Genomic DNA, 72,089 nt, shown 5'->3' with positions numbered 1-72,089 from the left:
GGGCCACCTAGCATTGCTTTCTTACTCCTAATTAACCTACAAAGAAAATAAACATAGATTAGCATGTTGGCTTAAGTCAAGTCAAACCTAGTCAAAGTTCAACAAGTCAACTAAAGTTGATTCAACTAATTCAACTTTAGGAATAAAAAATAACAAACACAAATGAAAGGGATGAAGGATTAATGAACTTCCTTTCTAAACATGCTTAGTCTTCTTAAGCATGTGCATCCATCCTTGGTTGAGGTTAATCCTTTATCACTAGGTTTTTTGAATATATTTTAAATTTTTTTATTTATTTTTTAATTTTTTTTAAAAAATAAAAAATTTGTCACGTGTCACTATTATGCCAGGTTTCATTTCCTTATTCTCAATTTGCTCCCAGTATTTTAATTTTTGTGTCAATTTAGTCCCAATTTTTGTAAAAATTGTACTATTTTGTCCTCTCCAAATTGAAACCAAATTTAATTTCTATATAAATGTACACAAATATTTCTGTCAAAATTGATATTTTAGGTAAATATTTTAACAAGATTAAGTTTATTTTAATTTATATTTTACATTAAACTTTATTTAAAATTGTTTTAATAGAAAATTGTAACGTCCCATTTAATAAATAACCTTACTTAAATGACACATCACACAATATAATAATACGAGTAAAGATACGGAGTAAGGACTCACTCTTTAAAGATGTCCAAGAGTTATAAAAGGAAAATCCTGAGGCACACCATGATGCCAATACAAGACAAGGTACGGGGTTTAATGTAATCAGAAACACAGTACTAATCGATAAAATACATGGGCCATAGCCCTAGCAAAAGACATAAAGAGTAGAGCCCAAGTCCAGTCGACTAAGCAGCGGAACCTCCATGACCCTGATGACCACAGGTAGTTCTCGCATCTGCTCACATCAACAAGTTGATGATCATTGCAAAAAGAGAAGAACCACACATATAGAACACATAACAAACAAACAGAAGGGTAAGTTAGAGCCAAAAGTAGTTTTATCATGCAATCAGATATACTTTCACAATCAAATATACATACATCATCCAAGCATGTTATGATCATCCAAACAATACACTAAGACTCGACTCGACTCATCCGAATATGTATACGTATTCAACGGATGCTTGCACTTGTGATGGATTTCTCTGCTCACCCCCGAGCTAGGTGTTACAAATGTTACAATGTCTCAATCCCTGACACACAAGGTTAGCCCTTAATGAGTTCCGGGCCTCCTACTACTCTCGCCACAAAAGTCAGTCCACTTTACGTGAAACTAACTAACTCCTTAGAGCGTTATGATGCAACCTTACCTTGAATCCTTAACAAATTATATAGATGGGGCACCACCATGAACTCCCACTAACAAGGGTCATGGAATTACGTCCCGACCACTGAAGCACGACCATGAGGTCTCACCTAGAGGCTCATGGGATCACGCACTGACCACAGACCAATCATACTCAATCAATCAAGTAATATTTATCATGCACATAATTCTCATGCCAACTTGTACAACCAAATCCTCAACCATATCCACTGTTGAATCCATACCAAATCATCCTTCCCAAACCATGAATAAGAATTGTGTCTCATATCAATACCATGTCACTTCAATAAGCAACCACTTCATGTTCATTTCATGCCAAGAATCATTTAAGTCCACCATCCACAACTCATACATCCTCTTACTCAAGCATATTCACTCATTTCATATTTTAGCATAGCAATCCAACCAAACATATATTAAACACCCCAAAAACAAAGATGGAAACAGTATCCAAGCATCATCTCGCCCAACTCTCGCTCAGGCCAAGAGGTCTTGCTCAGGCGAGAGGGACTCTCGCCCATGCGAGCTCCTTTCACCTAAGCGAGAGCTCGACAGGTTGGAACAGTAGCCCTCTACACTAGCTCGCTTAGGCGAGATCTTCTTGCCTAAGCGAGGCATCCTCTCGCCAAAAGGCCTAGGCGAGTCTCTGCCATTCTTGCTTAGGCGAGACAAGCTCACTTAGGCGAGAGTATCATATCTCGCACCTGTTCTCCCTGCACAACCACATTTTCATATCCAAATCACCACACGATCACAACAACAAACAGTCCATACAAACATCCAACAGATTCAAAAATAGATCATAAATGATTCAAAACTCGAAACTCTAGCTTCCTGTACCTGGAATGAGCTAGCAAACTACTACGACGCCCAAGCCCACCACCACAACAACTCCAAGAGCAGATTTAAGAGCTGGAGATAGTGATACAGAAGGAATATTGGGTTTACTACAGCGAGCCCTAACATAAAACACGAAAACAACTCAGAAAGGGGTTTATGGTTAGAGAACTAACTTACATGTAGGAAAACGGAGTCGAACCAACTTGAACAGCATGGGAGCAAATCCTAGCAGAGGGATGGTAGCAGCTCTAAGGAAGTGGGGGGCTGTTTTCTAAAAGTGAAAAGGAAATGAGAGTGTTAGGGCAGACTTAGGGTCTGGTTTACCTTTTTGGGCTAACCCTAGGCCCAACTGATATGGGTAGCCCTTTTAAAAATAAGGGCAGCAATGTACGTGGAGAGCAATTGTCACTACCATGTGGCACGATGTCAGCTTGACACGTGGCAAAATTTTAATTTTTGTAATTTTTTTTGAAAAAAATAAAAAAATTCAATAGAAAAAATAAATAAATAATTCAAAAAATCCAGAAATTGACACGTGGCACCCTATTTAACACTGTTACAATACCACTAACGGAAAGGACTTGATTGCATCAAACTTCCCAAAATAGGGACCAAATTGAGATAAAAATAAATAAAGGGACCAAATTGATATTTTGCTACAAAAATGGGGACCAAAGACATAACTTAACCTAAAATTTATAATATATCACTCGATCAAAATGACACAAAGAACAAATAATAAACATAATAATAAAATTTTGACATAGATTTTGTATCTTTTAAACTACAATATATGTTGGATAGTGAAAAAAATATATTCATGGCAATTACATTAAATTTTTATAATATAGTAAATAAAATTTATTTATATAATTAACGTGAAAAAATTACAGTATGATTGATAATGAGTTAGAAAATAAAAAATAATTTGAGAGACTATTGAAAGAAATCGCACAAAGGAAATCAAATGTATAATCAAGGGTATAATAAGATGAAAAATACCTTAGAGATCTAAGAAAACTTTTCAAATATCAACATACATACTCAATGGTTGAAAAATAACGAAAATTATTTTAACGAAACAAAAGTGTTCTTCAACTTAAACAAAAATCAATAATAATAATAATAATAAGTACATAATGTTTTTATATTACATTAATTTGAGAGTATTAAACATTCTCATGTGAAAGGAAAATATATAATAAATAAAAATATTAAAAAATTATAGAAATATTCAAATGTGAGGCATAACATTTTTTTAATTGACTTAAAGGTTATTATAAGATGAAAAATATATTGGAGATGCGAATGAGTTTTATGACAAACCAACTAATTAGAAGAAATAAAAAATAATAAATATATATATATGATTACTTAATTAATTGTGAATATTTTAATGATTTAAATGGGGACGAAGATATGGCGGAGACGAGTATTATAACGGGAATATATACATCCCCGTACCCATTTAATTTTTTATGGAATTTTGGATTTTGGATTGTTTTGGGACGGGTATTATGGCGGAGAAAAAATATTGAATTTTGGATTGTTTTTTATCAATTGGTTTTAAAATACAATTTTCTTTTCTTTATAAATTGTCATTCAACACTATTAAGTATGTTATTTAAACTTTGTTGGAAGTTATGAATGTGATGTATTATATTTTATTTGAATTTATTATTAAAATATGTTGATAAATAATTTTTTTTTTTTAATTTTGTAAATATCTATAGGTATCCATGAATATCCGTGGATATTAAAAAAATATGCGGATACCCGCATAACAGATACCCGCACGGATATAGGGACGTATACGGGGCGAATATTTATCCAGTGGAAAGGTACGGGAGAGCTACTACCCGTACCTAGGGATGCCAACGGGGCGGGTAGGGTATGAGTATTAACTCCTCCGGGTAGGGTATGAGTATTAACTCCTCCGTACCCTACCCACTAGATAAATATCTGCCCCGTACTTGTACCTATATCCGTGCGGGTATCTGTTATGCGGGTACCTGCATATTCTTTTAATATCCACGGATATCCACGGGTATCCGCCGATATTTATAAAAGAAAATTTTAATATTTAACAACATATTTTAACCATAAATTCAAATAAAAATACACTACAAGATATTCATAAATTTCAAACAAATTGCAAATAACCTATCCAAAATCAATGTGTTAATGTTTAATCATTTTTTTTAATTTAAATTAGAGTATAGTGGGTACGGGTATCCACGGGTATGGATACTATGATACCCGTACTCGTTCCATTAACATGCGGGTATAAAAAATACCCATACTCAAGATAAAAATAAAATAATACTAGAAAAGATTAACAATAAAAAAAAAAAGATAAGCAAATATAGCTTTGTAAACAAAATTTTAGAGCGCACGCACATAAAGTAACAGTCAACACAAAAATGAAATCATACTAGAAAAGATGAACACAAAAAATATGAATAAATACAACCTTTTAAAAATATTTTTTACACATATTTAAATTTTTATTATACAATGATTACAATTTTTCATATGCTTTATTTTCACTTTTTAGCTAAAATTAAAAGACAAAAACCTTTTTGCAAAAATAAAATGAATAAATGAGTTTCTGTTCTTTTTGCACTTCTTAGACCAAGGCGACGCTAACTGCTTCATTTGAGATCGACATGTATGTTAGTGTGATATGACTCTAGATAGGAAGGGGGTGAATAGATCTTGTATACAAATTCAAATAATTTCGGTGCTCACAAGATAATCAAAGTAAAAGCGTAAGGAGAGAAAAACACAAAGGATTTCTACTAGTTCTCTGCATCACTAAGGTTACGTCAAATCTCTTAAGCAACTTAGTTAAGATATTTCACTAATTAACTCTCTTGACTAGAAATGAGTATATGGTAAGATCCTTATCGAAAATATGACAATCTTTTCTGAATTTGAATATCTTCTATAAAGAAACAATCAAAATAAGAATAAAGAACACAGAACTAGAGAGAGATGGAATGCGCCACAATCTAGCAGATTCATAAGAAAATGAAGATTTGCCACAAAGAGAACCCTCTTTGATAAGAATTCAAACAAAAGGATAGACGCCACAATCAAAGATTGATAAGTCTAAAGAAGGTTTCGCCACAAAGATCCATGTCTTTGATAAGAGCCAATTAATATTTATGCTACAAAGAATCAAGTCCTTGATAAGTCAAGAAAGATTCGCCACAAAGATCCTCGTCTTTGATAAAAACCTTAAGTCCTAAGCCAAGAATACATAATGCTATATGCTTTCCTTTTCCTTTTCTCTCATTTCGTTCTCTTCTTTCTCTTTCTTTGTTTGCTCTCTTTTCTTTCTCGTCTTTCTCTCTCATTTCTTTCTCTTCTCTTTCTCTCTTTTATTTCTCTTGTTTCTTTCTATTCTCTCTCTCTCTCTCTCTTTTGTTTCTCTTATTTTCTTTCTCTTCTTTGTCTCTTTCGTCTTTTTCTCTTATTTCTTTTTCTTCCTTTTCTTTAAGTGCATTTTTCTCTTGTATAAGTCGTCTTTTTGTAATAAGGAGATACAAAACTCTCCCTCATAACTACCTTCAATAGTTCCTATGAAGGAATTGGCAATCTCCTTGTTCTAATTATATCTATGTTGACTCACTAATTCTTAGTGAGGCCTTCAAACTCTACTGTGACCATCAAGACTTTATCTTCATTCTCATTATCATAAGAAATAAAATATGATCAAGCTTCATCTCCTAGGCTAGATAAGCCTCAATATCATTGGTTCCTTTGAATGTTGGAATCTTGACCTTTTTCAACACTGTATAAAATAAAATAAAAATAATAATAAGTTGGATCATTTACATAATTAAATTTAATTATTTAAATTATTCTTTAAGAGAGTACAATATAACTAACAAGTTACAACTTCACTTTGTGAAGGATTTACAATAAGTGTGATAAGTCCCTTATCTATAGAGTTTTTCTTAGCTATTTATGCTATTTTGGAGAGGTCTAAGTTGTTAACTAAGAGTAATTATCTTAGAATTAGTTTAGTTAGGTTTTTAGTCCAGTTTTACTAAAATAGCTTAATTAGGTCTTTTTAAGTACGTTTTTAGTGCAAGTCCTAGAAGTACTCTTAGGATGGTCTAGTGATACATGGTTTCACATACATGGTAGATAGATAGATAGGTTTATAGCATCTTAGTTGAGATAAATAGACTTAGGAGTAATTATAAGAATAAAGTATGTGGTCTAGTTTAAGAGTCATTAGGAAAAATCTTAGTGTGACTAACATTAATTTTGAGCTTTGTGAGTATAACGCAAATAAAAGGTTCAAAGATAACATTAAGGTGATCATTGAAAGCCATTGGAGAATCTAAAATAGCCAAGATTCATTGAAATGGTGTAGAGTTAACTTTTTGCAGAGAGTTGACTCAAAGTTTACTATTCGAATTCAACATCCAATTAACATGGCATCTGTGTGAAAAACTTAAGGGCACTCTAATTTCCTGCTTATCATATTCTAATCTTGATTCTAGTAGGTACAAAATTGAGTAATTCGGGTAATAGAAGTATATTAGGAGTAGATTGCATATAGACTTAGAGTATTGAGTGATTTACATTTTCACAAACAACTTACATGCATTTTAGTTCTCGTAGTATTTTCATTAAACATTTTGCATACATGCATTTCTATACCATTTTCAGTCAGTTTTACCACTTGCTATAGTGTATTTTAGATAAATTTCCTCCATTTCATGAAACTTACTCAAGAATCATTTGAAGTTAAGTTACCTTTCCTAGGATTGATCCTTGGTTAATCACTACACCACCTTAGTTAGTGAGGAAATCAAGTTTTAATTAAATTATGTGCGACAAAAGGTTTATCAATGTGTTCGCTCAACCCAATTTATGTTGCTGATTAAGTATGTGTAATGTTTTTGATGATGTCCATAAAGAAAAATAATAGCATGAGAATGATTGTAATTAAAAGAAGACATAAATATATGTATGTGATAAACAAAAAATGTTGATCTGTTGTCTTGATAGTCGACTAGGCTAATAATCTAATTAACTAGGTTAGTTCTGGAACTTGGATTTGGGCCCTGTCATAATGTAGTCAACTAGCAAACTAATCTAATTGACTAGACTTGTCCTGATAGTAGCTGTTAGATAAAAATAGATCCCTACACCTTCTGAAAGCAATGTTTTTCAACCAAAAAGAAAGAAGAAAGAGTGTGGAATATCTTCTTGGAGCAAATTCTGCAACAAGGGCTTAAATGTTCATCAAGAATGATCATCAAGAATCAAATGAAGAGGGTGTAATATTGACATCAAAGTTGTGTACTAAATCAGGTGTTATTATTCCATTATTGTCACTGTCTTTGTATTAGTTTCTTGAATATGAATTTCTATGTGTTATCACTGTGATTGTGGTAATTGTGTGTAATTGCTTGGAGCATTATAGTTTGCACATTTCTTGAGGGGGTGTTGTCAAGAAAGTGTGGTTTTAGAGTTTAGGAATTGCATAGGTGTTTCTTGTATTCCTTCTCTTATTGATATAGTTAAATTTATAGTGAGGAAAACTAGAGACTGGATGTAGATTCATTTGAATCGAACTAGTATAAATCTTGTTGTCTCTTGTGCTCTCTTTCATTCTCTTTTAATTTTTGTTAGGTTTAAAGGTTGAACAATATGCATTCTTAAACTCCTTTTGTCAATTGGTTAAAGATTTCATAAAAACTATTTTTCAAGTGTAAGAACAAATAAAAAATTTGAAAAACAAATTCACCCTCCTATCTTGGTTGTGAAATATTGGTGTATCAAAACTAACAATTTCTCATTATACACTATGGATATGACAATTTCATAGCTTCAACCCAATTTCTAACACTTTTGAAGGATCCATCAAATACACAATAGTTCTAATACACACCACCATAATTTTCTTTACGGTAGTTGAATGACACCAATTCAATATAGTACTCATGTTACAATTTGGACAACCTCCACAAAATTAGCATGTGGGGACATCTAGACAAAAACTAGCTAACAAAGCATGCAAACTGAATCAATATATGAAACACCTATATTAAACTATATTATTTGATTATCCAATGTACAAAACTTTATTCCACACTCATGAGTACATAGAAGAGTACATAGAATGGTACACGGTCAATTTCATATATTTCTTACCAATGCCTTAACTATTGCAAGACTAACAAACACAAAAAATTTCTTACCACATTATGAACTAGAAACTCTTTTAACCCTTCAGACAAGGAACCTTGTTGACATTCCTTCATAACTAAAAAAATTATGACATGTTCACCGCAACTTACTATGAATATGGATGATAGAAGACACTTATTTGCATGAGTTCAAATAATTCATTCTCTAATTTGTTTGTAGCGGATCTTATAACACCACATTCTGTTAGGTCTATAGAGGAAGGGGTATCATTGGGGAGAAACAAACACCAAAAAGAGACCTGAGCCCAACCACATAAGGCACTGACACCACTCTCAACCCAAAACCTTAAGGCAATGGGTTTATGGGTCTTTATTCTTATATAGTACTCTACTTTCTCATTTTTGGTCAATGTGGGACTTAGACTCACACTTGGATTCCTAACAATCTCCGCCTCAAGGGTGAGTCCCTTCAACCACATTAGTACACTCCTCCTCCAGCGGAAGCATTCCCAACTACGAGTACTCCTTTTTCTGCCCTTTTCTGTACTGCCGTTTTTCTTAACGGGACACGCTTACCTAGAACCCTTACTTGGGACCCTTGCCAGGAAGACTTTCGATACTAGGACCATACTGCACTCGTCTAAGCCGGTTTTAACCATCGACTCTGATACCACTTGTTAGGTCTATAGAGGAGGGGGTATCACTGGGGAGAAACAAACACCAATGAGACCTTAGCCCAACCGCATAAGGCACTGACACCACTCTCAACCCAAAACCTTAAGGCAATGGGTTTATGGGTCTTTATTCTTATATAGTGCTCTACTTTCTTATTTCTGGTCAATGTAGGACTTAGACTCACACTTGGATTCCTAACACATTCAACCAACACTTACTTATAATTTATGTATCCAACACACTTCACTAGTTAAATCCACAATTTTTCGTTCCAAATCAATTTTCACAAAATGAAACTATGATATTTAATTCAATTTCCAACCATAACTATAACTATCACGATTACCACAATTAAATCCACCGTATAATAGACGTTGATATCAGTAATGAATTAATAACCATTACGAAAAGTAAGATTCTATAAAAAAATCTTAAAGTTATAATTCACGAAATTTTCGATATTATTAATCAATTTAAATTAAAAACGTTCAAATATTTTATCCACACGAGTTAAATTAACATTAACTTTTAAGTTTTAAATTAATCCTTAATTTTAACTATCAACACAATTTTATATCATATTTTAAATCATCATCTTTTTTAATTCATGGTAAGAAAATTGTTAAATAATTTAATTCATCTGAAATATTTTACATTCATTATATTTTTGTAGTGTTATTATGAATATTTATTAATTTTAATTTAATTATTAAATACACAAAAATATATGTATCAGAATATACTTTATACTTTTACTCATTTTATACTTCCCATTCCATTTTTGTTTAAAGAAGTATTGCATTTCAAATTTATATGAATAATAATAATAATAATAATAATAATAATAATAATAATAATAATAATAATAATAATAATAATAATTTTAAGGCCCATTAAATTCGTATTCCTTTTCTACCCTAAATTAAAAAGGTTGCCCCAAACTAATGGGCCAAAGGGCTGGCCCAAAGTGGAAAACCAGATCTAATGTGCCCTAACCCTAATCACTATGCTCATTTTCGTAAAACACAACTCCTTGCCTCCTAGAGCAGCCGCACTTTCTGCTAGGGTTTTGCATCCTCTTTCTCGTCGAGCTAGAAGGACCCCATTGAATCAAGTAAGTTAGCCTCTCAACTGTTTCCTCCTATCTTATCCTTACTGTCTTGGTCTCAACTGAAGTTCCTTGCTAATAATCCAGTTTCCCCTCTGTTCCACGTGCCTACAGTTCACGGAGCTAATCTCGGAGCTGTTGTTCTCGCTAGTTGTGGGTTTACGAGTCTTGTGCTAGCTTGTTTCCAGGTAAGGGAAGCTAGAACCCTCTTGTTTGGTGCAGTGGCTGTTCTTTTGCTTGTATTTCGTGATGTTTGAGCTTATATGTTGCTATGGATGTATGGTATGATTGGCATTATTGTTTGGGATGTGGAGATGTGATTGTACAGGGAAACAGTGATGAGAAACGCGTGTTCTCGCTCAAGCGGGCATGTCTCGCCTAGGCGAGATTTGCAGAACAGGCCAGATTCACACTCGAGCTCTCGCTTAGGCGGAGAGCTCTCGTTTGAGCGAGACATCTCGCTCAAGCGAGAGAGGCTCGCCTAAGTGAGAACGCGTGAGGACTTTGGCTCGTCACTGCAGTTTTCAGCCCAGGCGAGGGATCTTATTTTTTAGCAAGGAGACGACTCGCTCAGGCGAGGAGGGGCTCGCCTAAGCAAGAATTCGCGTTCCAGCAACCCCCCATTATTGGTCATCTTGCCCAAGCAAGGACCTGCCACCTGAGCGAAAGAGCCCTTTCGCCTGAGCGAGGGTTCCTAGCCTAAGCGAGGCTGATGCTTGAATTGGTGCGATGTTTGTTGTATTTTATATATTGACTGGTTTAGGGCTTAGGTGAAAGGAGCTCGCGTGGGCGAGAATCCCTCTCGCCTGAGCGAGACCTCTTGGCCTGAGCGAGAGTTGGGCGAGATGATGCTTGGATACTGTTTCCATCTTTGTTTTTGAGGTGTTTAATATATGTTTTGTTGGATTGCTATGCTAAAATATGAAATGAGTGAATATGCTTGAGTAAGAGGATGTATGAGTTGTGGATGGTGGACTTAAATGATTCTTTGCATGAAATGAACATGAAGTGGTTGGTTATTGAAGTGACATGGTATTGATATGAGACACAATTCTATATTCATGGTTTGGGAAGGATGATTTGGTATGGATTCAACAGTGGATATGGTTAAGGATTTGGTTGTACAAGTTGGCATGAGAATTATGTGCATGATAAATATTACTTGATTGATTGAGTATGATTGGTCTGTGGTCAGTGCATAATCCCATGAGCCTCTAGGTGAGACCTCATGGTCGTGCTTCAATGGTCGGGACGTAATTCCATGACCCGATACCAATCACCTGATAGCTAAGATCTCGAGGAAACTAGATTTGGTCAGAAGGATGATAACCTAGTCTGTCAAGCTTTCAGAGTTCAGTCTCAAGTACGAACCTCGAGGATCGATAAAAGGCCAACACTTGACAGATTTGCCAGTGGAGTTGCAAGTGAACGAGGGATAAAAAGAGGAGGAATGGACATTATTCGTGGATGACTCATCAAACAAAAGGGGCGGCGAAACGGGCATAGTCTTGGAAGGTCCAAATGGTTTGGTGGTAGAACTGTGTGATCATGAATGAGTTAAGTATGCAAGAACTGTGTGATCTTTGGTATGAAAATGATGTGTTAGATATGATCTTGGCTATGATCTAATCGAGATGGTTGGTAACAAAGTGGCTTGGCATTGATATGAGATGGAGTTCCATATTCATGGTTCAAGAATAATGGGTTAGTATGGATTCACTGGGAATATTTATGAGGTGGATTGTGAGGCACTGATATGTGTTATATGTATGTATATGTATGTGCATATGAACCCTTCTTGATTGATTGAGTATGACTATTCCGTGTTAGTACGTAATTCCTTTGAATCTCTAGGTGAGATTTTCAGGGTCGTGCTTCAGTGTTCGGGACGTAATTCCATGCCCCTGTTAGTGGGTGTCCATGGTGGTGCCCCATCTATATAACTTGGTAAGGATTCAAGGTAAGGATTGCATCCTGACACTCTAAGGAGTCAGTTAGTCTCACTTAGAGTGGACTGACTCCTGTGGTGTATCGCTGTTGTTAGGCGATCAAATTACCACTACTTAACTTTAGCAACTTCAGTATTGCCAAGTTAGTAGTGAACAAAATAGTTAGGGTTAAGATAACCATGAGTCGTCTCACAACGAATACGGAATTGATCTCAAATATTTGATTCTTAAAAATGCAATTAAAACTAGCAATTATAAAAATAGAGGGTTTTGATATGCAAAGAAAATGACACGGAAGATTGTAAACACAGTAATAATAAATAGGTCAATTCCACTGCTTTTTCTAAATAAGATTCTTCATTGGTTATCTAGAGATTATTGTTAAATTAATTATTGTTGTTGATTTACAAATCAATCAATGTAAAGACTCAATTCATTTGTTGGCATTCTCATTTTTAATCAAAGTAAAGTCTCAATTAAAAGTGAGAATTGTTAGATTGTCCATAGTAAATTCAATCAAAGTACAATCTCAATTAATTTTACTATGCCTAATCAAGTCTATTCCTTTGTTTCTTCACCAAATAGAAAACTTAATTAATCAAAGTAAAGTCTTGACTAATTTTAGTTAAAGTAATTACCTCTAATCAAATTAAAGTCTCAATTATTGGCAAAAACTTATTTAATCAAATGAAAGTTTCTAAATAAAATCAAAGTAAAGTCTCAATTTAATTTAAAAACCTTTTAACTCATATGATTAGCATGTATGTAGATTTAAAATCATTATTTTATATTCGATTAAGAAGCAAAGGACATAGATAAACAAAAACCACAACAATAATCAAAATAACAAACACATGAATTCATCTAACCTCAGAATCCAGTTAAGAAATTACAGTGGAATCAACCCTTAAAGCTTAGCCCTCCATGGCTTTGATAAAATACATGATGATATGAAGGAAACAAAATAAAAGAAATAATGAGAGATGTGATGGATGACGGTGTTTGCCAAAACCAGAGAGTTCTAAGTGTCTGAGTTCCCCCATTTTTGCTCCCTTAAGTCTCTTTCTATAGGCTTCCACTAGACTTTGGGCTTTATCTGTCAGTTGCTAAAATCTTTTATTTTTATTTAATTAATTAGCAACTTAATTCCTGTTTAATTTCCAATTTTGCCCCTATTATTTAACCATTTTTGCAGTTTTGACCAGAGTTGACCAGTTGACCAGTTGGACTGTCCAATAGCAGGCTGACACGTGGCAGAGTGCACTCTCTTTCCAAACTAGGGTTTCTGCCTCCATGGTTTCTAATTTGGCTGCGCGGCCGTGACTAGTTTTCTTCTCCGACAAAGGCGTGGTGGTCGGATTCGCTAGCATGGTGGTTCGCGTTGCTGCTGCAGATGGTGCGGTCTGGATTCTGGTTGCTCTCCGTGCTAACGATGATGCGATGCAGGTTTGCGTTGGTGGAAGGCGCAACGAATTCTGATTCGCGTTCTCCTCTCTGCCATGGATGTGTGGTGCAGGAACGTGGCGGAGTTGCGGTGGTGATGGACGTTGTTGTGTGCTTGCGAGAAGATGGTGTTGCGGTGGCTGCTGCTGCTGAACGCGGGTGCACGGGGGAACTATGCGTCTCGCTGCTTGATGGTTCGCGTTCACGAACTGTGGTGGAGCGCAGGCGGTGGTTGCTGTTCTGGCTGGCGGTGTGCGACGGATCTGTTGGTGTTGCGCGATGGTGCAGAAGCTGTAATGGAGGTTGCAGGCTGCAGCTTCCATGGTGGCCTGAAGTGGTGCGCAGGTTCGCGTCGCGGTGGTCGGAGGAACAGGTGTCGGAGATGGTGTGAAATTGCTGCAGGTTGGTGGTGCGTCGCGGTGGCCAGCGAGATTGGCGGCGGCGGCTGCCATGGTTATGGAAGGAGAGGAGAAAATTAGGGTTAGGGTTTCATTTTGAGAGATGATGACGTGGCAAGATTTGATTGGTCAATTTGGTGAGTGGAGGATTATGACACGTGTCAGCTTATGGTTGGCCTGATTTGAAAGGTGGGGATTGCCACATGGCATAATCTGGTTGAGTGGAGTTTAGTGGTAGGAGGGGTGCAACTTAGTAAAAACTGGGGGTGCAAAACAGGTTTTTGGTGGTCCACTTTAGAAAGAGTGTGCAAATAAAATCTGGGGGTGCATTTAGCTCCTGATTTATTCTTTTCTAGAATTTCTTGATTTTGGACTTATTTTGTAACTTTGAATATTTTAAATCCACACTATTAATGACCACAAAAAAATTTCAGCTGCATTAACAAACGTTAGAATATCCAATAATATTTTATGCAACTAAAATCAATTTTTACGCCATTTTTACCAAACGTACTCAATAAATCCAATAATCACAAATCCTAATTAAATCAATCTTTAAGCACAGAAAATTCAATTAAATCCCCAAATTTAAATATTGAATGGGGGAAAAAATTTGAACTCATCAAAGTAGCAGGAGGCCTGAAACCCATTAAGGGCTAACCTTGTGTGTGAGAGAATTGATTCATTGTAACATTTGTAACACATAGCTTGGGGGTGAGTCGAGTCGAGTCTTAGTGTATTGTTTGGAAGGTCATAACATGTTTCGGTGATGTATGCATTTAGGGCTAAGGCTCGTGTATTGCTTTCTCTGGGAATTTGTTTAAGTCATTATCACTCTCTTACTTTACTTTGTACCTGGCATCGTGGTGTGCCTCTTTTATTCGTCCTTCAAGTATTTGAGATATTTGTAGCAGTGACGTTATACTCTATTATTCTCACTTCTTATATTATACTATGTGACATATCCTTTATTTAGCTTTATTAAATAAATGGGGTGTTACAATAATAATAATAATAATAATACAACTTTACCCTTTTCTTTTGTCTTTTGTTCCTGTAGAGAACAAATAAGAGATGTCAGACACGAATATCACTTTACCTCAATCCGCAATCTCTCTAATAAGCTTTCTTCCGGCTTGTATATGCTCTCTATTGATGTTCCGACTTGGATCGATTTGGACCCGGGAGGGGTTACCTACGGAGGAGACTCCGATGCTCAAGTCAGTAAAGAATTCTTCGAAAGTTAAATCTCGTGATTAAGGGATTAATGAATGCGTACCTTTAATTCGTGGGGTCCATGCATATTTATAGCTTATTAATTATGTCTGGCAACATCATGGGCTGGGCTTTTGATTGGGCCGCAAATGGGCCTGGGCCAAGCCTAGGGCCCACAGTTTTGTTATTGTGGGCCCCAAGGTCCTGGTTGGTAGTGTTTAGGTTTATAAAGTTCTCGTTCGATTTTCTTAAGTTAGCGACTTAGGCTGCTTACTATTGATTGTTCGACATACATGATGATCGTTTGCGTCCTTGAGGGGCTGTGTAGGTGGATCTCATGGTTGTAGTCAGGTTAGGCCGCCTAGGTGTAGTATACCAGTCCCCCAGCCTGTGCCGATGTATCTATAGTGGCAAACAATGATAAGTGTTAGTGTGTTTTATTAGGCCGCCTAGGGGTAGTACCCCAGTCCCCTAGCCTTTAAGTGTGATGAACAATGTTAAGGCTTGGAATCTGAATAGGTTCGTGGGAGGTGAAGGGGTGGCAAATGTCAGAGATCTAGTCAGAGGGGTTTGCACCGTCATTTTGATGTTCGTGACTTTTCGTGTGCATTGTGATGTTTCATTTAAGCGTTGTTTCTGGCGGGAAAAGTTGAAACGTTTGAGATGATGATTATAAATATAAGTGCATGAGAAAATAAGAATTTCACTTTGGTTCATTTGCAAGAATTTGGGGGGAGCTGTGAGATCGTGTCCGATATCTTCGTTATTTCCACCGTCTTCCTAAAAAAGAATAGGTATGTCTAGTAGTAGTGATAGCTTTTCCTTGTCGAGTCCGAGTAGTGAGTGGTCAAGGGGAGTGGAAGTAGTCAGTCAAATAATAGTGATAGGGAACAAATGGGAGATGTAGGGAGGATCCCGATGGAGACAACAGTTGAAGTTAGGGAAGATCTGCCAGAAGAGTTGGCAGAGAGCAATTGGTCGATGAAGGCGGGATACGAATGGGTTGCAGCGGATGTGCGAACACAATACTTCATATTCCTGTGGTCGCAAGCTAGACGTTCACACTTTTACACCAGCGATGGGAGTACTAAGTTTCCCTTCTTCTGGACCGGCAACCCTTAGAGGTATAAGGGAATGGAAAGGGAGGAGTTGTTGGTGGCCGACAAGGAGGTGATGGACGCGATGATGCTATTTAGTGATAAGATGTCCACTAAGGGCTTAGTTAGGGTTTATAATTCGGTTCATCCGATTATTGATATTGAAGGTATCTTTTTGTATTTCTGAGTATTGTACTGTGTTTGAGTTGACTAATGGACGTGCGTTGTTGTTTACAGGTCATATGGCACAGATGGGAAAAAAGAATCTAACACTGTTACAAACATTGCGAAAAGAGAAAACGGCAAGAGCTAAAGCCGTTGGGAACACTAAGGTTCCTAATTTGCAAGAGTCGTTGGTGGATGTGCATGTGCACAGGGGGACGAAGAGGAAGGCCGAGTTACCAGCTAGGCCTGAAAAAGGCAAAGACGTGAAGAAAGTGCGGGTCACTTTTGTTAGGGTCGGGGTTGTCTAGTGGCGGAAAAGGATCAGAGGTTAGCCTGATCAAGCTGCCAGAGACGGTTGTTCGGTGAGATATCAAAATCAATGTGCAGGAGACGCTGATCAACTCAATTGATATCATGGAACCTATTCCTCTAGTGAGGACTATGGTGGAGTTCAGTAGCAAGGCGCTAATATTGGGGTGTCGGGTTGATGAAGGATTGACCTCAACCAAGGATGGAGGCACGTGCTTAAGAAGACTAAGCATGTTAAGAAAGGAAGTTCACTAATCCTTCATCCCTTTCATTTATATTTGTTATTTTTGATTCCCTAAGTTGACTTAGTTGAATCAACTTTAGTTGACTTGTTGACCTTTGACTAGGTTTGACTTGTTGACTATAGTTAACTTGACTTAAGCCAACATGCTAATCTATGTTTATTTGCTTTGTAGGTTAATTAGGAGTAAGAAAGGAATGCTAGGTGGTGCATGGTGATTGGGGAGCATAAATGATGTGGATGAGAGAGTAAAGCAAAGGCATAAAGCATAAAGTAAAAGGCATAAAATAAGTGTACCTATGTACCTTTGGTCTCCTTTGTTTTTAGCACACTTTGGCCACTTTTTGGAGACATATGAGACACATTCTTTGTCTCCTTTTATGCTAGAACGAAATTAGCCTTGCACACACCATAGTTAGCTCTTTTGTCTCTCATTTTTTGTAACCTTATTTGACCTAGTTTCTAGAAGCTAGGGTTAGGTTTTTGTAGATGATGAAGGATTATCTTGTTTTATTTTAGAGTTATGAATATGGTGAAGTTGTTTAAGAAAGCTTTTTGAAAATTCCCACTGGACATTAAGATAGCAAGCTATCTAGATGTGAAGGTTCATTTCTCAAGCTCATGAAAGGAAGAAGAGAGTTGGATTCAAGCTTAAACTCACACGGCATTAACAACACTTAAAGAACCAAAATGAAAGAAGAAACATTAAAAATGGAAAGCATAGAAGATGAAGCATGGAAGAAGCACACCACTCATAGGGGGGATCTAAGCCAACCAAGCCCTAGAGATGAGTGATGGTGCCGCCACTTGCAAGCAGGATAAGGTAAAGGTGAGTTCACTTCTAGGATAAAGAGCTCACGAAAATTTAATGGTTGAAACACAATAGTTTAGAAACAAAATGATCAACCCTTTTACAAGACAAGGAGCACCCTTTAAATAGGAGTTCATAGGGGTCCTTTAGCAAATACAAAAACATGAAAAAGGATTAACTAGCAAACCCTAAACCTAATGTGAGAGTGAGTCTTGGCCAAGTGAAGGGAGATGATTGGTGGAGGCATTCCCATGAGGATTCTAGGTCAAAAGAGGAAGGAGACCAAGTGACCTTCTAAGGCATAAACCACAAAGGCAAAAGGAGACAAGGTACATGTCTACTTTTGCTTTTGCTTTATGCTTTTTGCTTTCCTCTCTCTTCCACTTCATCCAAGTGCTCCAATCACCAAGTGCCACCTAGCCATCCTCTACTTTCTCTTAATTACCTAGTAAACAAGACAAACAAGGATTAGCATGTTGGTTTAAGTTAATCTAATCTTGGTCAAAGGTCAACTTTGGATCAAAGTCAACAAGTCAACCAAAATAAGTTAACTAGAAACCAACTTAGGGAATTCAAACTAAAGTAATGCAAAACAAAGATAAAGGTGATGGAATAGAAGACTCCCCTCTAGACATGCTTCTAGTGATCCTTCTTGAGGGAGCTTCTAAGGAGGTGGTCACGCCTTCATTATCCTCCCCTTCTTGGAGAGAATTCGACCACGAATTCTGAAACCCTACATCAAAAAGAGAAAGGTCATAAACATTGAATAAGTTACTTATGTTGTAGCTTGGGGCTAAGTCTAACTGATAAGCATTGTTGTTAATTCTCCTAATGACTTGAAAGGGGCCATCCCCTCTAGGGAAGAGCTTAGACTTCCTTTGAGTAGGGAATCTTTCCTTTCTCAAGTGAAGCCAAACCCAATCTCCCTCATGGAAGATGACTTCCTTTCTTCCCTTATTACCATCCTCTTGTTGTTTCTTAACTCTCCTCTCAATGGTTTCCTTGACTTGTGAATGCAAGTCTTGGATGTACTTGGCTTTGGTCTCACCATCTTGGCAAGTCCATGCCTCATGATTGGGAAGGGGAAGGAGGTCTAAGGGAGTTAGGGGATTGAACCCATACACAACCTCAAAAGGGGAATGAGAAGTAGTGGAATGCACAACCCTATTGTAGGCAAACTCTATGTGGGGAAGAAGTTCCTCCCACTCTCTAATGTTTTGCACTATCATACATCTTAGCATTTGCCCTAGGGTTCTATTAACCACCTCGGTTTGGCCATCACTTTGGGGATGGCAAGTGGTGGAGAAAAGAACCTTGGTGCCAAGTTTACCCCACAAGGTTCTCCAAAAATGGCTTAGGAACTTGGAGTCCCTATCACTTACAATGGATCTAGGTAGGCCATGTAGTCTTACCACTTCCTTGAAAAAAAGATTTGCAATATAAGTTGCATCATCAATCTTATGGCAAGGAATGAAATGGGCCATCTTAGAGAACCTATCCACCACTACAAAAATGGAATCCCTACCTTTTTTGGTCCTTGGGAGGCCTAAGACAAAATCCATAGATATGTCAACCCAAGGTTTGGAAGGGATAGGCAAGGGAGTGTAAAGACCATAGGGTTGGACTCTAGACTTGGCTTTCATGCATGCTATGCAACTTTTGCAATACCTATCTACATGCTTCCTCATGTGAGGCCAATAGAAGTGTTCTTTCAAGACTTCCAAAGTCTTGTTTGGCCCAAAATGCCCCATTAATCCTCCCTCATGTGCCTCTCTAATGAGTGAGGCTCTTAAGGAACCTTGGGGAATGCAAAGTCTCTTACCCTTGAAAAGATATTGATTGAGAAGGTAAAAGTCTTTGTAAGCCCCTTGGTGGCACTCACTAAGAATGGAGGAGAAATCAACATCCCTTGGATACAATTCCTTAATATGATCAAAACTAAGAAATTTAGTTTCAAGAATTGAAAGGAGGGAATGCCTTCTTGAAAGTGCATCCGCCACAATGTTAGCCTTTCCTTGCTTATGTTTGATCACATATGGGAATTGCTTTAAGAACTTTACCCACCTAGCATGTCTCTTGTTTAACTTGGCTTGGCTTTTCAAAAATTTGAGTGACTCATGGTCACTATGTATCACAAACTCCTTTGAAAGAAGATAGTGTTGCCAAGTTTGCAAAGTTCTCACAAGAGCATAAAGCTCTTTGTCATAGGTGGAGTAGTTGATGTGACTCCCCTTGAGTTTCTCACTAAAATAGGCTATGGGGTGCCCTTCTTGGAGAAGCACGACCCCAATGCCTGCCTACATTGGATGCATCACACTCAATTTCAAAAGTTTTGGAGAAGTTAGGGAGGGCTAAGAGTGGTGCATTGATCAATTTTTGTTTTAAAGTTTCAAAAGCCTTTTCTTGATCTTTGCCCCACTTATAGACCACACCTTTCTTGACCAATTCATTGAGAGGGGCGGCTATGGTGCTAAAGTTTGGCATAAACCTCCTATAAAAACTAGCCAACCCATGGAAAGACCTAAGCTCACTTACATTCTTTGGGGGAGGCCAATCCTTGATGGCCATCACCTTTTCTTGGTCCACATGGACCCTATGTTGATTTATTTTGAAACCTAGGAAGATCACATGATCCATCCCAAACACACATTTCTCCATGTTAGCATACAAGGATGCCTTCCTTAAGGTCTCTAACACACTCCTTAAATGATGCAAGTGGTCATCTTGAGACATACTATAAATGAGAATGTCATCAAAGTACACCACAACAAACTTCCCTAAGAACTCTCTCAGAACATGGTGTATGAGTCTCATGAATGTACTAGGTGCATTGGTCAAGCCAAAAGGCATGACTAACCACTCATATAATCCAAACTTAGTCTTAAAAGAGGTTTTCCATTCATCACCTTCTTTGATTCTAATTTGATTGTACCCACTCTTCAAGTTTATTTTGGAAAATATGGTTGCACTATGTAACTCATCAATCAAATCATCTAATCTAGGAATAGGATGCCTATACTTGATGGTTATGTTGTTGATAGCCCTACAATCTATGCACATTCTCCATGTTCCATCCTTTTTGGGGACAAGAATCACGGGCATTGCACAAGGACTTATGCTATGTTGCACCCACCCCTTTTCTAACAACTCATTCACTTGTTTTTGAATTTCCTTGGCCTCCTCGGGACTAGTCCTGTAGGCTGGCCTATTAGGCAAAGATGAGCCTTGTATGAAATCAATTTGGTGTTCTATACCTCTTAGGGGTGGAAGACCCTTTGGAGGTTCTTGAAAAACATCTTTGAACTCATCTAAGACTAATGACAAGTCTAAGGGACATCTAGAGTGAGGGTTTTGGAAGGAGGGGGAAGATTCACTAGGATAAGCTAGAAAGATGGGTTTTTGGGCAAGCATTACCTTCTTCACCCCTTTGAGGGTGATCATGCTCTTCTTGGACTCATTGCCATGCCCTTGCGCATTCTCTTCTTTTCTTTTCTTTATCATTTGCAATTGGTCCTGATTAACTTCTCTTGGTGAAAAAGGTAGTAACGTGATCTTTTTGCCTTGGAAGCTAAAGGTAAATTTGTTGGCATGGCCATCATGAAAAGCTTTCCTATCAAATTGCCATGGCCTTCCTAATAAAATGTGGGTTGCTACCATGGGCACTAAGTCACATAATACCTCATCTTTGTAGTTTCCAATGGAGAAGTTAATAAGGACTTGTTTGTCCACTTTAATCTCACCTTCCTCACTAAGCCAAGAAAGCTTATAGGGCTTGGCATGAGGGATGGTTTTCAAGCCAAGCTTGTCCACAACCCTTGTGCTAGCCATATTAACACAACTTCCACTATCAATTATAAGGGAGCAAGTTTTGTTGTTGATTTGGCACCTTGAGTGAAAAATATTTTCTCTTTGGTTTTCTAATTCTTTAGGCACTTGGCCTAGCATGCGCCTAGCCACCAATAAACCTCCTTCATTAGGTTTGATTTCATCCTCACTTGAAGATTGGGAAGAAGTGTGGGAGGAAGAACTTTTAGGGAAGGGGGGAGAAGAATGTTCACTTTCAACCTCTCCTTTAGGGTTCAAGATCATGTTCCTTTTTGTTGGGCAATTTGAAGCAATGTGACCATAGTCCAAACACTTAAAACATTTTATGGAAGTAGTTCTTGAACCTTGGGAAGAGTTTGCACTTTCATGGGAGGTTCTAGACAAATTGGTCCTAGGTGGGTGGTCTTTGAAAGGAGGTTTCTTATCTTTTCTTTCTTTTCCTTTCCAAGTTCTAGATTAGTAGTCATTGTAAGGAGTACTCCTCTTGGCCTCTTGTTTCTTTTTCAATTGACTTTCAACTTTTAAGGCCAAGTGTAAACTTTTGTCAAGAGTAGAGTACTCATACAACTCAACTACATCTTGAACTTCTCTTCTGAGACCACTCACAAATCTAGCTACCTTTTCTTCTTCACTTTTAAATTGGAGTCCTACTTTGAGAAGCATGGACTCCATCATTTTAAAATATTCATTCACACACATGGACCCTTGTTGAAGCCTTTGGAGCTTCAAAAGAGTCTCCCTCCTATAGTAGGAAGGAACAAATCTAGCACGCATCAAAGTTTTAATGTCCATCCTCAAATTCTAAAACTACTAAGTCTACTTGCTCTTCATCACTAACTAAATGAATATTAAATATTTAGTCCACTTTTTGCTCCCATTCAATGTAGAGGTTTGGATCATTCTCCCCCTTGAACTTTGGAATCTTGATTGGTGGAGGTTGTCTTTTTGGGAGTTCATTGCGCCTTCCACCACCACCAAAAGGCCGCGGGTGGCTGTTTGGTTAATATTGTCCATACACAATTGATGCCACCATGTCATGGCATAATCCAAAAATCCTAAAACTACTAGATCAACTTGTGCTTGATCCTTTACATGATTTTCATTGAAAATTTGATCAACTTTAGCTTCCCAATCAAGGAAGATTTTGGGATCACTTCCTCCATAGAACTTAGGAATCTTTGGAGTTTGCTTCTCTTGTGATGGGTTGCGCCTAAAATGCCCTCTTTTCCTAGCCTCTCTTTCTTGCTCTTTAGCTTCAAGCCTTTGAATGTGCTCTTGGATTCTTAGGTCACTTTGCTCCTTGTCTTTTCTCAATTGTTCAAAGGCCTCTTTTCTAGACAACTCCAAATCCCGAAGCAATCTCATCAGTGTATTGTTTTTGTTTGGTGTAGGTGCATTTGATGAACTTGCCATGATTCCTACAACAAAAACACTCAAATCCGAGACAAAATAAATGGATTAGAGGTTAGACAACATGAAAACTGAGACCAAATCCAACCCAAAATGTAACCCAAGTGTTTAGATCACTCTTCCAAAGTAACAAGGCAAGGCTAGCACTCAAAATCCACCAAAGGAGTGAAGCAAACACTTTTAAAAACTTGTTCAAAACCTTTCAAATGCAATACAAGTGATTTGGCCACAACATCCCAAGAGTTTCAAGAAAAGAAAACTACTAAGACAAAACAAAGAACATCTAGTGACAAGCAAGAGAAGCACAGAAACAAGGAAAGCTAAACTCTAAAGAAGAAAAGTTTGAGAAAAAACTTTTAACAAGACTAAAACAAGAAAAACACATTTTAAAGACTATGGAATGCATTTGAACAAGCCAAGATTATACCTCAAATTATGCATACACCAAGAAAGATCATAACCAAGTTAAAGCATGGAACTAATTTGCCAATATCACCCAAAATCCAAGTATAAAATTTGGTAGCATAACACCTAGTAAAAATGGCCAAATGGATTCACCAAGCAACACATTAGCTCTCGGCCAAACTGTTTTTGGTCATGAAAATAATTTTTCTTTTCAAAACTAGGTACTTAAGATGATGACAAGGATATTTTAAGGTGTCTTGAACACTTAGTTCCCAAAAAAATTTAGGTCAACATCAATTTCAAGGAGCATACAACAACAAAAGGCATAGATCTCATGCAATAGCTCAAATACTTAGAAACAAGAACAAGAAAACTCAAAGAAGCATATGACAAGAGACTCAAGTAAACGTTAGACACATTTAAAGACTCAACATGACATACACAAAGACACAAACATGTAGCTATCATGCATTTAAACTCATGGATTTGAGGCTCAAAGACTAAGCATCAAAAGACAAGTTATCCAGCCACATTTAGGATCAAAAGAGTCACAAAACCGAAGCCAAAATTGCCACAACATAACCTGAAAATGTTGTTTTTCGTATTCTCGGCAGCTCTGACCTTTGCTCACTCATTTGATCATAACTCTCTCCACAGAACTCCAAATGCGTTAATTCTTTTTTTGTTGGAAACTAGACTCACAGAGCTTTCTTTTGATATAACGAACGTTACTTTTGGACCACGGAGCTAGCTGCAGTATTTTTTTCAAAAACGTACACGTTGCTGCCACCACTGTTTTTATGTGGATCATTCAAAGATAGCTACACAAAACAAGGTTAGAACATGAAAACACCATATTCAAGGACAACCAAAGCTCTAGATACCAAATGATGAAGGATTATCTTGTTTTATTTTAGAGTTATGAATATGGTGAAGTTGTTTAAGAAAACTTTTTGAAAATTCCCACTGGACATTAAGATAGCAAGCTATCTAGATGTGAAGGTTCATTTCTCAAGCTCATGAAAGGAAGAAGAGAGTTGGATTCAAGCTTAAACTCACACGGCATTAACAACACTTAAAGAACCAAAATGAAAGAAGAAACATTAAAAATGGAAAGCATAGAACATGAAGCATGGAAGAAGCACGCCACTCATAGGGGGGGATCTAAGCCAACCAAGCCCTAGAGATGAGTGATGGTGCGCCGCCACTTGCAAGCAAGATAAGGCAAAGGTGAGTTCACTTCTAGGAAGGAGAGCTCACGAAAATTTAATGGTTGAAACACAATAGTTTAGAAACAAAATGATCAACCCTTTTACAAGACAAGGAGCACCCTTTCAATAGGAGTTCATAGGGGTCCTTTAGCAAATACAAAAACATGAAAAAGGATTAACTAGCAAACCCTAAACCTAATGTGAGAGTGAGTCTTGGCCAAGTGAAGGGAGATGATTGGTGGAGGCATTCCCATGAGGATTCTAGGCCAAAAGAGGAAGGAGACCAAGTGACCTTCTAAGGCATCTAATACTATATACAATTGGGAACTAACAAAAGGCAAGTTTTTCAATTGAATAATATATCTGACCTACTTCTCAATTCAAATTTTTATCTACAAAAGGTAAAAACGCTGATGTGTCAATCTCTCAGCATTTTGAAGTATGAAAAAAAAATGGAAAAGAAATTGAAAACCGAAACTTTTAATTAAAACTTCTTTCTCTCTCTTCCTCAGTCTTCTCACCTACCTCTTTCTCAATTCTTTCTCTCTCTTTCTCATTCTCTCTGCGGCCGCCTTCTTTCTTCTTTCTCTCTCTTTCTCATTCTCTCTGGCACCGCCTTCTCACTTCTTTCTCTCTCTCTGTCTCTATTTCTCTGCGTTCATCATAGTTTCTCTGCTTTTCTTAGCTTCTTCTCTAACATCTTCTTCTGTTCATCTTCTTCTTTTCATCGAGTTGTTATTAAATCGCAAAAAAAATGACTATGGACATGGTTTATATTTTCTTCTTATATTTTGTGAGATCTAACTTTTTCATGCGTTTTTTTACAGGTTTTAACCCAGAAGTCGAATTTATTTTGAGTTTTCTCAACCGAACAACTCATCTTCTTCTTATATTTTCTGATATCTAACTTTTTGATGCATTTTTTTACAGGTTTAAAACCAGAAGTCGATTTTATTTAGAGTTTTCTCAACCGAACAACTCATTTCTTCTTATTTTTTGTAAGATCTATCTTTTTCATTCGTTTTTTCAGAGGTTTAAACCCAGAAGTCGTATTTATTTTGATTTTTCTCAAGCAAGCATCTCATTTTCTTCTTATATTTTGTCAGATCTAACTTTTTCATGTGTTTTTTTACAGGTAAGAACCTAGAAGTCGATTTTATTTTGAGTTTCTCAAGCGAACAACTCATTTTCTTCTTATATTTTGTCAAATCTAACTTTTTCATGCGCTTTTTTACAGGTAAGAACACAGAAGTCAATTTTATTTTGAGTTTTCTAAAGCAAACAACTCATTTTCTTCTTATTTTTTGTCAAATCTATCTTTTTCATGCGTTTTTTTACAGGTTTAAACCCAGAAGTCGTTTTTATTTTGAGTTTTCTCAAGCGAACATCTATTTTTTCTTCTTATATTTTGTCAGATCTAACTTTTTCATGCGTTTTTTTACAGGTTTAAACCCAGAAGTCGATTTTATTTTGAGTTTTCTCAACCGAACAACTCATTTTCTTCTTATATTTTGTCAGATCTAACTATTTGTTTTGTTTTTGTATAGGACTAATATGGTTCACTGCGACATATGGTTTTACTACGCAGATTTCGTTTTCATTTTGACCTTTCTCAAGCGAACAACTCATATTCTTCTTTTATTTTCTCAGATCTAACTATTTTTTTCCGATGATGGTATTTTCTAGGGTTGCTACATGTCCAATATGGTTCACTACGACAGATTTAACATCAGGTTTATAAAAACTTTTTATCTAACTATTTTTGGCGTTTATGTACTTTGATCTAACTATTTCTTATATTTTTCTTCTGTTTACAGGCTTCAAATCAAGATTTCAAACTGATTCAAGAGTCTTTTTCGCTGTACAACTTAACTGGTAAGTAATTTGTATCAAAATCTACCTTTTTATTTACCAATTTATCTGTATTTTTCCACCTTTTACAAGCAACACGTTCATCTGCTTCATTTTTCTACCTTCAACTCTCTTGGTGTCATTTTTTTTTTCTTTCATGGTATTTTTTTAATAATGCATTCTATCAGCAGATCTCTTTATTGTTACCCGATTTACATTTTTATTTGGACATTTTTCAAAGAGTTCATCATACACTATATTTTTTCAAAGTTCTACACCAAAAAGAGTTAATCTAACTATTTTTTCCGTTTATCTACCTTGATCTAACTGTTTTTCTACTGGATACAGGCTTCAAATCAAGATTTCAAAGTCATGCACGAGTCTTTTTCGCTGTACAACTTAACTGGTAAGTAATTTGTATCAAAATACCTTTTTCTTTACCAATTTATCTGTATTTTTCCACCTTTTACAAGCAAACCCTTCATCTTCTTCATTTTTCTACCTTAAACTCTGTTTGTGTCATTTTTTTCGTTAATGGTATTTTTTTAATAATGCACTGTATCACCAAATCTCTTTATTTTTACCCAATTTTTGTTTTTATTCGGACATTTTTCAAAGAGTTCTTCACATTTTTCCAATCACCGTTTACTCCATCAAAACCATTTCGTTTACAAAACGTTTTGTATTCCAAACCCTTCAAATACTGCTTCGAATTTTTTTCCAAATCAACCTGTCAATCAGTATTCAAACGCATTAAATTTCGCACTGCTCGAGATAATGATGAATAAACTGCTCCATCATCTGCCACTGCTCCATCATCTGCCACACGTTATAATTATTAAACTTTATTCTATTCCAATATTAAATACCCCTTCCTGAAAAAAATCAACATTAGTAAATTACATTAAATAATTCTTCTTATACTTTTACGACGCTTCATAATTCTTTTTTTTAATGTATTATTTTTTAATTCGTATTTATTAACCTGTGCTTTTACCAGTTCAAACTGTCCAGAATGTACGGATACTTCCAACAGCTATGACTTCTCCTATTCTTTTTATATATATATATATTCCCTATGTTTACCAATTCAAAGTCACACATCTGATTTTTCTATTGTTACCCATTTTCTTCTCTTACAATTTTACTTCATCACCAACCTATTCTCCTGCAATGGAATCCATGCCCACACCACAATCCATACTTTCTTCAGAAATGGTTGGCAAATTCATTTCTATGTTTTTGAAAGACCAGGTATATTTTTTATTCAAACTCATTTATTTTTGTTATTTATATTTATTTATTTCTTTATTCTTAACTTGCTAATATTTTAAGGACTTTGGACACGTCGACCGAGTGTTCATAATACGCTATTGGAAGGACCTTGCTGCTAAATGGATTGTTGTTGATTACCAAAGTAATGTTCACCATGTTACTTACAACATGGATATTCACACTCCAATGATTACCCAAGACTAGAACCAACTAAGATCTTTCTATGGAGATCATCAACTCTTTGCAGAGGATCACCCTGAATTGTTTTTTAAAGTTGAAAGTGAAAGAACAAGTAGAGATATCAAAGTTCTTTATCTATTTTTTTGGTATTAAAGTTGAAAATTTTGTATGTAATTTTGTTTGAACTTCTTTTATATATATATATATATATATATATATATATATATATATATATATATATATATATATATATATATATATATATATATATATATATATATATATATATATCAATATATAAGAAGATTTCAATTGGACTTTTATTTTGTATGCAGTTATTATATATCTCAATATAAAAGTTATATTTTATTCTCTTTTATTATATGTATTTTCCTTTTTTGTATTATATTTTGTTCGACTTCATTTTAGTCCATATAAATTATTTTTAATTAGAAATTGAATTAATTAACATTAATTACCATTCCATATAAATTGGAAATTTAAACGTCAGTGAAATACAATAACTATTACTTATTAATTATTATTATTAAAATAATATAAGTTATAAAATAATTAAAATATTTTTCACCATTTTCATACTCAGAAGAATTTAAGATCAATTTTTATGGAAAAATAAATTTAAAATGACCGTTTAAAAAACTCTTTGTATTCCAACGCCTTCAAAAAGTGGTTCGAATTATCTCCAAATCAACGTGTCAATGAGTATTCAAATGCATTAAATTTCGCATTGCTCGAGATAATGATGACAACGTGTCAATCAGTATTCAAATGCATTAAATTTCGCACTGCTCGAGATAATGATGACTAAACTGCTATATCATCTGCTACATGTTTTAATTATTAAATGTTTTCATATTCCAATATTAAATACTAAATCGCTAACCAAGGAGCGTTTCATTTTTTTAAATTTCTCTTCATTATGGTTTTCACTTCTCAAGATAAAATTAATTGCATTGTCCAGAGTTATCAACACCTCTCAAGACGATAATCATGATTGCTCTACGTAATATTATTATCACTAACACGCTTTGATTACCGGTACCTCTCTTCACACCACTCAAAGAACGCTGTTACGTCTACAATTTACAACTTATCTTCTTTCAAATATACTCATATGGGTTCATATGTGTAGATGAGATTTCCAGACATGTATTGAAATATACAACATTCATTCATTTATTATAGTAAGAGAGTGTCATGTCCCAAAAAAACATAATTGGTGGTCTTCATAATTAATGTTTTGGAGCAGTAAGTATCATAAGATGACATTTTAGGAACCTTTACAAAGTTTTTTAGAGAAAGTAACTATTGTTTTTAAAATAAATTAAACTAAAAATGGTAATACAATAAATTAATTAGGATTTGGTGTGAGATTTACAAAATATTACATGATATTTACTGAAACGTTTCGTAGTTTTGAGAGTGAATACTTTCAAATATAATTTTCATGTCATTTAATACAATAATATTTACTGTTTAAGAATTATAATAGTGAAGTAAATGGAAATCATAAGTTACAATTTATTTTTAAAATAAATGTAAATCGAGGTAAAATCTAAATTTTCTAATGTTTTCAACAAACAAAATTGAAATAAAGTTCATGCTTCAATAAATATTTATTAAAGTTTAATAAGTTAAATCCATGAATGAAATATATTTGTTTGCTTCCTCATTCCAGTCCCACGTCTTAAAAATTTCAGAGTACAAAAAATATTTATAAATTAAAATTAAAATACATAATGATAACTACCAAATATTTTTATATAAATATTAATAGTTTCTCCTTTTTTATAGACAAAATTAGTTATTTTTTTAATTTTTGTTTTAAAAATAATATTACATATTACACTTTTTTGAATCTGATTAATTAATAATTTCTTATTAATAAAAAATGCAAATAAAATTATTTACTTTAAATACATTTATTTACCAAATTAAAAATTAAAACATTTTTTTACTTGGCTTGCTAGATATCCTTTTAATACTTTTCAAAAAATACTTTTCATCTTCCAGAAATTAAAAGATGTTTAGGAGAATAAAAACAATTTTTCAGTTTCTTTCAACACTACTTTCAAGATAAAAATTTGTCTCCTCCAACACATTTTTATAATCAATTAGCATTAATTATGAAGAAACCAACAACTTTTTTAGTGTCTCAATACAATGTTATATTTGAATTTATTGTATTATAATTTTAAACGGAAAATATTTTAAAAAATCTACATACCTTCTTGAAAAACTTTTATACGGGGTCCAAAAATCTTCTCACATTCTCATAGAGTAAAAGTCATTTTGAATGACCAAAATCTCTAATAGTATATAATCTAATATATAATTACATACAATTGCAAAGCTAACAATACTGTTTTGAGTTCTAATGTGCATTGTCCCAAAATATACATCATTGGTGGTCTTCATAATTAATATTTTGAAGTAAATATGATAAAATAACAACTTTAGGAACTTTTACAAAGTTTCTTGGAGAAGGTAGCTAATTTTTATAAAATAAATCTAATTAAAGAACGTAATATAATAAATTAATTAGGATTTTGTGTGGAATTTATGGATATTACATGACTGAAATGTTTTGTAGAATCGAGAGTGAATACTTTAAAATATAATATTAAATCTTATTTGATAAGATAATATTTACTATTTCAGAATTTTTATAGTGAAGTAAATGCAAATCATAAACTACATTTTATTTTTATAATAAATACAAATTATAAAGGCATAATCCAAGTTTTTAAATTTTTGAACAAACAAAATTAAAATAAAGTTCTGACTCCGTGAATTTGTCTCATTAATGATAACATAGACTTTTAAAAAGTTCAAAGTAGAAGAAAGATTTATAACTAACAAATATTTTTTATATAAGTATTAATATTTTCTCCTCTTCTACAGAAAAATTATGTATTTTATTAATTTATTTTAAAAATAGTCATTACATATTACACTTTTCTTAAAATCTGATCAGTTAATAGTTTCTTAAAATTACTTACCTTAAATATATTTAATTACCAAATTAAAAATTAAGACTTTGTTTTTTTTACCTAGCTTACTGAAAAATATATTTATATTTTTCAAAATCTACTTTTCATCTTCCAAAAATATAAAGATGTTAAGAATTAAAACAATTTTCCAGTTTTTTCCAACACTACTTCCAAGCTATATTTTTTCAACCTCTTAAAGAACTTTTCAGTTTCTTCCAACCTACTTCCAAGATATATTTTTACGGCTTCTCAAAGATGAATGTCTTTGTCATTAAATAACATTAAATATTAGAAACCAACAACTTTTTGTGCTTCTCATTGCAATTTTATATATGAATTTATTGTATTAAAATTTTAAATGGAAAATATTTTAAAAATCTACCTACCTTTTTAAGAGAGCTTTATACAGTTTTCAAAAATCTTCTTAAATTTTAACGTAGCTTATTGAATAAACTTTATAAATCAACACTTACGTCTTTCAATATAAATGTCAAAAATATACCGAATAAATGGAAAACTTTTCGTCTTCCAAGAATTTTTCATTTTGAATTATGACTATTTATTATGAACAACAAAAATCATGATTTGTGGGACTCAATGAATCATGGAGTATCAATCAAACACATAATTAGAGTTTAAGACATTCACGAAAAATATTATTTATCAATTTTAAGTATATAAAAAATATAAAAATTTTATATCATCATGTTGTTTTTTGAGATGTTATATGCTTCTTTATTTATCGCTAATGATTAATACAAAATGCAAAATCTTCTTCTATTAATGTGCTTGAAAACCGATTGATCTAATATTACTTATTATGGTTGTATTCTTAACTTTATATCAATTATGGTTTTAAAATATTGCATTGGAAACCAAAATCTTCTTCTATTAACATGTTTGAAAACTGATTGATCTAATAATACTGATTATGGTTGTATTCTTAACTTTATATCAATTTATGATTAAATTTAAATATAAATTTATTTAATTTAAGAATAAATTTATATTTATGTAGGATTAATGTAATATTATCATTTTATATTTTTATATAATATTACATTACATTGAATTTACATTGGAAACTATTTTTTTTCATTTAATGTCCTTCGAAACTGAACTTTTCTTATAGTTGATTTTTGTAAACATCAAGCAGTAGATAATATTAGGTAATATATTCCTTCCGTGTGTTTTTAGAATAAATTTCAAAATTAATTCATTGAATATAATATCGTTTTTAAGTTGTGAAAAATTAATCATAATACATATAATAATATTAATAAATTTTGGATTCAAATTTAAAATCGTAACGGACAGTAAAACAAATAGAATGTGATAAAAAAAATTAAATTTAACATTTAAAATGAAAAATATATACAAAAAGTTAATTTTTGTAATAAATACTTTAATATTTCTGATAAAAATATATAAATTCAAATATTCAAAAAATTTGATGACCCATAATGATATAATAATATATTATAAAATATAATAATATGTAACAATGTAAATATAAAATATAATAATATTAATATAATTAAAATATAAGGTAAAAATTAAAAATTAAATTTTTTTTAAACTTTTAAAGATATGGAAATAATTAACTACTTCAATTTCAATATTATTGCAAGATTAAAATTCATATATTGTGAAAATTGGAATTCGAAGTATATACAGTAACATTTTCTCTAAAAGCATTTACCAAACTGAAACTTTAGAATGAAAATGGTACTATTTGACTAATTAAACAAAAAATATACCAATAAAATTTAAATTTTAACATTAAAAAAAATTGTAAAATAGTGTAGGTTTTTCAATAGATTCTTATAATGTCTCTAAACAACTTTTAAATATTTTTGACTTATAAGAAAGGTTCGTATTTTATATATTATCAAAATCTGAAAAATGATAAATTAAAAAAATTTAATGGAAATACATTAATATTCACAATTAAAAACAATAAAAGTTAAAAATATGATATAGAAAATAAACAAGTAATATAATATTTAGGAACAAAAGATCTATGGTTCTTAATAATATAATAATATATTAACATATTAGTCCTAATATAATAATAATAGTAAAAATAATTAAAATATAGTGTAAAATAATAAATAAATAATTGTAAAATTTAAATATGAATTTTTAAATATTTTTAAATATTTTTCACATATTTTTTGACATTTTACACAAACTTAAACAATAATTTAAAAAATAATTTTTATAACATAGACATTGGTATATCATTACAAGTTAAAATTATACATTCTTAAAATTTTTAATGATATAAAAATCACTAATAATGTCGATTTCAATATTTTTTTTCTAAATTAGGATATATATTGTCAAATTTGAAATTCAAAATATATAGTAATAAAGTTTGAATTTAAATTCTAAATTTTAAAAGCTATGAAATATGGGAGCAAAGTTAAAATTTGAAATTCAAAATCCAAAAAAATTGTAAAAAAAGGACTCCAATAGAAGAGTCTATCAACGTCTAACCTTTGTATTTTTGCATAGTGTACTATTTATATTTGTCTACATAGTCTACATTTTGTAAGTTTTGATTGTTTACTATTTATATTTTGTTTGCAGTCTAACATTTGTATCTTTAAAGAATCTACTATTTATATTTAGGTATAATTAGTCGGATAATACTTACTTTTGTTTGGATATGTCAGTTTCATACCCACTTTTACAAAGGTGTCAATTGGGTCCTAACTTTGGAAAATATGTCTCAATCAAGTCCCTTTGAGAAAAAAATATTAACGCCATTAATGGTATCGATATTTAAAATGACTTACAAGAGTGGAAGGAACCTAATTGAGACATTTTTTCAAAAGTTGGGATTCGATTGACACATTTCTAAATATGAGTATCAAACTGACACATCTGAAGAGAGTGAGTACTATCTGACTAATTAAACATTACATTTATATGCACGATCTATCATTTGTAGCTTTATATCGCTTACTCTTCACATTTTTTGTATCGTCTAATGTTTGTATCTTTATTAAGTCTACTCAACAATTTCTATATTGTCCATCATTTTTATTATTAGAGAAACAACTATTATATTTTTCTACATTTTTTACTCAATATTTCATTCAAAATTAAATTTGATTTCTTAATTTTAATTATCTAAATCTTAATATATTATTTAAAATAATTATATATAATACATTTTATTAAAAATATATATAAATAACTTAAATACATTTTTATTATAAAATCAATTAAAATATTATTATTGAATTTTATAAAATAAAATTTATATTAAATTTAATTATATTTTTATAATTTCAAATTAATTTAATAAATACACTGTAATTTTTAGTTTTAAAATTTGATATCCCGTGCGTTGCACGGGTAAAAATACTAGTAAATCACAAAGGCAAAAGGAGACAAGGTACATGTCTACTTTTGCTTTTGCTTTATGCTTTTTGCTTTCCTCTCTCTTCCATTTCATCCAAGTGCTCCAATCACCAAGTGCCACCTAGCCATTCTCTACTTTCTCTTAATTACCTAGTAAACAAGATAAACAAGGATTAGCATGTTGGTTTAAGTTAATCTAATCTTGGTCAAAGGTCAACTTTGGATCAAAGTCAACAAGTCAACCAAAATAAGTTAACTAGAAACCAACTTAGGAAATTCAAACTAAAGTAATGCAAAACAAAGATAAAGGTGATGGAATAGAAGACTCCCCTCTAGACATGCTTCTAGTGATCCTTCTTGAGGGAGCTTCTAAGGAGGTGGGCACGCCTTCATCAGTAAAGACATCCTTAGGTATCTTTTATTTGCTTAGAGGCCCCTAAAATCTTCTATATAAGGGGTGCTCCTAGACATGTAAAAGGGTTGAACATTTTGAAGTAAAAACACTCTTGTGTCTCAACCATTTGTGAGAGTTTCCTCCCTAGGGAGTGAATACTTTTAAGCCTTATCTTGGATAGCAAGTGGCGGCACACATCCATTCATCTTCAAGGTTGCCATGGCTTCTAGCCTAGCCTTGTAGTGGCGTGCTTCTCACATTTTTACCATTTCTTTCCTATCCATTTTATGTTTTCTTATTCCTTTAATTGTTCTTGGTTTTCTATGGTTTATGTGCTTTCCATTTCCCATTTGTTTTGAATCAACCCATCATCTTCTTCTCTTAAGCTTTGTGAAAGGAACCTTCACATCTAGATAGCTTGCTATCTTAATGTCCAGTGGGGAATTCACTTAGCTTTCTGATATCGCTGTCGTTAGGCGATCAAATTACCACTACTTTAGCAACTTCAGTATTGCCAGTTTGTAGTGAAGAAAATAGTTAGGGTTAAGATAACCCTGAGTCGTCTCACAACGAATATGGAATTGATCTCAAATATTTGATTCTTAAAAATGCAATTAAAACTAGCAATTATAAAAATAGGGGGTTTTGATATGCAAATAAAATGACACGGAAGATTGTAAACACAATAATAGTAAATAGGTCAATTCCACTGCTTTTTCTAAATAAGATTCTTCATTGGTTATCTAGAGATTATTGTTAAATTAATTATTGTTGTTGATTTACAAATCAATCAATGTAAAGACTCAATTAATTTGTTGGCGTTCTCACTTTTAACCAAAGTACAGTCTCAATTAAAAGTTAGAACTTTTAGATTATCCATAGTAAATTCAATCAAAGTACAGTCTCAATTAATTTTACTATGCCTAATCATGTCTATTCCTTTGTTTCTTTACCAAATAGAAAACTTAATTAATCAAAGTAAAGTCTTGACTAATTTTAGTTAAAGTAATTACCTCTAATCAAATTAAAGTCTCAATTATTGGCAAAAACTTATTTAATCAAATGAAAGTTTCTAAACAAAATCAAAGTAAAGTCTCAATTTAATTTAAAAACCTTTTAACTCATATGATTAGCATGTATGTAGATTTAAAATCATTATTTTCTATTCGATTAAGAAGCAAAGGACATAGATAAACAAAAACCACAACAATAATCAAAATAACAAAACATATAAATTCATTTAACCTCAGAATCCATTTAAGAAATTACAGTGGAATCAACCCTTAAAGCTTAGCCCTTCATGGCTTTGATGGAATACATGATAATATGATGAAAAGAAAATAAAAGAAAGAATGAGAGATGTGGTGGAGACGGTATCTGCCAAAACCAGAGAGTTCTAAGTGTCTAAGTTGTCAGCTGTCAATTGTCAGTCCCTCTGCTCCCTTAAGTCTCTTTATATAGGCTTCAACTGGACTTTGGGCTTTATCTGTCAGTTCCTAAAATCTTTTATTTTTATTTAATTAATTAGCAACTTAATTCCTGTCCAATTTCCAATTCTGCCCCTTGCATTTAAGCATTTTTACAGAATTGACCAGAGTTTGACCAGAGTTTGACCAGTTTGACCAGAGTTTGACCAGTTGACTGCCTATCAGATGCTGACACGTGGCAGTGCAGATTCTCTCTCCAGAATTAGGGTTTCACTCTCACACTCTTCTCCTTGGCTGCGTGGCTGACGGCGGCTGCTCCGGCTTCTTCTCCGGCGAGCGTGGCGCGACGCGGTGGTGACAGAACAGTGGCGGCACTGTTGCGTTTTTTTCTTCCTTCACGATCTGCAACAGTGCAGAGACGAGTGTGGCTGCTGGTGGTGGCTGACGGAGCTGCGCAGGTCGCGCTGGCGGTGTTGCGCGCTGGTTTTGCTAAACTCGTGGTGGTCGTGGCTGAACGCTCGCGGGAAGAAGGAAATGGCGTCGCGATTCTGTTGCGGTGGTGCTGTTCTGATCTGTTCCTCGCTGCTAGTGGTGGCGTGCGAAGCTCGATGGAGATGGTGGTGGCGTGGTGGATGCTCGCGTTCGCTGCTGCCATGGAGAAGATGGTGCGTGAAGGCTGCTGTTGGACGCGAGAAGAAGATGGTGGCGCTGCCGCTGCTGCAGATTGGTGGTGGCCGGCGAGGTTGGCGGCGGCGGCTGCCGTGGAGGGTGGAAGGAGAGGAGAAAATTAGGGTTAGGGTTTTGGGAGACGAAGATGATGACGTGGCAGAATCTGATTGGTTAATTTGGTGAGGTAGGGATTATGACACGTGGCGGCTTATGGTTGGCTAATCTTAAAAGGTGGGGATTGCCACATGGCATGATCTGGTTGAGTGGAGTTTAAGTGGTAGGATGGGTGCAACTTAGTGAAAACTGGGGGTGCAGAACAGGTTTTTGTGGTCCACTTAAAAAGGGGTGTGCAAATAAAATCTGGGGGTGCATTTAGCTCTTGATTTATTCTTTTTCAGAATTTCTTGATTTTGGACTTATTTTGTAACTTTGAATATTTCAAAATCACATTATTAATTGACCAAAAATAAATTCCAGCTGCATTAACAAACGTTAGAATATCCAATAATATTTTATGCAACTAAAATCAATTTTTACGCCACTTTTACCAAACTTACTCAATAAATCCAATAATCACAAATCCTAATTAAATCAATCTTTAAGCACAGAAAAATCAATTAAATCCCCAAATTTAAATATTAAATGAGGGCAAAAATTTGAACTCATCACTTTCTTAATCAACTCACACCATATTCAATAATCTAAAAAAGGAACAAGATAATCCTTCATCACGGGTGGGGTCCTTATATCAAAGGGAGTTGAAGGAAGGGAACCGAAAAAACTCAAAGAGTTGCAAGGGTAGGTTAATAAGCACGCCGAGGAGAAGTAAGCTTGGGCGAAGGAAAAGGAGGAATGGCAAGAGGAAAGGAAGAGACTAGCAACTCAGAGAGTACGCTGCCTAGACTCGGAAGAGAAGTTGAAGGGCCAAATTGCAGATCTGAGGCCGATGACAATGAGTTGAAAGAGAAGCATGACGACCTAGAGGTAGAGTTGGACAATTTGAAAAGTTGGACGATTTGAAGAGTTGTGTTATCCTATAGGTAAGCGACCTTCTTTTACAAGAATGTTGATGTTGCTGATATTAGATTTGATGTCAACAAGGACGTGGTTGATGGTATGCTCGTGGATGAGGTGGAATCTAGTCCCGAAGAGGATGAGGTGGAATCTAGTCCCGAAGAGGATGCGAGGAAGACGGCGGAGGCGGAGAAACGGGATGCAAATCCTGACGATGTTGTGGATGCGAAAGATGTCGAATAGGGGGCGACTTAGGATTGATGTTTGAATACTTTCAATTTGCTTTTGATTATGAGTTTGTATTAATTCATACATTGTCTACTTTTCCGTTAATCTGTACACTATCTACTTTACCGTTAATGTGATGTATATTCTTGGTATGTTTGTTGTTGTGTGATGCCGATAGGATGTGTTATAGGAGCGTGTGGAATAATTTTACCGTGAATGTCATTTGATGTAGGCCGTATTTGGTTATAGTCCATTTTAATTTGGGAAGTAATTTAAGGTTTTGGAGTGCGATTGTTGTAATAGTTGTAATATAAGGGTGTTCAACCCAAGTCGCTTACTTATGGTAAGGGTGGGGAACTTAAATGATTTGAAATTAAGTTAAGGGTGTTTGACCCAGGCCGCTTACTTGTGGTAAGGGTGAGGAACTTAAATGACTTCAAATTAAGTTTAGGGTGTTCGACCTAGGCCGCTTACTTGTGGTAAGGGTGGGGAACTTAACGATTTCAAATTAAGTTAAAGGTGTTCAACCCAGGCTGCTTACTTGTGGTAAGGGTGGGGAACTTAAATGATTTGAAATTAAGTTAAGGGTGTTCGACCCAGACCGCTTACTTGTGGTAAGGGTAGGGAACTTAAACGATTTAAAATTAAGTTGAGGGTGTTCGACCCAGGCCGCTTCCTTGTGGTAAGGGTGGGGAACTTAAACGATTTCAAATTAAGTTAAGGGTGTTCGACCCAGGCCGCTTACTTGTGGTAAGGGTGGGGAACTTAAACGATTTAAAATTAAGTTGAGAGTGTTCGACCCAGGTTGCTTACTCTTGGTAAGCGTGGGGAACTTAAACGATTTCAAATTAAGTTAAGGGTGTTCGACTCAGGTCGCTTACTTGTGGTAAAGGTGGGGAACTTAAACGATTTCAAATTAAGTTAAGGGTGTTCGACCCAAGCCGCTTACTTATGGTAAGGGTGGGGAACTTAATAACAATGTAAAGGATGGATGAAGAAGTGAGTGTGTAATCAAGAACCCTTTGCTTTATTCATAATTTTTGGGTTGTCTCGTTAAAAACTCCTTGGCCAAAACCCTCCTTAGGGAAAAATGCCAGGTGAGGAAAGAGAGTACACCCAGGGTTACAAGTATTCGGTACAGTATGTATTCTAACTGAAGTAATATTTGAGACGGGACACGTTCCATGTGTTTGGTATTTCTTCGCCTGTTAACTTTTCAAGCTTGTAAGCGCCACCCCCGGCATCCTCGCGTATTTGGTACGGGTCATCCTAATTGATAGAGAATTTGCCATCATTCTTTCTCGCGCTGCTGGCCATTCTCCAAACTAGGTCTCCTCTGGCGAATGATCACGGGCATAAGATCGCGTTATATTTTCTGACTGCCCTCTGTTTAGCTGCTAAGTTGAGTATTTGACCTTTGTCTCTTAATTCAAATAGGAGGTCGAGGTGGGTGTACATGTTTTGGTGGTTTTGTTATGGGTCGTATAGTTTTCGGCGTAGAGATGGTTCGCCAATTTCTATCGGTATCATAGCCTCTGCACCATATACTAGGCTGAAAAAGGGATTCGTTTATTTCTGATTGGGGGGTACATATGTAGGCCCATAGTATTTCCATTAATTCTTCTGGTCATCGGCCTTTGGCGCTATCCAAGCGTTTGCGCAACTCTACTAGTATGACTTTGTTGGCTGCTTCGGCCTGCTCAATGGTTTGCAGATGTTCGACAGAGCTGGTTACATGTTTAATGTCAAGGTCGGTGTAGAACTTAGCAAGTTCTTTGTCTACGAATTGTCGGTCATTGTCGGTTATGATCATGTGTGGGACGCCATATCGGCATATGATATCTTTCCAGACGAACTGCTGGACTTGTTGGGCTGTAATGGTGGCTAGTGGTTTGGCTTCTATCCATTTGGTGAAGTAGTTGATGGCTACTATAAGGAATTTTACTTGGCCTTTGCCTGGGGAAAAGGGGCTGAGGATGTCCATTCCCCATTTTGCGAAGGGCCATGGGTAGAGTATGGAGTGGAGCTGTTCCTGCTTTTGATGGATGAGGTTGCCATGCTTCTAGCAAGGTATGCACTTTTTGACAAAGGTGTGGCAGTCTGCCTCCATGGTTGGCCAAAAGTAGCTGGCGCGAAGGATTCTGGTGGTCATCGTTCATGCGTCGAAGTGATATCCACATATGCCTTCGTGCAATTCTTTTATTATGTATTGGGCTTGTTCGACTGTGACACATTTGAGGAGTGGTTGGCTGTATCCCCGCTTGTATAAGTCATCTCTTATTATTGTGTACCTGGCGGCTTTAGCCAGCCAACTCTTGTTAGCATCAAGTTGGGGGTTACTAGTTCGGAGATACTAGATATAGGGAGTTGTCCAATTGTCGGTTTGGTTCTGGGTTAGGTTAAGGCATGTGTTTGTTGTGAATGGTGCGGATAGTGTTTGTTGTAAAAGGGATTTATGTCGACTTTTTAGCTTAGTGTTGGCTAGTTTAGATAATATGTCGGCCCTAACATTCTCAGTTATGGGGATGTGTTGGATGCATACGCGTTCAAAGGCAAATTGAATGACATTTCAGACTAGGTGATAATATTGCAGGACAGTAGGGTCTTTAATCTAGAATACGTCGTTTAAATGGCCCACTGTGAGTTTAGAATCAATTTTGCACGTGAGTATTTTGACGCTGACTTCACGGGCGAGGGATAAGCCGGCGAGGATGGCTTCATATTCGACTGGATTGTTGGAGGTCTTGAAGGCAAAATGGAGGGATTTTTCGATGAGGATGTTGTTGGGGCCTTCAAGTACAATACCGACACCTGCCCCCTTCGGATTCGAAGAACCATCAACATAAAGTGTCCATTGGTCTTCTTCGGGGGGTGTTGGAGGTCGTTGACGAAATCGAGGAGGCATTGAGCTTTGATGGGGTCGTGAGGTTCATAGCGGATGTTGAACTCGGATAATTCTACGGCCCAGGACGACATGCGACCGACAAGGTCGGGCTTTTGGAGTATCTTCTAGATGGGGTAATCAGTTTTGACGATGATGTTGTGGTTTTGGAAATAGGGACGTAGGCATCGCGCTGCATCTACTAGGATAGGGTCAGTTTCTCCACCATTTGGTATTTGGTTTTTGGATCCTGTAAGGTACGACTGACGAAGTATACAGGGTGTTGAGTGCCCTTGACAACTTGAACTAGTGTGGCGCTTACGGTGTAATCCGTGGCGGTGATGTAGACAAGGAGGGGTTGATGATCGTTCGGCTTATGGAGGATAGGTGGTGATGTTAAAGTATTTTTGAGGTTTTTGAAAACTCGCTCACATTCGTCGTTCCAAGAGAACCTCACAGATTTTTTGAGTAGTTGAATGATGGACTGGGTTTGCTCGGCTAACTTGGGTAGGAAGCGGGATATGGCGGTTAGACGGTCGATGAGGTGTTGTACCTCTTTGACATTGTTGGGGCTTTGCATCTCAATGATGCCATTGCATTTTTCGGGGTTTGCTTCTATACCGCGTTGTGTCAGCATGAAGCCAAGGAATTTACCACGATCGACACCGAAGACGCATGTTTTGGGGTTGAGGCGGAGGTTGTATTGTCGTAACGTGAAAAACACTAGGATAAATCTTGAGTGTGCTAGTGATGACTCGAGGATTTGACAACCATGTTGTCAACGTATACTTCGACACATTTGCCCATTATATGGTGAAGACTTTATCCATCAACCGTTGATAAGTTGCTCCTACGTTTTTTAGGCCGAACGACATAACTTTATAACAATAGTTGGCATCGTCTGTGATGAAGGCGGTCTTGTTCATATCAGTTATGGCCATTGGGATCTGATTGTATCTGGAATAAGTATCTAAGAAACTGAGGACCGTGTTGCCAGCGGCACCGTCAACTAGCCAGTCAATATTGGGTAAGGGGTAGGCGTCCCTAGGGCAGGCCTTGTTGAGATCTCTATAATCAACACGCATTCGCCATTTACCGTTAGCTTTTTTTACCAGAACTACATTGGGGAGCCAGGTGGTGTAGTGGGCTTCTTCGATGAATCCTGCGTTGAGTAACTTGTTGGCTTCGATCTTTACTACTAGTCGACGTTCTTCACCAAGCTTCCATTTTTTCTGAGAGACATATCTAGCTTCTTTGTAAACAGAGAGTTTGTGGACCGCGACGTGAGGGTCAACACCGGGTAAGTCAGCGACAGACCAGGAAAAGAGGTCGGTGTTGCTGATGAGAGTGGGTGTAAGCATTTCACGTTGGTCGTGTTGAAGACCGGTGCCCAACTTGAGGGTGCGTCCATTAGGGAGTTCCAATGGTATGGTTTCATCAACATGCTCGAGGCGTGCATCATGACCTACTCTAGGGTCCAAATCATCTCCAGATAAGGCTATGCCAGAGCCGGGTGGATGTTCAATATGGTTTGTTTGAAGGATGGGTAGTTGTGGACGTAGGCTGGCCATGTAGCATTCTCGCGCGAGCCGTTGGTCGCCGTGGATGGTGAGGATGTCGCCGGATGGGGAGGGAAATTTCATGGCCAGATGAGGTGTAGATACGATTGCGCCTAAAGTATTGAGGGACAGTCGGCCGAGGAGTACATTGTATGACGTGGGCGCGTCTACAACAAGAAAACGAATGGGGATTGTTTTGGTTTGATTGCTATCACGAAAGACGGTGTAGAGGTTGATGTAGCCGCGAGTGGAGACCTTCTCCCCGGAGAAGCCGTATATGGATTCATCGTAGGGAACCATGACAGTGGTTGGAAGCTGTAGTTTTTGGTATGTCGTCTAATATAGTATGTCGACTAAACTGCCTTAGTCAATAAGAACTTTCTTGACTGCATAGTTTTCCAGTTCGACCGTGATGACCAGGGGGTCATCTTGCTGGTGATCAACACCATGGAAGTCATCATCCGTGAAGGTGATGGGAGGCATGTAGAGTCTGTGGTGGGAATGGGTTATGTGGTTGATAGACTGGAGGTGGCGAAGATGTTTCTTTTTGGCCGAGGAGGTGGAGCCTCCACTAGCGAAGCCGCCAGAGATAGTGTTAATGGTGTCGCGTAGTGGGGGATCGGTTGGGGCAGCATCTGTGCGGGCAGGTTGGGGGTCATGGCTAGTGGATTGGTGAGGACGTCTGTCGCGGCGAAAGTCCCGAGAAGGATATCGGTGATCAGATCGTGAAGGATGTGGGTGGTCGTCTCTGCGGATGAAGCAGCGGAAATGGCCAACACGAACCAATTCTTCTATCTTATCTTGGAGTGCTTTACATTCGTCTGTAGTATGGCCATTGTTACGGTGATAGCGGCAGTATTTGGTCATGTCAGCGTTGGGAGGATTGGATGTTTTGCAAGGTGGTGGGATGAGGTCGGCTTGTAGAGCTTCATCGAGAAGGCGGGATATAGGGACGCTCAGGGGTGCATATCTGGTGAAGTGAGGTTGTCGAGGTTCTCTAGGTCTAGGGTCGGGCTGTGAAGGGGGTTTGGGGGGGGTGGCAGCGAAGGGTGTGTAGTCGTTGTAGAACTTTGTATGGAGGGTTTGCATCTCTTCCATGCAGATGTAGTCTGTAGCGTGGAGCTTCAGTTCGAGCATGGATGCGGGTGGGTGTAGGTAGACGTTGTTGGCGAAGGGGCCGGGTTTGAGGGTGAGCGCCATACATTGCAGTATCATCTCTTGGTTAAGGTGTGGTGTGCGGAGGGCGGCCTTGCTGAAGCGGTCAATGAAAGTTTGCAGCGTCTCGTCTTGTTCCTGTCTGACGCCGAGGAGAGAGAGGGTTGTGGTTTGATGTGGGCGGCTGCCGACGAAGTGAGTAGTGAACATGTGGGAGAGGGTGTCGAAACAGTCGATGGAGTATGGGGGTAGAGTGGTAAACCATTCGAGGGCGGGGCCTTTAAGGGTGGTTGGAAAGGCTTTGCAGAAAACGGCATCGTGAGAAGTGTAAAGGGCGACGTGTGTTATGTATACTTTGAGGTGTAACGGTCCAGCGTGAAAGGTTCCCACTGGACAGGGAGAGGGGTATTGGCGATGAAATCGGTAAAAGGGTGGTTGTGCTTGGGTTGTTGGGGGTCGTTCGATTTTCTTAAGTTAGCGGCTTAGGCTGCTTACTATTGATTGTTCGACATACATGATGATCGTTTGCGTCCTTGAGGGACTATGTAGGCGGATCTCATGGTTGTAGTCAGGTTAGGCCGCCTAGGTGTAGTACACCTTTCATTAAATTTTTATACAAACCATTATTATAATAATAAATTATTAATTTTGTTCTAAGTTAAATTCCAAAACCCAAATTAATACCCAACTTTTTCTATAATTTTTTTCTCTTCTCCCAAACTAAACTAAAACCAATTCAATATTTTTAATTATTTATTTCAATTATAATTATGTCCTTTTTTTTGCATTTTTCCTTCTCCTCTTATTTTCAGTTTAAAAAATTAAACATATCTAAAAGAAATTCAACTCAACGTGGGAACCTCTATTTCATGTTAGGTACTCAGCTTTCACGAAATAATGTTGACAGAGTCTATTTTAACACGTTTTCTTAGAAAAATGTATATTTGCCGAAAAACATCTAAGTTTTTGTTTTCTATAAAATTTATGTTAGATATTATGCTCCTTAGAAAATGTTAGCTATGTTGAGCAAAAACTTCTTGCATTGCATCACTTTTGTTTACTGTTTATTAAATGTGTTTTTCATGCATTATTGAAAAATGCATAAATGGAAAAATATAAAAGCCATATAAAAAAAAAAGGTCAAATTGTAATCTTAAATAAGACGATAACAGTTCGAACATGGTAGCTGAGGAACATATGATGCTTGCAATTCTCAAACAAGCAATTAATAAAATCATCACACCAACAATTTGCAGAGAAAGAAAACTAAGAAGCTTTCAACCATAAGCAACCGTCCCTGATTACCACTTAGAACAACTCATCCATATAACCACAGTAAGGAAAAAGGAGAATCGAATTTTCTCTTTTTCTCTCTTTCTCTCACTCAACTCAACCACCATAACCAAACTGTTGAACCAAAATCCCGAATAAACTCATTTTTCAACTGAAAGAATCTTTCTTTGCTATACTAAACATCGTTGTGTGGCTTGTTGAACCAAAAAAATAAGGTAAAGAAAAGAAAAGTTTTGATGGGGATTTGGGCTGATTCAAAAGGGGGTGGTGGAAACGGAGGAAAGAATCCATGGAGTTTTCTAACCAGGAGGAAAAGGGTGGATTCTGCAGTTGAGAGCAATTCCCACGGTCAACTTGCCAGGGAGTTAACCGTGCCACATCTCATGGCAATTGGTAGTTCAACTTTTTCTTCCCTTCTCGTTCTTTCTGGTGTTTTATTTTATTTTCAATCACGTTTTTCATCTGGGTATGATTGTGACAAGGTTTTAAATTGACGATCTTTCATATTCTGAGAAATTGGTTTTGTTGGGGATGGCAGATGCCCAAAAACCTTAAAGTTGCAGCTCAAATCAGACTTTCTAACAGTTTTTTATAACTTGGGGTTGTGGATCCGCTCATGTCTTAGTTTCAAGCTTGAAGTTTCAACTTCACAAACCCAGAATTTTAGTGTTTTCTTTTTTAATTCTGGCTGAGTGCTTTTTGCACAAAAAAAGAGAGTATAAATGAACTGTTTTGTTTTCTTCAATATTTTAATCTTTAAATACAGACGAACTGAACTAATATGCTATTGTTATTTAATTTGGCCATAAACTGTTTTTGCAATATTTTAATTTCTTTGGTGGTTTGACTCAGGTGTTGGTGCAACAATTGGTGCTGGTGTTTATGTGCTGGTTGGAACTGTGGCTCGAGAACACTCTGGACCTGCTTTACCACTCTCTTTTCTGGTGGCTGGTTTTGCTGCTGCGCTTTCTGCTCTTTGCTATGCAGAGTTGGCTAGCCGTTGTCCTTCTGCTGGAAGTGCATATCACTACTCATACATATGTGTTGGAGAAGGGTATATGAGTCACCCTTATTAGTGCTTTTCTCCTAAAAATGTTTTTGAAAAAGCTTATTCAATTCAAACATCTCCTAGACATATTGAATATTAAAAAGTGACTTTAGTTCTAAATTATGATAATGGGCTGGCTTATGATAATACTGTTTTTCTGAGGTACTCAAGAGGGTTTGGATACTGTCCAGTGAAACCTCAATCGTTTAATCTAGAATAAGAGGGATACAATTTGAGTTATAAACAAGAAAGGAAACATAAGGATGTTTTCATATGAATAGGGTAGGACAAGTTTGTGTTCTTGTTCTGTTTTTAATATTGAACATGGAGCATTCTAGTTAGAATTGAGATTGTCTAAACTCTTTTTACATGTGTTCTTCTATACACAGAACTTGATAGTTTGAGGTTCTCTTATTTGACTAAGAGTAAAAAGTAAAAGGATTGCCGATTGAGGGTTTAGTATATTTTGATTGATAGAGAATGATTGATTACTTTGTTTTGAAGAGTTGCTTGGTTGATTGGTTGGGCCTTGATACTGGAATACACAATTGGTGGAGCTGCAGTTGCTCGTGGCATAACACCCAATTTGGTATGGTGTTGTTTCATCCTTTCTGTTCAGTTTTTGTTTCTTTAAGAGGGTGCTGATTGTACCATGTGTTTCCTTTTTAACCTTTTTTAAGAAAAAAGGAAAAAACTATGCTACAAGTTATGTTTTTGAGTGACCGAGTGCACATGAATAAGGTTTTTGTTCCGAGAGATTAGTTTAAATTAGTGTTTTCTGTTGATGTTTTCTTTGTAATGGTGTATGAATCATGTGATGCAATTGTTGATACAAAGTGGGTATTTCTCTGATTAGGCTGCACTTATTGGAGGAATGGAAAATTTGCCAAGCTTTCTGTCATGGCATAGCATTCCTGGGACTAATATTGTTGTTGACCCATGTTCAGCAATTGTAGTATTCATTATAACTGGACTTCTTTGTGCTGGGATCAAAGAGGTATATTTCCACCTAAAAGATCTCCAATAGTTTAGGAGTGTAGCTGAATGATAATATGTAAAACATATTTCTTTTCTTACTTACCATAACTTTTCTTTTAAATTGAATAAATGAATGGTTGATGTATGCAGAGCACAGTGGTGCAAAGTGTAGTGACAACGGTGAACATATTAGCATTGATTTTTGTGATTATTGCTGGAGGTTACTTAGGGTTCAAATCTGGATGGGTTGGATATGAGCTTCCCACAGGGTATACTATAAATAAATAGAACCATGTTTTTCATTTCCCTTTATTCCAGTTACTGAATGAGTGTTGAATAAATTGGTGTTGATGTAATAGGTACTTTCCCTTTGGGGTAGATGGAATGCTAGCTGGTTCTGCAACAGTGTTTTTCGCATATATAGGTTTCGATGCAGTGGCCAGCACCGCTGAAGAGGTATAGTTTAGTTCTTTCATTGTAAAACTAAGAAAGTGTTTGATATAAAATGATTTTAATGGGGTTGGAAAAGGAGGTTAGTTATGCTTTTAATGGAGTTGGAAAAGTGGGTTAGTTATTTTGGTTTTTAGTTTTCTTTCAAAAAACTAACATTTCCTAAAATAAGAGTTTTTGAAAGTGGGTTTTAAGTCGAGTTTCTTACCAAAGAAAAAACATGAAAAATTGGAGAGCAGTTTCGCATATCCCATGGAGTAATGAAATGCCTATTTGTCTCTATCTTCTTCACTTCAATATTTTTGTTTCAAATTCACTGTGGGAACACCTTACCACTTTTAGGAGCTGCCTTAGGCACCCATTGTTCTGTCGGGCCAATGGAAATTATTGGTTTTTGTTTTCGTTCTTGGTAAAATGTATTTTTAAATACAAATTTTGTATTTTGAATAATACAATATGAAATGCATTTTTTATTCAATTTTTCAGAATGTGCAATCTAAAATAAAAAATTACGATTCAAAATATTAAATTTGTTTTCCAGAATGTACAATCTGAAATCCAGATAGTATTCCAGAATGCATTGTGAATTGTACATTCTTAAATACGAAATTTATATTTCATATCTTATAATTTAGAATGTATTTTTTATTTTATATTCTAGAACATTTGCATTTCAGAGTGTATATTTTGTAGAATATGCATTTTGAACTAAAAATGAAAATCTAAACTAGAGGGTAAAAGTGAAAATTTTTAAATGTATGGGGTGCAGTTTGACATTATGGACGTGCAGGAAGAAGCTATCAAAAGTGGAAAGCAAAAATAAAAATTTCCCTGAATTTATTTTAGCTTTTTTTTAAATAGTTTAATATGGTAATAAGTTACATATTTTAATAAATATAACGCATTATTATTTTTATTTCTAAAAAGGTTATATTATGAATAATTCATGGAATACTTTTCACCCATAGAAGGTACAGTCATTCTTAAAATTTATTATTTCAAGAATCATAATTCTAAAAAAGTAAATTTCAACCAAACGTTGTCTTATGTTAAAACGTATGAGATGAATGTTGCTGAAATCTGTGTCACGGATAGACCAATGTTCTGAATATGTATAAAACATAAGAAATTTTACTAAGAACATTTTCAATGCATAAATATTGATCGATTTGTTTGAATGATATTTTAGTTAGGTCGTACTCCATCTCAAGTTTGATTGTTTTTATTATTATTTTCCTCTATATAAACATTTAACTAATTGTTTAGATGGTTTCATCGCACATTTCAATAATAATGTTAAATTTAAGAATAATGTTTGAGATTACTTTGTTTATTGTTTAAGATTGATTTACGATTGAGTTATGTAAGCAATGTCGTGTAGACTTCAATAATAAAAAATATCATTGAACACTTATTTTTGAAATGAATGATAGTCATAAAAGAGTGTCCCAAATGTTTGATAAAATGAGTTTGTATATTAGTAATAAAAAAATGAAAATAAATATTTTGCATTTGATGTTTTATGGTTCTTAGTAAGACTTTCTTCACTCTTTTGGATAAAAAGTGTCTATCATTCTTTACAAAGACTTCGTCTAAGTAGTATGTTCATTTAGTCTTTTTTTTTTTTCATTGTTCAAATGCTTGAACATGGTTAATTTATACATTTTAAGTAATTTAATTAAACATCTAAAATATAATATTATTTATTATTATCAAAATTCTAAATATTTTGAGCAAAACTTTCAAAAGTAGACTTGTTTCAACCTATGTGATTTTTTTTATCTATACCTTAACTTCTCTAAATCAACATTTCTTTTACACATGCCAAAATTCTTTCTTTTACCTATAACAGTACAAATTGTTTATTATTCAAAATAGTAATTAATATCTTCATAATCTCAAACAATGTACAAATATATTTCCCTTCTAAAATGATTTCCAAAGTAGTACTGCTACTTGATTAATAAACTTAGTCTCTTTCACTTCTTGAAGTTACTCTAAATATTATGTTAAAATCTTTTTTTTTGTAAAGAAAACAATACAAAAAAATGCATCTAAATGTTTAATGTTATTAATGCATGATTGTTATTTTATTTGCTATTACATCTTTAATAATGTTTAGTTATGAACAGGTGAAAAATCCTCAAAGAGATTTGCCACTTGGTATTGGTGCTTCTTTGTTTCTATGTTGTGGATTGTACATGTTGGTATCCATTGTTATAGTAGGTTTGGTGCCTTATTATGCCATCGATGCTGACACACCAATATCATCAGCATTTGCGGACAATGGAATGCAATGGGCAGCGTAAGTACTTCAAGTTTAAGCAACTCAAAATAATTATATGATTTTCTTTTATTTTTTTTTGTTGAACTAGCACATATGCTAATAAAAGTACTCCTCAAAAATAGAATATAGGAGTGTTTTTTGAATCGGTTACTCTAAAACCCGATTCAATTCAATTTAATTAAATTAGGTTGAATCTCATTTACTATTAGATTAATCTCAATCCAACTCAAATTAATCCACCCTTATAGGAATTAAGTTATATATTTAATATGGATGGTTCAAGACTTGATTCAAGAGTCACTTTTATACTTTTATACTTGTATTATGAATAAATTGTGTTATGTTTTTCTTTTCATTTTTTAAATTAGTTTGAATCAACTTATTATGAATTAACTTTTATGATTTGATTTACTGTCTTAGTTGAAGTCTTAAATTAATTTTTATAAATATTATTTTATTTTTTAATTAAATTGATACTTAAAAGTTATAATTTTTAATAAAAGAGATATTTTGAAATCTTGATCTAATTGACTCGATTTAACCCGTTTTAGAAAAAAATATAGTAACTATTTTAAAATTTATAATTGCATCATTTTGATTTCGAGTGTCACACTTTTGGAAATTATGGTTTACAGGTATGTTATAAACGCTGGGGCTTTCACAGCTTTATGTGCATCTTTATTGGGTGGGATATTACCTCAGGTAAACAAATTCATTTATGCTTGTATTTAATTTTGAAGTCCCTCAATATATATATATATATATATACTTTGACATAAAATATCAATCACCTTTATTAGAGAGATTTTTTTAATTAAATTATAATTTATTATTTTCCTTGTAAAATAATATTTTTTATATACAGATGGTAAAATGGAGCTGTTTTGTTTTATCTGTCAAAAATAAGTAGGTAGGACTAACCCTAAAACAAGATGTATTTTTCTGATTTATAGATATAAATATTAAAAATATATTTTTAAATTTTTAATTAAGAAATCCATCATATCTCATCTTTAACCTACCGGTTGCTTGAGTGGCATCTATAAGTAATTCAACTCAATTTTTAATAAAAAGCATTTTATCTTACTTTATTACATGAGAATGGGCCCTACTGTACAAGCTGTTGGTAACAAAACGTTACGAGTATCCACATGGGATCGCAGTGTAAGCGACAAAAGTCAGTTTGTTGCGAGAGTGGTCCCACATTTATTTGATTGGGAAAAACTGAATATTTGAAAAATAAAAAGATTTTTTCCCATAATCTAATTTGAAAAAAAAAAATTTAAATTCTGAATCGTGAATAAGAAATAATATTTTTTTTGACTTTTTCTGTTGTATTTAATTATATGATTTCTTCTTCAGTTGGATCTTTTACTTTTGTCTTCATTATCTTTTTCTTCTCAGCTATTATTATTATTATTTTTCTCTGACCACATTTTTATAAGATATTACATATCTGAGTTGGCTTAATTATTATCCTTTTGCATTTTTTAATGAAAAAAATGGAAACAGTCAGATACACATTTATCCATATGGAACCTAATAGGCTAGGTTAGTATTTTTATGTATAATAAATATGTTCTTAATGTATCTCACCTGCTAATAAGAGGTGGATTGTTTGTTGGTACCGCCTGTTTTTTTTTTTTTTTATCTTATTTTTATAAATTAAAAAAAAAAAAAAATGTATTCCCTAAAAACCTGTCTTCTTTCTTAGTTCCTTATTAAGAGAATAAAATTATATTTTATTAAATTTGAAAACTAAAATAAAACTTTTTAAATTTGAGGGACTTAAATATGATTTGTCACAGACTAAACTAAAAATAAACCTTGAGGAACTTAAATTTGAAAACTAAAGTAAACCTTTTGCTAAAAATATAATTAAACTAAATAAAAAAGTATTAGGACCAATAGTGTTAATAAGTCTTTTTAAATTGATAAAATAAAATATATTTGTTACAAATTAAATCCAAATAGTATATATTATTCGAAAACTATTATTGTTATTTCATTTAAAAAGATAGTATGATATGCCACTTTTTTTTGTTTACTGTTATAGGCCACTTCTTAATTTTATTGACCTGAGTGGATTATTAGATTTTTTTTTCCATACTAAACCTTTTGACTGTGATTATAATATCTTTTGTGAAAGATTAAATTTTTATCATATTTTTTATAATTTTGCCTATTGTTTGTAATTGAAATTATATTTTTTGAGAACCAAATTTTTAACATTTATTTTCAGTTTTATAGATTTATATATTTATTTATAATAAATTAATTTATTAAAAATTATAATTATTTACAAACTCGTATGAATATAAATTTAAAAAGGATATTTAATTTAATATTTATAAATTAATCGAGAATAAAAGATTTGACGAGTGATTATAATAAATAAGAAAATTTAAATATATTATAATTATAATAATTGAAAAATTATAATAATAAAATATTACAATTATGATTTTTTTATAAAATTAATTTTGATAAATGTATCTTTATTCGGTTAAAATAATTTATATAATTGTTTTTGTGTAATAAGGCAGAAAAAGAAAATTAAATTTTAACTTTATAAAAAGGCATTTGCCTAATTCAAATCAATTCCCTTAACTCATCTCCTTCATTTTTTCAAATTATTAACTTTGATTTAAATAATTAATAACTTCAACAAATAATTATCTAATTCGAATTTGAATTTGAATTTTATACCTTTTGTGTTTTAAAACTTTTATAAAACTATATTAAGAATTTTTATATTTTGCTATATTTTTAATTTATATATTTTTCTAAATAGATATATTTTAAATTCTATACTCTTTAATAGTTTCTTTAAATGATTCTTTTATAAATAAACCTCAATGTTTTACATTCATATTACTAATTTTTAACTTTACACTAAATTTCTTCTCAATATTTCACCAAGAAAAATATTATTATTTAATTTTATTTTTCTAATTTATTACACAAAAAATATTATATAAATTATTTTAGCCAAATAAATATATATTCATCAAAATTAGTTTTACAAATAGAACTATAATTACAATATTTTACTATGATAACTTTTTATTACCATAATTATATTATATTTAAATTATCTTATTTATTATAATCATTCGTCAAATTTTTTATTTTTAATTAATTTATAAATGTTAAATTAAATATATTTTTTTAAATTTATATTCACACGGAATATGTAAATTATAAATTTTTAATAAAGTAGTTTATTAGAATTAAATATACAAATCTATAAAACTAGGAAAACTGTTGTTAAGAATTTGTTCATCAAGAAACATAATTCCAATAAAAAACTATATGTAAAATTAGAAAAAATATGATGAGAATTTAAAATTTTTGCAAAAACATTGTACTTGAGAATTAAATAAGTCTAATTTCGCAAAAAGATTCTGTGATAGTACTCAACTCAATAAAATTCAAAATTAGTTTATAACAATACAAAAGTTATGATACAAAACATTGTACAATTATTTTCATTGACACGTATTCGTTCTGCAATGCCACATCACTGATTTGTTAATGACGTTTCTGGAAACTTAACGGGATGGACCACATTGATGTAAATTAACTAATTTGGGTACTAAATAGATGCAAAGTTAAAAGCGGGTACCATTTAGACACATTGGAACGAAACTGGGTATGTTGTGACTAATTATAGCTAAATGTTATCATACGCTTAATAATGTTAGGTAAATTAGATGTCCTGATCAAGGGTGATTTAATAGATTTTTTTCTAATTTTTAAAGACCTCTTAAGGATAAAACTGTCCAGACTCTAAATAAATAATCTTATATTTAATAATTGACTTTATCAATTTTTAAAAATATTATGTACCAATTATATGGTTACAAAAATGGTTAAACATGTTTGTAGTCCTATGCGAAATTGAAATTCATTTCTATCCCAAATTTTGATATATGTTGGCCACCAAACTTTAAAATAATGGATGTAATTCTTTTAATCTAACAACATTAATTTTTTTTTACGTGTTAAATGGTGTTTCAGGTTGACATTTGTCAAACAGTATAATAAGCTCAAATGTCATGAAATATTGTTTAACACAAAAAAACATTTAACGCAATTAGGTAAGAATAAGTTATTTGTAGAGTTTTAATATCAGACTGTATCATAGTTTAGAACAAAGACAATTCTAAATTTACGTCAAAGTTTAAGGACTAAAAATCTATTTAATCCAAAAAAATAATAGAAAATGTGATGTTAAACCCTATTAACATTTGCCTATATTAAAATGTTTATGCAGCAAAAGAACAAGATGGTGTAAAAGTTGAATTCAAATAGATGATAGCGTTCCAATTATTGAGATTGTGTATTGCAGTTATGATAGCTTTCCCCTTTTTCTCTTGAAGTTTTCTTTTTGTGAGGGAAAATTATGAATGTGTTTTGTTAAATGTGTTTCAGCCAAGAATATTGATGGCTATGGCTAGGGATGGGTTGCTGCCACCTTTTTTTTCTGACATAAACAGGCATAGCCAGGTTCCTGTTAAGAGCACAATAGTTACTGGTCTTGTTGCTGCAGTCTTGGCATTTTCAATGGAAGTTTCTGAATTGGCTGGGATGGTAAGTCTACTTTTGCAACATATGGAATTGTCAAACTAAATGAAGTTATTTAACAAACTAATTCATGGATTTCATAAATTTAAACGTTTCTGGAGGAAATAATTAAAATAATAAAATTTTGAAATTTGGCTGGTGTAGGTGAGTGTTGGTACACTTCTTGCATTCACAGGGGTGGCAATATCTGTGTTAATACTGAGATATATCCCACCAAATGAGATTCCATTGGCCCCTTCTGTGATGGAACCATTTGTTTCAGCATCAACAGGGTATAGTTGGAGCAGGTTGGAAGCAAATGAAGATATAAAGGCACATGCTGGTACTTCTCAGACCACAATACCTCTAGCTGTTAAAGAGGATGTACCAAATGATCCCCTTATTGCTAAAGATAGTATCATAGCCAAATGTGAGTAAAATTTTATCTAATATAACACTCTCTCTACCATACAAATTGTCCACATAATATGTGAAATTACTTGAAAAAAGGTTGAAGATTTTAAATTACGCAGTTTTTCTCCTTGCTCCTATTTGTTTGTGATGCAGATGTACATGAAGGTAATAGGAGAAATGTTATTGGATGGGCAATAGCATTCACATGCTTGGGGGTGTTTATCCTCACATTTGCAGCTTCAAATAAAACTATAATCAGGTTGGTTTTAGATGTTTCGGTTTTCATGCACACGTACATTGATAACGTCATGAAATTACTATGTAGGGTTTATTTGAGTTACCTTCTTTTGCAAACTCTTTTAGCCGAACACAGAAAAAATAAACTAAAATGTTTTGTAAGCATTTTATGTTTTGCATTAGCAGTTCTATTCGTTTTGCACTATGTGGAGTTGGTGGCACTCTTCTTCTGTCCGGTTTTGTCTTCCTTAACTTTATGGATCAAGATGATGCAAGGCACAACTTTGGCCATTCTGGAGGTATGGTTAACAATAAGCATCTCACGGTAATAAACTTAAATGTCTTGTGTGTGTTATCATTATCTTGTTCCTTTCCAATTAACCTACATGTCACATGGATCTTCGAGAATGATTAAGAACTTATGTTGTTCTAACTTATGAAATGAACTTTAAGTTTAACTTTCATATAAAAGATTTTATTAATATTGTATTAGGATTTTAAATAAGATTTCATCGGTCTAACATTATATAGGAATGAATTTGAAAAACAGTGTATAATAAACAAGATTCACACATCTAAATATTATCTTAACACGGTTTTCTTGCATTTTCTCTTGATTTTCTTATATGGAATGCTTGTATAGTTTATTAGTTTCGAATTTTTCTGATGTTTTCCTGATGAAAAACCAAAAGGTGAGCAAAATGTCTGGTTTAAATACCACACCAATAATTTATCATATTTTATATGGAATTCATAACCTTGTCACTCTTCTAAATACGTCGAACAACTTTATTATGTCACACATTGTAGGTGTAATGTCCCATTTAAATTATAACATAATTAAATGAAACATCACACATAATAATAAAAGGGCATTGTTATGGAGTGGGAATGTGACTCGTTACAGTTATCTAAAATACTTGGAACAGAAAATTGAGGTACACTATGATGCCATTAACAAAACAAAATAAGAGTTCAACAATATCCAAAATAAATGCTCAAAGAGCAAGGTAATACATGGGCTATAGCCCTAAAAGGAAAAATCTTGACGAAGCGGGATCCAACCCAAAATTAACTATGCAGCAGAATTTTCATCACCCTGATGACCACGAGTACATAAAAAGGGTAAGCTAAAGTAAAAAGGTTTTTATCATGCAATTGAATATACAATTCAAAAGTCATGAGTACATAAATCAACCAAGGATGTAATGACCGACAAACAAGACACTAAGACTCAATTATCCGGATACATATAATCAGTCGGATTCACTAGATGCTTGCACTTGTGGTGGCCTCTACTGTTCTGCAGAGCCATTGCCAATGTGTTTCACCCTACCACACACAAGGTTAGCCTTCAAACATCTAAGGCCATTATCCTGCCAAAGACTAGGGCCTCCTGCTACTCTCACCACGTGAGTTAGAACGCTCTACATGAGACTAACTGACTCTTTACAGTGTTAGGATGCAATCCTTACTTGAATCCTCACTAAATTATATAATGAGGCACCACCACGAACCTTCGTGGAATTACGTCCTAACCATGAGGCACCACCATGAGCTCCCACTAACAGGGGCCATGGAATTACATCCTGACCATGAGGCACCACCACGAAATCATCGTGAAATTACGTCCTGACCATGATGCATCACCATGAGATCTCACCAAGAGATTCATGGAATTACATCCTAAACCATACCAAAAAAATCATGTCTCACCCACCAACATAATATTATCATCCATACCAATCTGATGCCAATATATGTCACCAACCATCCCATCATGTTTCATATGTATAATCATACTATGCCCATCCATTCCAAACCACACAAACAAATCATGAATACATACTCACATGTTTCATACTTTAATTAAGGGAAATCCACTCAATCATACTCTCAATCCTCGAGAACAAGGAAGGAAATAGCATTAGCACATGCACCAGTCTCGCTCAAGCCGTGGCCCTCGCTCAGGCGAAAAGGACCTTTCACTCAAGCTACAGGCTCTCGCTTAGGCTTAAAAGAGAGACTCCCTCGCCTGAGCTGCTTCTGAAGCGAAACACATCAGGTTCCCACGAGTGCTCGCTTAGGCGAGCAACAACCTAAGCTAGCTTCTGCTATTCTCGCCTAGGCGAGACAAGCTCGCTTGGGCGAGAATATTTGTTCTCGCCACTGTTTCATGCATACAAACCAGATTCAAACCAAAAACATATACCATGCATTTTTCACACCATCAACAACACCATACAAATATTTAGGAACACAGAACAACCCAACAACAGGAAAAATAACATAAACATGAAACCCTAGCTTCCCTTACCTGGAGAGAGCTAGCAAAAAACTTCGACACCCCCAACCAGCTGAGCACAATAACTCTAGGAACAGATTCATGATCTGGAAAATACTGGCACTAATAGAAAACGAGATCACCAATGTGAGATGGAATGATTTTTGAGCTAGCGTGACCAAGAAAAGAACCAAACCTTAGCAGAGCTTCTGTTGAGGTAAAAAGTAATGAGTAAAGGCACTGATTTTGCAGAGTGGACATAAAATGAGGGGGTTAGGCTAGTTTAGGGGTTTTGGACACCCTATGGACCAGCCTTAAGCCCAACTGATTAGGATAAGCCCTTAAACATTGGGGCAAAATTAAAGTAGGCCTTACAGTAGGCCTTTCTTTAGCCAAACTCAAAATGAAATTAGGATTTATTTAAATACAAGAGAAAAAGTCATAAATAATTTATCCTACTCCATGTAGATCTGTTAATAGAATGTAGGAAGTTTTACGCTGAAGTTTCTATTGGAAGAAATATATTTAATGAATGTATATACTTTAAATTAAAATAAAAAAATGATTTTTTTTAACATTTTTATTGAGTTATCTAATATGTTTAGTGATCCATTTTCAGGTTTCATTTGCCCATTTGTGCCTTTGCTGCCAATAGCTTGCATACTTATCAACTCCTACTTACTAATTAATCTTGGGTAAGTATTTCATTTAGTTATGGAAATATATACATATATATATATATATATATATAGAGAGAGAGAGAGCGTGTTTGGATATACGTTAAATTGATGTAGAATTGATTTTCTAATACAGAATCAGTACGTGTTTGGTTTCCAAAATCAATTAAAGAGTAAAAAAATGACATTGAATGGAAAACAACTAATTCTTGCTTCTTTGTTGGAGAATTGATTCAATTGGAATCAATTCTCCAACGCTGAACCAAACACACTCATAATAGTTTAAGAAAAATGAGAGTCAAGTAATTTGAACTCAAATTTATTACAAACCTAGGCTTATTCAAATTCATTCATTGATGTAACTATTTGAATGTGGATGGATCTATCAACCATGGAAAAACCAAAACCCTTTGGAAGGAAAGAGTAAGCTTGCAAGACACTCCTTTGATTTAATAAAGAAAAGAAAAAAAAGCGAAAATGGATTAAAACTAAAATTGAAGATGAACATGTCACCTTTAAATAGAGTTTTACTAATGAATTAATAAACCATAATGAATTACTTGATCCTGATCTCTTTGAATTCTAGCTTATGCAATGATCTACATGCATTACATAATAGTTGCACTCATAGTCTCTATTGTTTAGTTATTACATTGCAATTAAATATGAACATAATTAAACACAAGTTATCGACATGCATAAATGAAAAAATTGTGTATGTTAATGAAATTAAATACCTTTACGGACACCCACATAAGCTCTTGTGATTTTGAGCTTGTGCCTGAGTGGGTCAGACGACTTTGCTTCCATTCTCATGGAAAAATGGTGGTGATGAGGGCTGAATTGCAATAACATGAAAAGTAGGTACAATTTAGGCTTTCTGCTTCTCTTTTATGATGTTTTTCTCAATATTTTTATAAGTCCCGTCGAGACAATAAGCTAAGGGTCTCATTGTGTGTTTAAATTGCATTCAAGCAATATTTATATATTATTTAATATATTTGATTGTAATATACATTGCAAAAGAAACTAAATTGTATTGATCTCTCGCTTCTCACCCTATTGGCTTTCAAGAAACTTTTGTCAAGTTTCTTTGTGAATCTTGTGTATTTAATACAATGATTTTAACCTAGATAAAGTCATGGTTAGTTTTTTTTTTTTTTTTTTTGACTTAAGTGGATGAAATTTCGTTGTGATAGAAGAAAGAACATTCCATCTCAACATCCTCCTATTAGGGATACCATAGTGTCCATACAACCACTATCACTACAAACTACAAGAAAATTATCAAATAACAACTAATTTAAAGATAAAAAATAATTAATCACTACAATGAAAATTTTAAATACCAATTTATAAATTAAAAATTGTTGATATATGAATCTATTACAAATAAAAAATTATAATTAATTTTTAAATTAGAGTCTAAATTAATCTCTACCATTAACTATCATTGTTTTAACATTCTAACTAAGGTCCTTCTGTGTTGATGTGCCAAATTACTTGATTCATCTTGAAATCTTCTTTTGGAAAGTTTTGATGTTATTGTACAAGATATGTAATTTTTTTGACAGCGCATGAGGTTATATTTTCAATATAATTAATGTTTAGATTTGTCATTATCAGTAATTATTTGTTGCTTTTTTCAACTATGGGTTTTTTTTATTATCTATTTAAGTTAAAATTTGGGGTGTTTACTTAATTCCTATCTCAAAGGGACCAATAGCATTCAATAGCATTCGGTAATTTACTTAATTTAAAACTTGTTAAACAAGATAGAATTGAAGCAGGCATTTTGAGAGTTATATAATTGTTTTGTATTATTGTTCCAGGGGTGCTACTTGGGCACGTGTTTCTATATGGCTGGCAATAGGAGTTGTAGTTTATGTATTTTATGGGCGAAGCCATAGCAGTCTGAAAGAGGCAGTTTATGTGCCAGCAACTCAAGCGCCTGATACTTAGTCTCCAGCAGCTTTAAATGGACCTTGCATGCAACTAGAACACTGCTCATTTACTAGGTGATTCAGTCACCAGGTATTTGTCACCACAAGGATGTACATAATATTGTAAGAAAACCAAAATTATTAGGAGATACAATCCTTGAAGTTAAAAGGTAAATTGTGATCAAATAAATAAAGTAAATAGAAATATATATATTTATATGGATGATTCATATAATGGGGGAAAAGTAATTAATACGAACCGGCTATACAGAATGAAACCGTTTGAAGAAAACTTGGTTTATCTTTATATGTGTGGAAAATTAGCATTACGTTAGATGTCAAGATTTATAAATCGTACCAAAGGCCATATGCAGAGAGCCAAAACATCAATTTATCGATGATGTAGGACCTCACCTAGGGGTGTCAAAACGTTTTTGGCCCGTTTTAAATGGGCCGGGCCGGGCCGGCCCGACAAGACAAAATGGGTTGCTTTTTTGGGCCCGGCCCGTGGGGTGGCGGGCCGGCGGGCTGGTCCGCCATCCTTTTATGTTCATTTTGTGGCCCAAAATCAGATTTTAAATCTTTTCATTTCAAATTTAGTTGACTACATGCAAATATGCTTATATTAACATACTACATATGCATTAATACAACAATAGTCCATCATCACAAAGTCCAAACAAATTGAAATGATTAAAACAAAATGTAAATGACGTCTGCCTCTTTCATAGTCATCATGAAGATCACGGTTGCAGTTCCAAAGTGCAAGCTACATAAAAAAAAAACAGAAGCATTATTTATCACAATGAATATACAAACTATGTTATTACAGTGAATATACTAAGTATCTGTAATTTATATTAACTATGTTACTCACCTTCAATTTTCATCAATATCCAATTCAGTGCCAGGGTTATTAGATGCAGCCTTAGAAGTACTACTCTCAACTATTCCATTGTCATCATCATCATCATCTTAAAAGAATACATGGAATTATTATTGAAAATATTATTGAAAATATTTAAATCAGAATTAAAAATTCAAAAGTTACCATATTCACGAAACCCATGCATCCAGCTGCTAGTACAAATAATTGCTTCAACATGTTTTGACAATAGACGACTTCTATACTTATTCAAGATCCTTGAACCAATGCTGAAAGCAGATTCAGATGCAACAATAGTGATTAGAATGCTCAGCAAGTCCCTAGCCATGATTGACAAATCTGAGAAACGTTGACTATTACTCTTCCACCATTCAAGAACATCCATACTTTCAGTAATATCAGCATCCAATGTTGGCTCATCCAAGTATATGTCAAGTTGGTTCTTCCCCGTATTAACAGAAGCTTGAATCTTGCGTTGTTTTAATTCCTAACATAAAAACAATAATCATAGATTAATCAATAAGTTTATGCATAGTAATTTATGTACTAGAAAGTAATTTATGTACTAGAAAGTAATATGACTTACATGAAGTGCATTGGACTTGATAGAATCAATTGAGGATGATGTTGTTGACATATGCATATCCATATGCTTACGCTTTAGGGGATTGGAAGTGTCATTCTTGGAACAATATTCAGAGAACAACTTGTACAATTTTTCTTTAATCTTCTCTAACTTTGCTTCCCAAGTTAGAGGATCTATCTTCTCAAAGCAATAGCCCAATGTTTCCAACTTCATCCTTGGGTCTAAAATTGCCCCAAATGCAAGGACAATGCTATATTCATCCCAGTATTTATCAAACTTTACCATCATCCTTTCAGCCATATCTCTGATAACTTCGTCTTCATCTTTTAAGCTTTCCAGTAAATGGGTTTGGATGGTCCACACTTGTAAAAAGTACAAGTTTGATGTAGGGTAGCATGTGGCAGAAATCATATTTGTGATCTCATAAAAGGGCACTAAGAAAACACAAATTTTTTTCACTCTTTTCCATTTCTCATCACACAGACAATACTTATAATTTTCATCAACCAAGTGGAAACTTCCAAACACTCGTTTATATTTGAGGGCACTTTCAAGCATAAAAAAAGTAGAGTTCCACCTTGTAGGAACATTTATACACAAAGCAGTTTTTGCATCAATGTCCCCTAATTTTTCAATGCATTGTTTAAACTTCATCATCCTACTTTCAGAACCCTTTACATACTTTATGCTCTCCCTAATAAGATCTAATGAATCACCAAGAGCTTTTAGTCCTTCTTGCACAATCAAGTTAAGAATGTGTGCACAACAACGAATATGCATAAACTCACCATCACATACCAAAGAATTTTGCAAAAGAAGCTCACTTTTTAAAGTTCTAATTAGAACATCATTAGTAGATGCATTATCCAAAGTCAAAGAAAATATTCTTTTCTCAATTCCCCAATCATGCAAAAATCCATTTATTTTCTTTGATAGCTCAAAGCCAGTGTGAGGTGGTGGGAAGTGGCAAAAGTTCAAAATTTTAGAGCACAATTTCCAATTTGTGTTAACATAATATGCTGTCAGAACAATATATCCCTCACCAGTTATAGAAGTCCACAAATCGGATGTCAAACAAATCCTATTTCTGATTTTCCTGAACTCCTCCTTTAGAATTATTTTTTCTTTCATATGTATTTTCATGACATCATTCTTTATTGTATTTCTAGAAACTAAACATGCATCAGGATTGATATAGCTTATCCAAATTCTAAGAGCTTCATACTCAACAAAGTTGAAAGGTAAACCGTGTTGGATAATTAAATTGGCACACAACTGACGGCAAACCATTGGATCTATTCTTCTAGCTTTTAACTTTCCTTGCCCATCCACTATCATTTGCCTAACATCTTCAAATTTAAGTTTAGTACATTTGTCTATGTGACGCTTCAGATGAGATGTGCCACTTTGACTACCAATAACATATTTTTTGTTGCACCCATTACACTTTGCCCTCTCTTTTCCATCATCACCAGCCCCAATCCTTGTAAAATATTTCCATACATCAGAAGTTCTTGACTTTTCAGTTTTCTTACTACTAGAGGATTCTCTAAGTTTTACACTATCATCATCCATATCCTCTTCAACCGCATCAACATTCTTAGACTCATACTCATTACACACAGTTTCAGTTTCATGATCTTTACTTGGAGGAGGACTACTTTTAGACTCATGCTCATCCATGATATTAAATCTGGTTCACTAAATCCTAACAACAAGATGATAAAACAAAAATGAGTATACTGACTCTTCTACAAAGTTACATCAAACTTACAGCAAAATGAGTATACTTACATCAAAATTAGAAATTCCCCCACCGTATAGCATCCAAATGGGGACTGTCTTCTTTTCAACCTTTCGCAAACGTGAAAATTAAGTGGCCAAATCCTTAAGAACCTGTAACATTAGGTCAAACACAGTTTAGTACAACTTATTTAAACAAAGGATTGGGGGAATTTCAGATATCAGAACAAAATCCAAATATCAGAACAAAGTTGAAAATTGAAGGATTGGGGGAAAATTGAAGGATGAACAACGAAATTGAAATTGGGGGAAAGTCACGGCGACGGGGGAGTTAGGGTTTGGAAAGTACTGCGGCGGGGAGAGAAGGGGATCGGAGTCTGCCGGGGTGGAGACAATCAGCGACGAGAGCGGGTGGTGGTGGAGAAGCGACGACGGCTTCAATATAGGAAGGAAGGAGGGTCGAGTCGAGGTAAGAGGAAGCGTCAAGGGAGTTAGGGTTTGGAAAGTACTGCGGCGGGAAGAGAAGGTGATCGGAGTCTGTCGGGGTGGAGACAATCGGCGGCGAGAGCGGGTGGTGGTGGAGAAGCGACGACGGCTTCAGTATAGGAAGGAGGGTCGAGGTAAGAGGAAGTGTCGGGGGAGTTAGGGTTTCGAAAGTACTGAGGCGGGGAGAGAAGGTGATCGGAGTCTGCCGGGGTGGTGGAGACAATCGGCGGCGAGAGCGGGTGGTGGTGGAGAAGCGACGCTCTGCCTCTGTGTGTGTGGCGCAGAGGTGAGAAGAAGAGTCGCGTTGTGGTTTGGTGGTGGGGTGGGGGGTGCGCGCAGTAGGAAAGGGTGGCACTGGCAAAGGAATAGGAAAAAATTAAGAAAAGCAGAAAAATGAATTGTAATGTGTGTGCGCAGTGTCCTGTCCTCCACCTGTTTTTGTCTTACGGGCCGCGGGCTGGCCCGCCGGGCCAACGGGCTTGACGGGCCGGGCTGGCATGGGCTGGCAGGCTGAAATTCGTGGCCTGGCCCATACCTTTTCAGCCGGGCTGGCGGGCCGGCCCATCGGGCCGGGCCCATTTTGCCATCCCTAACCTCACCTCTGTTCCAGCGATGCGTGTTTCTTTTCGGCCTGAAGGTAACTAACGTTTGGAATATGTTTGTTATATAACCACATTCCATTATACTATTCGTATAATTTTGTTATTCTGTTTTTCAATTTCATAATTGTTACAGGGTGCCTAGATTGCACTCACTTTTTATATATACAGTGTATTCTTTGCTTTCATAAATATACAATAATAAAAAAAAAATTTCAGATTTATCTTTCTCTTCTTCCCTTCTCTCTCCTCTTTAAAATATAAGTGTCCCAAAAATTTAGAAGTTATGACTTGTTTTTCTTTTTTTATCAATCATCGTAATGAAAGGGAATAATGTTGCTTGCTTGGATTGGAGTAGTAGGTCTCATCTAACATTCTTGTGTCTCATAAATGGGTACATAAAGTAATGCTCATCGTTTCAAATTCATATTGGCGTAATCTTCTTAGAGTTCTACCTTCACCTATCAAATTCACCACTACCGTGCATTCTTTGCTGCCGTTTGCTTCCGCTAATCATCCATGAAGCTTCTTCATTCTAGCAATCATGTAAATGGAGGCTCATCACTTTAGAAAGTCAACCTTCAGCTATTAGGCCTTCACTTGTTGCTCTATTATGCACATATAAGACTTTAATTTTCCCAAAAATCTTCAACTTGAAATAATTTATTACATTTAAAAACTTTAAAAAATTAGCAAAATTAAAATTTGAAAACGTTAAGAGTTTAGAAATCATAATATCCTCTTATCGGATACATCCATCTATAATGTACCCAAAATTTGGCTCCATCAACTAGATGCACCATTAGATGAACCATAACTATGAAGAGTGATGGAGGAAATAACATGTCCAAATGTTAACTTGTCTTATTCTTCATGGCTTAACACTTTAGCACTTAGGAACTTAAAAAATCAGCACAAATCAACCAATTTGTTGCAACTTGGTCATGCAAAACATTTCTAATGAACAACGACAACAACTCCTTCATTAAAATGTGCCAATCATGGCTTTTCAACCCAAAAATGTTTCTTTGATCTATATCAACACATCTAAAAATGCTGCTTGAATATCCATCTGGAACCTTAACATTTTTCAAGGTGTACAACAAAATTCTATATCTTCTTTTTGTAGTGTAAACAAAGCTGCATGAAAATTTGTCCCATCATTTGGTGGCCAAATTTCTCTTCTTATACTCATTGCTTGCAAGTCTTTTTTGGCCTCAACATGATCTTTTATTTTGTCTTTGTCATTTACTAATGTGAAAATTATATTATCACATACATTCTTTTCAATATGCATCACATCCAAGTTGTGGTGCAAGAAATTAAACTCCTAATATGGAAGTTCAAAGAATATGTTTTTCTTCTTCCATTGTTGCATTTGATATATAGTGGTGCTTTTGTTTGCACAAGCAAGCTTGAAGCAAAGATTTGATAAAGCCAAGTATATGAAGATCTCATGTGATTGATGAAGATTCGTTTGAAGATCATGTTTCAATTGTATTAAGTTTGTAATTGATGTGTTACATGTAATGATTACATGTTATATCATGTTTGTAGGCTATATGATATAGGTTAGATGTCTTGTTAGTCTTAGTGTGTCCTTTTTAATCTATTAAAATGAATTTTAACAAGTTAAAAGGCTTGTTGTATATAGTTTCTTGTATGAATGTATCCAATCAGTTGAATTGTTTTTCAATCGACTGATTTCACTTAAGTCAAGTGAAATCAATAGATTGTATGAAAAATTCAACCCATTGATTTCACTTAAACTAGACTATATAAGCCGTGTTTTCGAGAGTAGAGGCACAATTCTAAGTTTTAGAGTGCGAAAACTTGTCATTCATCATTAGAAAACTCTCTCTCTACAATACATAGTTGCAATGTGTTGATTGAAGATCTTGGTTGATCTTGGAGGCATTGGTTTCAAGTCTTTGTGATGATGCCTAAGAGTGGAATACTATGAGACCAGAGCTTGCATCAAACTTTAGCTCATGTTATATGCCATCAAATGTAGTACTTCAACAAACCAAAAATGCAAATAAAAGTTACCAAGTTGGTGCATGAATTTTCTGGTTGTTTGTTGTTGAACTCTTCCATGGCTTTGAATATAAGAAGCAAGGTTCCCTCTAGCATAGAACTCTAGGACAAGGTACACACATCCCTCGTCTTGACTACCAAAGTTCACGATTTGCTTCAATTTCATAGGTATGCCTTTCCATTTCAGAATTACGGTAGGTCTCTGTTTTTTCTCAATGGTGTAATTATACTTGTTTTGTTTTTAGTAGAGTAGTAAAATGGAAGTTTTGGTATGTGAATTAGGAATGAGTTGTGGATGTTGTCTTCTTCACTGAAATATTGCGGGTTAAGTGACGTATTACTCATTCCATGAATATATTGGTAATTTTTTTTTTTTGCTTTGAAAATTGACTATGAATATATCTATAAATTAGGTCCATTTCAGGCGTAGCAAAAAAACGTCTTCCCCACTTGCAAAACTATATTTGTGATTTCCTTAGACCTTTCATTGTCATGGAGTCATTAATGGGTTAAACTACTTGGATATTGGAGTTTTTAGATATTGGATATTTTTGTTTTGTTTTGTTATTTTGTGCTCACTAGAAGAATAATATAAATTAGTTTTCATAAAAAAATGCATTGATGTTAAGCTGACTCTATGTAACATCCCATTTAATAGATAAATCTAATTAAATAAAACAGCGCATACTTTATAATATCCAAAGAGTACGAGGCTTAAAGTATAAAAGATTTTACAGTCATCCAAATATACCAAAAGAAAAACAAAGACATTACACAATGCCAGGAACAAACTTAAAGTTCACAGTTATCCAAAAGAACTTGCTCATAAGCAAGGGATTACAAAACTACAAAAGTCCTTCAAACATGAGCTCAACGACCACACACGACCACTACGCTGCATCATTTCCATCATCATTGTGATCGTCAGGGCTTCCCATATCTGCTTACACCAAGGATTTGGTGATCATTGCAAAAAGGAAAACCACACAAGAGGACAAACACAAGCAACGAGGGTAAGCTAGAGTAAAAAGGTTTTTATCATGCAATCAAGCATGCAATATAAAATCAAGAACACTGATGAGTGCATATTTTTGCCCTCATTCAGTGTTTAATTCTGGGTATTTAATTGAATTTGTGTGTTTAAAGATTGATTTAATTGGGATTTCCTATAATTGGGTTTATTGAGCATGAGATACAAAAACATGTTAAAAATAGCTTTTTAGTTGCATAAATGTTCTTTGGATATTTTGATGTGTGTTAGTGCAGTTGCAGCTAAGTTGAGCTCATGAAGGTGTGGAAATAAATTGATTAAAGTTTCATGACACCTTAAAGATAAATCCAAGAATAAGAAATTATCAAAAGCACAAAAATTCAAGCCAAGCATTGCATGAAGACGGCAAGAAAAACTTGAAAAAGTGAAGAAGTTTGGCTAAACCAAGAAGAGAGAAACAAAAAAATTGGACCTTGCGGTTTTCTTTATCTTTATGATAGAAGATAATTTGGGAAAAATATATCTTTAGATATTTTATTTGATATTTTTAAATAATTATCTTATTTAATTATATCATAAAATATTAAAAGATATTAACTACCAAATCTTTTTAAATATGACAAGATCTTCTGGAATCTTTTTAGATCCACAACAAACAAATATATCTTGAAGATATTGGATTATTTAGAAGATAATTTGAGGAGATTGCAAAGGGTTGATTTGGAAAATTAATACAAATATTAATTGGTGATAATTTATCATATATCTTTAAGTAATTAATTAATTTAATCATATTAGATATTGATATTATCATCCAACTATATTTGTCAAATAGTCTATATCTCTCCAAATATTTTTAAATATTTATATTTATCTTTATTTTAAAAGATATTTGAGAGATTTTAGCAACAGAAAAGCCCAGTCTAATTCCTATATAAAGAGACCAAGGGAGAAGCAGAAAACAAGCTCGGCACTTCGGAATTTAGTAACCCTTAGGGGGGCCTAATTTCTTTTCTTCTCTCTATTCTTCTTTTGTATTCTATGGATTGCTAAACTTCTTGGGTTGATTCCATTGTAATTTCATTATGGATTTTGAGGTTAGAATGAATTAATTTCTTTGTTCTTTTTATTATTGTTGAGGTTTTAATTCATCTATGTCTTTTATCTTTGAATCACGTAAAAAGTAATGATTTAAAATCTATATGCATGTTGATCATATGAGTTCAAGGGTTTTTAAATTGAATTGAGACTTTACATTGATTTTATTTAGAAACTTTCATATGATTAAATGAGTTTTTACCAATAATTGAGACTTTACTTTGGTTAAAGGTATTTACTCTAACTACAATTTATTGAGACTTTACTTTGATTAATTAAGCTTTTTATTTGGTAAGGAGATAAAAGAATAGACATGATTAGGCATAGTAAATTTGATTGAGACTGTACTTTGGTTAAAAGTGAGAACACCAACAAATTAATTGAGACTTTACATTGATTAATTTGTAAATCTATAACAATAGTTAATTGAGCAGTAATCTTTAGATAACTGATGATGAATCTATTTTGAAAAAGCAATGGAATCAATCTATTTTCTTTACTATTGTTTATATCTTATTTTATCTTTTTATCTTTATCCCTCATATTTTTATTATTTTATTTGACTAACCGTTTTGTATAGATTTTATAAGAACTAACTTGTTAAAAATCAATTCCGTGTTCGTTGGGAGACGACTTTGGGTTACTTTACCCTTTCTATTTTGTTGACTACTTTCTTAACAATATTGAAGTTGTTATAGATAAGTAGTATTAATTTGAACGCGTCAACGATAACGTTATCAAACACATAAAAAATCCAAGCATGTGATAGCAAACAATAAGACTCTAAGACTCAATTTATACGGATACATATAATCGGTTGGATTCACTGGATGCTTGCCCTTGTGGTGGCTTTTACTGCTCTATAGAGTCATTGCCAATGGGTTTCACCCAACCACGCACAAGGTTAGCCTTCAAACATCTAAGGCCATTATCTTGCCAAAGACTAGGGCCTCCTACTACTCTCACCACTTGAGTCAGTCCGCTCTATGTGAGACTAACTGAATCTTTATAGTTTCAGGATGCGATCCTTACTTGAATCCTTACCTAATTAAATACACTACGGCACCACCATGAAATCTCACCGAGAGATTCACGAAATTACGTCCATCACATCCAACACCACCATGAAATCTCACAAAGAGTTTCATGGAATTACGTCAATCTCATACCACAACCATGTCTCTCCAACCAACAAAAGATTTATCAAGCATAACAATCTCATGCCAACATCCAACCAACTAACCAACCATGATTGATGCATTTATTCATACCAAGCTTATCAATTCCAATCCCATTATATCATATAGAACATACAAGGCATTATACTTAAACTTTTTAAAGCAATAAACCAACCAATCATTACAAACATACCCTGATCCAACCAAATCTGTCAATCTCATGTAGGCCATGGAGCTCTCGCTCAAGCTACCTGCCATTGCTTGGGCGAGATTGCAAACAAAGAGCACGTCGAGGTCTCGCTCAAGCTAGCCCATCTCGCTCAGGTGAGTGGCCTTCGCTTAGGTGAGTCCTCGAAATAGAGAGGGGGACGGGTTACAGCTGTTCTCGCTCAAGCGAGAGCTCCTCCCTTAAGCGAGAGCTTTTCGTTTAAGCGACCACTCAGCTCGGCTGGGCGAGTTCAGCAAAACCCACCTGCTCTCACACGTGCAAAACCCGATTCAAACCATAACAACAATACAAGAAACATGTTATCACACGACCAACAACATATATCAAGCATCGAAAATGTAAACAAACCAAATAGGCAGATTAATTTAAAAAACAATAAAGCCCTAGCTTCCCTTACCTTGAATAGAGCTAGCTAAAAGAAACAAGGCCCTAAGGAAGAGCACTACAGCTCCAGGAATTGATTAAGGAGTTGAAAAATGCATACAAGAACGAAGATAGGGTTATAAGGATAAACCCTATGCCGTACAGACACACACATGATGAAAAAGGAAGAAAAGGGATCTTCGACTTATTGGAGAAGGATTTCGACTGGCCCGAAGGGGAAAGTTACTCAAAACCTTAGTACAGCTCTGTGTTTCAGTTGTGAGAGGGATGAGAGGAACATTTTTCTGGAAAAAAGAAACAGAATGAGGGGGTTAGGGTTGGAAGTGGGGTTTTGGAAGTGGCCTTAGGGTCATAAAAAAATGGGCCTTACATTCTCCCCAATAACAAAAATTTTTGACCTAAAATGACCTTGACAAGACTGACTGGTTTTTCTCAACGTTCCTCCACCCAACGATCCTCAAGAGCAACGGGTTGCACTTCCATCATGAGGTCTTTCCTGATCTAACATCCCCGACTTCCAACATATATGATGGGTGAAATACATAATTCCTCAACTGTGAGACATGGAATATCGGGTGAAGATTGGCCAACTGAGGAGGTAAGGCAATCTCATAAGCCATAGGCTGAACCCTCCTCGAGATTTGATAAGGACCAAGAAATTTAGGAGAAAGCTTCCTTGAGCGTATAGCCCTTCCCACTCTAGTGGTTTGGGTCACCCTCAAGAACACGTGATCTCCAGTCGTGAATTCCAAAGTTCTCCTCTTCCGGTCTGCATAGGCCTTTTGCCTACTCTGATAGGCCTATAACCTATCCCTCACCATCTTCCCTTTCTCTATAGTCTATTTCAACAACTCTGGCCTAAATAGCACTACTTCTCCATCTTGGTACCAACACAAAGGGGTTATGCACTTCCTACCATAAAAAGCTTCATATGGCGCCATGCCGATGCTCGTATGAAAACTATTGTTGTAGGTGAATTCTATCAAAGGTAAAACTTAATCCCAAGCACTAAAATGATCCAATATGCATGTCCTCAAGAGATCCTCAAGCGACTGGATCGTTCTCTTGGACTGACCATCAGTCTGGGGGTGATAGGTCGAGCTCATGGTTAACTTGCTACCCAAGGCACTTTGTAACTTCTGCCAGAAATTGGAAGTGAACCACGAGTCTCTATTTGAAACTATGCTTGACGGTACCCCATGCAATCTCACAATTTCCTTGATGTACAATTGAGCCAACTTGGCCATAAACATTCTCCGGTTCATTGCCAAGAAATGAGCACTCTTGGTCAATCGGTCTACCACAACCTAGATCGCTTCGTGACCTCTCAAGGTTCGTGGCAAATAGGTTACAAAATCCATAACTATGCTATCTCATTTGTACACCGGTATGTCTAAAGGTTGTAGAGTTCCACCGAGCCTCTAATGCTCTACCTTCGCCTTCTGACATGTCAAACATACAGATACAAATTGTGCCACATCCTTCTTCATGCCCTGCCACCAAAAGGTCTCTTTGAGATCTTGGTACATCTTAGTCATTCTAGGATGCAAGCTAAGATGGCTCTTGTGTCCTTCCTCAAGGATCAACCTTCTCACCTCAACATCTTTAGGTACACACACCTTGCCTCTAAATCTCAATACACCATCACTACCCAAGGCTAACTCTTTTGCTTCATCTGATCCAAGCAACTCTCTTACTCCTTTCAAACTAACATCCATCAATTTCTTTTCCTTAACTAAGCTCAAAAAGTCACTAGATATAGTCAGGGTACTACACCTAATGCACTCAGGTCCCAACTCAACTCATAGCTTCATATCTCTAAACCTCTCTAGCAACTCCAACTCCTTGATCATAAGGTGTGCCGCATGCACCGTCTTCCTACTCAAGGCATCTGCCACCACATTTGTCTTTCCCGGATGGTATAGAAGTTTGAAAGCATAATCCTTCAAGAACTTTATCCACCTTCTCGGCCTCATGTTTAGCTCCTTCTGATCAAACAGATAATTGAGGCTCTTGTGATAACTGAACACGTGAAACTGGGCACTATAGAGATAAT

At 34.7% G+C, this 72,089-nt stretch overlaps 3 protein-coding genes and 2 long non-coding RNA genes across 5 annotated transcripts; 2 read left to right on the top strand and 3 right to left on the bottom strand.

The window, feature by feature from the left end:
• Window positions 1-26,134: 26,134 nt before the first annotated feature.
• Window positions 26,135-27,528, top strand: LOC146886934 (uncharacterized). The gene is made up of 3 exons (XR_014994211.1): window positions 26,135-26,347; window positions 26,432-26,489; window positions 26,814-27,528. It is a non-coding gene; the product is annotated as an uncharacterized LOC146886934 (long non-coding RNA).
• Window positions 27,529-41,728: 14,200 nt separating this feature from the next.
• On the bottom strand, window positions 41,729-42,781 carry LOC114180566 (uncharacterized). The gene has a single exon (XM_028066874.1). It carries the CDS (start codon window positions 42,779-42,781, stop codon window positions 41,729-41,731), a length of 1,053 nt encoding a protein of 350 aa, XP_027922675.1.
• A 63-nt stretch (window positions 42,782-42,844) lies between these two features.
• On the bottom strand, window positions 42,845-43,846 carry LOC146886933 (uncharacterized). The gene has a single exon (XM_085671943.1). The coding sequence runs from the start codon at window positions 43,844-43,846 to the stop codon at window positions 42,845-42,847; it is 1,002 nt and encodes a 333-aa protein (XP_085528069.1).
• A 962-nt stretch (window positions 43,847-44,808) lies between these two features.
• Window positions 44,809-60,033, top strand: LOC114181813 (cationic amino acid transporter 2, vacuolar-like). Its single transcript, XM_028068385.2, has 14 exons — window positions 44,809-45,322; window positions 45,782-45,983; window positions 46,482-46,566; window positions 46,834-46,974; window positions 47,106-47,224; window positions 47,315-47,411; window positions 49,538-49,710; window positions 50,328-50,394; window positions 54,130-54,288; window positions 54,427-54,691; window positions 54,829-54,934; window positions 55,099-55,211; window positions 57,816-57,891; window positions 59,706-60,033. The coding sequence occupies exons 1-14, from the start codon at window positions 45,166-45,168 to the stop codon at window positions 59,833-59,835; spliced, it is 1,890 nt and encodes a 629-aa protein (XP_027924186.2). The 5' UTR covers window positions 44,809-45,165; the 3' UTR covers window positions 59,836-60,033.
• Window positions 60,034-62,477: 2,444 nt separating this feature from the next.
• On the bottom strand, window positions 62,478-63,613 carry LOC146886932 (uncharacterized). The gene is made up of 2 exons (XR_014994482.1): window positions 63,381-63,613; window positions 62,478-63,184 (listed from the first exon to the last, which is right to left on the bottom strand). It is a non-coding gene; the product is annotated as an uncharacterized LOC146886932 (long non-coding RNA).
• Between the last annotated feature and the right edge of the window lie 8,476 nt (window positions 63,614-72,089).

Source organism: Vigna unguiculata, chromosome 4, assembly GCF_037176805.1.
Source record: "Vigna unguiculata cultivar grain cowpea cultivar isolate G323 ecotype 2 chromosome 4, ASM3717680v1, whole genome shotgun sequence".
Classification (NCBI taxonomy): domain Eukaryota; kingdom Viridiplantae; phylum Streptophyta; class Magnoliopsida; order Fabales; family Fabaceae; genus Vigna; species Vigna unguiculata.
This window is presented reverse-complemented; position numbering and strand designations above follow the sequence as displayed.

Bases quoted from the DNA above. Each gene is read 5' to 3' on its own strand.
- LOC114180566 (XM_028066874.1), bottom strand. From the start codon at position 42,781: ATGGTTCCCTACGATGAATCCATATACGGCTTCTCCGGGGAGAAGGTC.
- LOC146886933 (XM_085671943.1), bottom strand. From the start codon at position 43,846: ATGTTCACTACTCACTTCGTCGGCAGCCGCCCACATCAAACCACAACC.
- LOC114181813 (XM_028068385.2), top strand. From the start codon at position 45,166: ATGGGGATTTGGGCTGATTCAAAAGGGGGTGGTGGAAACGGAGGAAAG. The intron at 46,975-47,105 runs GTATATTTCCAC...TGATGTATGCAG, and splicing joins TTTGTGCTGGGATCAAAGAG to AGCACAGTGGTGCAAAGTGT. The intron at 55,212-57,815 runs GTATGGTTAACA...ATCCATTTTCAG, and splicing joins CAACTTTGGCCATTCTGGAG to GTTTCATTTGCCCATTTGTG.